Below are 70,413 nucleotides of genomic sequence, written 5' to 3' on the forward strand. Positions count from 1 at the left end.
GGGTACCCTGGGGTTGGGTCAGGCTGCTGGGGAGGACCCTGCCTTGGTGCCCACATTTGCAGAAGCACAGAATTAAGCAGGGTGGAAAAGACCTTCCAGATCATCGAGCCCAAGCTGCCACCTAAGCCTTCTAATTAGCTCACCCGTGGCACTAATGCCTCACCCAGCCTCCTTTTAAACACCTCCAGGGATGGGCACTCCACCACCTCCCTGGGCAGCCCATTCCAATGCCAATCACTCTCTCTGACAACAACTTCCTCCTAACATCCAGCCTAGACCTGCCCTGCCACAGCTTCAAACTCTGTCCCCTTCTGTTGCTGGTTGCCTGGCAGCAGAGCCCAACCCCACCTGGCTACAGCCTCCCTGCAAGCAGCTGCAGACAGCAATGAGCTCTGCCCTGAGCCTCCCCTTCTGCAGGCTGCACACCCCCAGCTCCCTCAGCCTCTCCTCACAGGGCTCTGCTCCAGGCCCCTCACCAGCTTTGTTGCCCTTCTCTGGACACCTTCCAGCACCTCAACATCTCTCTTGAATGGAGGAGCCCAGAACTGGACACAGCACTCAAGGTGTGGCCTGAGCAGTGCTGAGCACAGGGGCACAAGAACCTTCCTTGTCCTGCTGCCCACACTGCTCCTGAGCCAGCCCAGGATGCCATTGGCTCTGCTGCCCACCTGGGTACTGCTGCCTCATCTTCAGCTCCTCTCTCCCAGCACCCCCAGGTCCCTCTCTGCCTGGCTGCTCTCAGCCACTCTGTCCCCAGCCTGCATGGGGTTGTTGTGGCCAAAGTGCAGAACCTGGCACTTGGACTTGTTCAAACTCCTGGCACTGGGCTGTGCCCAGCCTGTCCAGGTCCCTCTGCAGAGCCCTCCTGCCCTCTAACAGATGCATACCTGCTCCCAGCTTGGTGTCATCTGCAAACCTACTGATTTAGAGCATCATAGAATGATAGAATCATAGAATCAAGCAGGTTGGAAGAGGCCTCCAAGCTCACCCAGTCCAACCTAGCACCCAGCCCTGTCCAATCAACTACACCACCTTCACCTCCATATCACTCCAGCATCCCTGGGGGGGATCCTCTGCTGAAGGCTGGTGTAAGAAACCAGTTTGGCTCCAGTTAAAGGAGATCAGTGTCTAGGTGCATGTATCTGAGTGGGATGGGAAGGATCAGGGGTGGGCTGCTGGGAGGTGCATGTTTTCCCTTCCCCATGTCAGTGCTCTGCAGAGCAGAGGCAGGGTAGGAATCTCCAAGATAAGGTCTGTTTCCAAAGAAAGGCTTTTAAAAATCCCAGTGGAATTTCCTGAACCACTCAGACACATAAACATTGGTGCTGGCCCAGGGCAGAGCCTGTCCCTGCAGATGGAGTAGGCTTTTGGAGGGTATCTGGTGGGGGTGGGAGAGGGAAGTCAGATTGGCCTCGTGACCTCCCATCCAGAAATTGCCCAATTTCATAGACTCACAGGGTCATAGGATCATGGAATCATGGAGTGGTTTGGGTTGAAAGAGATCATTAAAAGTAATCCTGTCCAACCCCCTCCTGCACTCAGCAGGGACAGCTGCAGCTAGAGCAGGGTGCTCAGAGTCACAAACAACCTGACCTGCAATGGTGCCAGGCATGGAGCAGCTCCCACCTCTCTGGGCAACCTGGGACAGGCTCTCAGCACCCTCAGTGACAAACATTTCTTCCTTCTCTCCAGTCTCAATCTCCCTCTTGCACTTCAAACCATCACCTCCTGTCCTGGCACAACAGGCCCTGGGATAAAGTCTGTTCCCAGCTTTCTGATCTGCCCCTTCAAGCACTGCAAGGCCACCAGAAGGTCTCCCTGCAGCCTTCTTTTGCCTAAGCCAAACTCTCCCAGCCTGGCCTCCCAGCAGAGCCCTTCCAGCCCTGCCAGCATTGCTGTGGCCTCCTCTGGCCCTGCCCCAGCAGGTCCCTGTCTGTGCTGTGCTGAGCACTCCAGAGCTGGCCCCAGCCCTGCAGGTGAGGTCTCAGCAGAGCACAGCAGAGGAACACAACCTCCTCCCTGCTCCTGCTGGCCACAGATCAGCTGCAAAGCTCCTTTGCAAAGGCCAATCTCCCACTGCCAGACAGAGAAACATAGATCCCTTTTCCATTCCAGCTGCATCAGTGGTTCATGAGTCCCTTTACTAGCTCCTTGGTTGAACCTGGTGGTGAGGGTCACTCCTCCCCATCAGATCCATGCAGAGAGATGTCCCTGCTAAGAAGCTGTGCTCCTCAGCTTAGCAAAGCTTGCTCCTGACTCATGTGGCCATCACCTCTTGCAGCAGCCAGGAGAATGTTGTTTCCCTGCTGTAGCACTGAGGTAAGTGAGGAGGAATTCATTTTGCAGCCTCCAGATGCACCACAGCCATGGCCTTGCGCCAGTCCCTTCCCCTGCCTGGCATCTGCCTGGTCAAAGTGGGGCAGGGATTCAGCCCTGCAGGTGTAATTATGCATCTCAGCTCTGATTTAAACCCCTCATTTAACAACTGACTTAGCAGCAGCCAGGCAGTTTAAGCCATGGGGTTAATTTATGGAGACACAACTCAGAAACCAACACAAACCCCACAGAGGCTCCTCTCTGGTGTCAGGTAGTTGAAGAAGAAAAGTCTCCAAAGCAAGGAGGGAGTGAGGAGATGCTGGTCCAGAGGCTAAGCCTGGCTTAGGGCTGCACTTCCCAGCAAAGATTCATTTTGCTGCTGCAGAAGCTAAGCCAGGCTTAGGGATGCTCTTCCCAGTAAAGGTCTGTTCTGATGGAAAGCTATTAGGGAGTGAGGGGACCTTGGTCCAGAGGCTAAGCCTGGCTTAGGGCTCCACTTAGAATCGTAAAATCATAGAATCAGTCAGGGTTGGAAGGGACCACAAGGAGCAGCCAGTGCCAGCCCCCCTGCCATGGCCAGGGACACCCTACCTTAGAGCAGGCTGCACACAGCCTCAGCCAGCCTGGCCTCAAACACCTCCAGCCATGGGGCCTCAACCACCTCCCTGGGCAACCCATTCCAGCCTCTCACCACTCTCATGCTCAATAACTTCCTCCTCACAGCCAGGCTGACTCTCCCCATCACCAGCTTTGCTCCATTCCCCCCAGTCCTGCCACTCCCTGACAGCCTAAAAAGTCCCTCCCCAGCTTTTTTGTAGCCCCCTTCAGATCCTGGAAAGCCACAAGAAGGTCACCTGGGAGCCTCCTCTGCTGCAGCCTGCACAGCCCCAACTCTTTCAGTCTGTGCTCACAGCAGAGCTGCTGCAGCCCTCTGAGCATCCTCCTGGCCCTGCTCTGGACACACTCCAGCATCTCCACATCCCTCTTGTAATGGGGGCTCCAGAACTGGCTGCAGTACTCCAGGTGGGGTCTCAGCAGAGCACAGTAGAGGGAGAGAATCACCTCCCTGGCACTGCTGCCCACACTTCTCCTGCTGCAGCCCAGGCTCTGGTTGTCTTTCTGGGCTGCAAGTGCACACTGCTGGCTCATGCTGAGCTTCTCCTCCAGCAGCACCCCCAAGTCCCTCTCCTCAGGGCTGCTCTCCAGTCACTGCCCAGCCTGGATTGGTGCTTGGCATTGCCTCGACCCAGCCGCAGGACCTTGCACTTCCCAGCAAAGATCCATTTTCACCCAGCCCTATCCAATCAAACTAGACCATGGCCTTCTCCTCCAGCCCCTGCCACCCTGGACATCCATGCCAAGAATCAGCAGGCAGCCTTTGCCTTTGCCTGTCTCCATCCCTGCTCAGGGTCCAGCAGCCCACCCGCATCTGCTGGGGCTGGAGCCTCCCGCGCCGGCGGCTGGTGTTTAATCCCTGGGAGCATGACTCATGGGGAAATGCCAGCCTCATCCCCCAGGAATTTTAAACACAGCCTTCTTTAAAAGAAAAGGAAAGGAATTGAAGAAAGCAACCATCTGTCTATGAGGAAACTGCTGTTTGCTTCTCTTTCTGCTGGGGAAGGGACATAGAATCATAGAGTCATAGAATCAAGCAGGTTGGGAGAGACCTCCAAGCTCAGCCAGTCCAACCTAGCACCCAGCCCTGGCCAATCAACCAGACCATGGCACTAAGTGCCTCAGCCAGGCTTTGCTTGAACACTTCCAGGGATCATAGAATCAAGCAGGTTGGGAGAGAGCTCCAAGCTCAGCCAGCCCAACCTAGCACCCAACCCTAGACAATCAACCAGACCATGGCACTAAGTGCCCCAGCCAGGCTTGGCTTCAACACCTCCAGGGACACAACTCCACCACCTCCCTGGGCAGAATCCCCATCTTACAAGCCCTCTTTATGACATGGCTCAGCTGATCCATGGAATGGGACCCATCCTGCTCCCTTTCCCTGCCACACAGAACCATAGACTCATACAATCAGAGAATCTTTCATCCCTAGAACTGCTTAGGCTGGGAGAGACCTTTGAGCTCATCACCTCCAGCACTCACCTGACGGTCACAATCCCAGCACCACTGCTAAGCTTCTACCACTGAACCACATCCCTCAGCACCACACTCATGCATCTTTTAAGCACCTCCAGGGTTGGGGACTCCACCAATGCCCTGGGCAGCCTGGACAACGCTTTTTGTGAAGAGATGTTTCCTAATGACCTCTGAGACAGTGACTTGTCCCCAACCCTGTGCCACAGCCAGACTTCCACAGCAGCCTCCCACCATTCCCACTGAGCTGCCCAGAATCTCTTTTTCCCACTTTCTGGAGTGCTCTCCCTCTTTTCCCCTCTCCTCCCTCCCCCTATATTTTGGTTTCTCAAACCATTCACCATGTCTACAGCTCTCACCCTCTCTGGGCAGCCTGCTCCAGGGCTCTGTCACTCTCACTCTAAGGAAGTTTGTCCCCATGTTGAGGTGAAGCCTTCTCTGTTCCATGAGCCCAGCACTGCCAGCTCACCACTAATCCATGGCCCTCAGCACCACATCTGCACAGCTTTGAAACCTCTCCAGGGATGGAGACTCCACCACTGCTCTGGGTAGCCTGGGCCAGAGCTTGCCAACCTTTTTGGGGGAAGGAATTGTTCCTTATGGCCAAGCTAAGGCTAAAACTCAGGTCTGTCAAAAGAAAAACACCATGATGGTTCCTGGGTTTCTTTTTCCAAGTGGTGGGATAAGAAAGCCATGAAGTACTGGGAAGTTTCCCAGTGGACCACCCAGGAGTGCTGAGGAGTTGTCCGTCCACCACCTGATGATCCTACCAGGCCCACAGCAGCTCTGGTGAGCACTTGAGCAGAGACTTTGGAAGGCAAGGAGTGAGCTAATTCTGCTTAAGCCTCAGCAGCAGTGAGCTGAAGGCCATCCCTTGCTGCTCTGGCACAGATGGGAAGAGCTGCCTGATGCTTTGGGAGCCTTTCATGCTTTTAAGCATCATCTCCATCTCATTTCGATCCCACAGACTGCTGAGGTGGTCCTGGAGCCACCAAGTGAGTTCCCACAGGGCAAAAGCAGAAGCTGGCAGCAGTGCCTGAGGCCACAGGCTTGTGGAAGGAATGAAGCCACAGATAGCCCTGGTTTGCTGGGGAGAAAAAAAGAGGAATCAAGATCAACCTCACCTGCTGAACTGAGGGTGATTTTCTAGTCCCTTTTCCTACCAGCAGAGACACTGCACTCCCACCACCAGCTCAGCTCCAACCAGTGATGCTCTAGGGGACATCATTTCAGCTCTCCAGCAGGCTCCTGCTGTATGGAGACAGAAGAGACAGCCAAGCCACAGCCATGAGCCTCACCTCTGCCTTCTCCACTTGCAGAGGGTATTTTTCTCCCCCATTCTCCCCTTTCCCCCCCTTTGTTTCAATCCCATTGTTTCAATCCTATTTTTCTCCCTCAATTTCCCCTTCTTCTCCTTTGTTTCAATCCCTTCTTCATGCACCCCAGGAGCCCATTGACCTTCTTGGCCATGAGGGCACATCACTGGCTCACAGGCAGCTTCTTGTCCATCAGCACTCCCAGCTGCTTCTCCACAGAGCTGCTTTTTAACTCCCAGCAGCAGGCAGCCAGCCGGAGCTGGAGTGGCTTTGGTGGCTAAAGGGAGGGCGAAGCAGATTTGCTGGGTAAGTGGCAGCTCCTGGCAGGGCTTTGCCTCTGTCCCTCTGGCTCAGGAACAGCAGGACAAGGGAGGTTCTTCTGCCCCTGTGCTCAGCACTGCTCAGGCCACACCTTGAGTGCTGTGTCCAGTTCTGGACTCCTCCATTCAAGAGAGATGTTGAGGTGCTGGAAGGTATCCAGACAAGGGCAACAAAGCTGGGGAGGGGCCTGGAGCACAGCCCTGTGAGGAGAGGCTGAGGGAGCTGGGGGTGTGCAGCCTGCAGCAGAGGAGGCTCAGGGCAGAGCTCGTTGCTGGCTACAGCTGCCTGAAGGGAGGCTGTAGCCAGGTGGGGTTGGGCTCTGCTGCCAGGCAAGCAGCAACAGAAGAAGTGGACACAGTCTCAAGTTGTGCTGGGGTAGGTCTAGGCTGGATGTTGTTAGGAAGTTGTTGTCAGAGAGAGTGATTGCCATTGGAATGGGCTGCCCAGGGAGGTGGTGGAGTCACTGTGCCTGGAGGTGTTGAAGCCAAGCCTGGCTGAGGCACTTAGTGCCATGGTCTGGTTGATTGGCCAGGGCTGGGTGCTAGGTTGGGCTGGCTGAGCTTGGAGCTCTCTTCCAACCTGCTTGACTCTATGATTCTATGACTGCAGATCTCTTCAGGAGCTCACAGCTTCCCTGCTAGTAATGCTCAGATCCACCTAATGAAGCAGGCAAATTTATTCTGAGACCTTTCTCTTCCACTTCTGCTATTAAATAGATATGGGGAGGAAAAAAGATGTTGGGGGGGGGAGGGGGAGAAGGGGGAATTTTTGGTGTGTTTTTTTGCTTTTAATGTCCCCAAATTCTGGGAATGTGAACATCTTGAAAATGCCTTTTGAAAAGGCTGGAAAGGATCCAGGCAGGGAGCAGAAAATCTCACGCTCAAACCTGCACCAAGGGGTTCACAAAGCCACGGCTCAGAGCTGTAGCCATGGTGAAGGGTCTGAGAAACCAAAATAAAAGAGGGGAGGAGGGGAGGGAAAGGAGGGAAAACACTCCAAAAAAAAGTGGGAAAAAGGGATTCTGGGCTGCTCAGTGGGGATGGTAGGAGGCTGCTGTGGAAATCTGGCTGTGGCACAGGGCTGGAGACAAGTCACCAGCACAGAGGGTGATGAAGTACAACCTGTGGGTGACCTGAGTGGCTGAAACAGGAGGGAATGAATAGTGTGGGAATGTGCTCTGGGGGTGTGTATGGGGGTGATGAGTAACTAAGAGCTGAGAGGAACTGGCCTGGGGTGACAGGACAAGGGGCAGTGGTTTGAAAGAGTTTGAAGAGTGTGCCCAGCAGATCAAGGGAGGTTCTCCTCCCCCTCTACTCTGCCCTGCTGGGACCTCCTCTGTCCCTGGGGGTCTTCAAGAAAAGACTGGCTGAGGCACTTAGTGCCATGGTCTAGTTGAGTGGATAAGGCTGGGGGATAGGTTGGACTGGATGAGCTTGGAGGTCTCTTCCAACCTGGTTGATTCTATCATTCTATGATTCTATGATTCTATGATACTGCCTTCAGTTTTGGGCTCCCCAGTTTAGGACCAACAGGTATCTGCTGGAGAGAGTCCAGCAGAGGGCTATGAGGATGCTGAGGGGACTGGAGGGCATGGCTGATGAGGAGAGGCTGAGGGACCTGGGGCTGTTTAGCCTGGAGAAGAGAAGACTGAGAGGGGATTTGATCAATGTCTGTAATTATCTGAGGGCTGGGGGTCAGGAGGGGGGGACAGGCTCTGCTCACTGCTCCCTGGGATAGGACAAGCAGCAATGGATGGAAGCTGCAGCACAGGAGGTTCCAGCTCAACACAAGGGGGAACTTCTTTCCTGTAAGGGTCCCAGAGCACTGGCACAGGCTGCCCAGAGAGGTTGTGGAGTCTCCTTCTCTGGAGCCTTTCAAGGCCTGTCTGGATGTGTTCCTCTGTGCCCTGAGCTAGATTGTGTGGTCCTGCTCTGGCAGGGGGGTTGGCCTCGATGTTCTCCTTGGGTTCCTTCCAACTCCTGACATCCTGTGAGCCTGTGAAACCAGAGCAGGGTAGATTTAGTTTGGACATTAGGAAGAAGTTCTTCATTGTGAGAGTGGTGAGACACTAGAATGGGTTATCCAGAGAAGTTGCAGATGCCTCATACCTGGAAGGGTTTAAGAGCAGGATGGATGAGGCTTTGGGCACTCTGGTTTAGTGGAAGGTGTCCCTGCCCTTGGCAAGGGGTTGGAATTAGATGATCTTGAAGGTTTTTTCCAACTCAAAACATTCTATAAAGAGGATTAAAGAAAAAAACAAACCCAGAGTTTGTCAGTGGTTGAAACCTGTGAGTTGGGAGCTGAAGGGATTTTTGTTGTTGGAACAGAAAAAGATGCCCTGAGGGTGCTGGCTGAGCATCATCTTTAGGCTGGCACAGAGAAGATGCTCATCAGCTTATGGAGATACCTTCTGCCAACAGCCAGCTCTGCCTGGAAGACAGAAATTTGCATCTGAAGTGGAGAAATTCAGGTGTGGAAGGGAGGAAGTTGGATCTGGAAGGGAGAAAATCAGGGGTGGAAGGGAGAAATTTGGGGGTGGAAGGCAGAAATTCAGGGGTGGAAGGGAGACGTGTGGGTCTGGAAGGGAGACATTGAGGGATGGAAAGGAGAAGTTTGGGTCTGGAAGGGAGAAATTCGGGTGTGGAAAGCAGATAATTGGCTCTGGGAGGGAGGAATTTGGGTCTGGAAGGGATAAATTCAGGCGTGGAAAGAAGAAATTCGAGACGGAAAGGAGAAATTCAGGTGTGGAATGGAGAAATTCATGTGAGGAAAGGAGATATTTGGGGGTGGAAAGAAGAAATTTGTGTCTGGAAGGGAGGAAATTGGGTCTGGAAGGGAGAAATTCAGGTGAGGACAGGAGAAATGCAGGTGAGGACAGGAGAAATGCAGGTGAGGAATGGAGAAATTTGTGTCTGGGAGGGAGGAAGTTTGATCTGGAAGGGAGAAATTCAGATGTGGAAGGCAGAAACTTGAGAATAGAAGGGGAAAATTGTGTCTGGAATAGAGAAATTTGGGGGTGGAAAGGAGAAATTTGTGTCTGGAAGGGAGAAATTCAAGAGTGGAAGGGAGAAATTCAAGAGTGGAAGGGAGAAATTCAAGAGTGGAAGGGAGAAATTCAGGTGTGGAAGGGAGAAATTTGGGGGTGGAAAGGAGAAGTTTGTGTCTGGAAGGGAGGAAGTTGGTCTGGAAGGGAGAAATTCAGATGAGGAAGGGAGAAATTTGGGGGTGGAAAGGAGAAATTCGTGTCTGGAAGGGAGGATGTTGGGTCTGGAAGGGAGAAATTCTGGTGTGGAAGGGAGAAATTCGGGTGAGGAATGGATAAATTTTTGTCTGGGAGAGAAGAAGCTGGATCTGGAAGGGAGAAATTCAGGTGTGGAAAGGGGAAATTCATATGAGGAAGGGAGAAATTCAGGTGTGGGAGGGAAGAAGTTGGATCTGGAAGGGAGATATTCAGGTGAGGAAGGGAGAAATTTGGAGGTGGAAAGGAGAAATTTGTGTCTGGGAGGGAGAAACTTGGTCTGAAAGGGAGAAATTCAGGTGAGGAATGGAGAAATTTGTGTCTGGGAGGGAGGAGGTTGGGTCTGGAAGGGAGAAATTCAGGTGTGGAAGGGAGAAATTCAGGTGTGGAAAGGGGAAATTCATATGAGGAATGGAGAAATTTGTGTCTGGGAGGGAAGAAGCTGGATCTGGAAGGGAGAAATTCAGGTGAGGAAGGGAGAAATTTGGGGGTGGAAAGGAGAAATTTGTGTCTGGAAGGGAGGAAGTTGGTCTGGAAGGGAGAAATGCAGGTGAGGAATGGAGAAATTTGGGGGTGGAAAGGAGAAATTCGTGTCTGGAAGGGAGAAACTTGGCCCCAGATGGAGTATTTTCCCTGACCATGCCATAGGCAGGAAAATGGGAAGAGGGAGGGATAATGACCTTTACCACTCAGATTACAACAACCACAACCAACAAACGAGGGGGGGGGGGAGGGGAAATAAAGGAGATGGGGGGAGGGGAGAGAGAGGGGGAAAAAAAATGAAGGAGAAGAAGAAGAACCCAACCCAACCCAAGCCATTACCATGATCACTGTAGCATGAAACACAAAACCTTCCTGCCGGAGCCACACAAAAGCCTGTGGAGCACACCAGAGTAATTAATGAAATGAAAGCCCCCAGCTCCTTGCAGATGGAGATGTGGGGAATAAAGGAGCTGAGCTGTCATGCATCACATGCTACATCTGTTATGGAAATCAGCGGGACTGGGGAGGAGGGGGTTGGGGGTGTGGGGGGGGCTTTTGTTTGGGCTCAAGCCCTCCCGACAGGGATTTGGCTTGCAGGAGTCTTTTTTTTTTCCCTTTCTTTTTTAATTCTTCTTCCCCCCTCCCTCTTTTCCTTGTTATTAAACATGATTTCGAGCTAGTCGAGAGGAGCAGATGCTCCTGAAGCACTTGGAACTCATAAACCCAAACCTTGCAGGCTGCAGCATCTTTTGGAAGAAAATAAAAGGGGTTAAAAAAAAAATAGGGAAAAAGTCTGGGATAGCCTTGCCAGAGCGATTCCAGTGCTGCCCTGGGTCTCTGCTTTGCACATGAATGCTGCTGACACCAGCTGAGCCTTCTGGCCTCCCCTCTGCCAGCTTCTCCATCACCCCTCCTAGCAGCCTTTTCATCGCCCGGGGAGCAGAGTGAGGCACACACAGACACAGCCCAGCCCAGCGCCCTCCTGTAGCCACACAAAGCCCTCCCCGGCTTGGAAAGACACCAAAACCCAGCTCTGCAAACCTTCTTCTCCCCCCTCCCAGGGCTGGGTTAATGGTTGGACTTAATGAGCTGAAAGGGCTCTTCCAACCCAAAGGGTTTGTAGAGAGGTTCTCCTGGCTCTCTACTCTGCCCTGCTGAGGCTACGTCTGCAGTGCTGTGTCCAGGTCAGGGCTCTCCCAGTTCAAGAGGGTCATAGAACTGCTTGGGAGAGTCCAGCACAGAGTCACAAAGATGATGAAGGGAATGGAACATCTCTCTTATGAGGAGAGCCTGAGGAGCTGGGGCTGTGCTGCTTGGAGGAGACTGAGAGGTGACCTCAGCAATGCTGATAAAGATGTAAAGGTGAGTGCCAGGAGGATGGAGTCTCGAGACAGAGGTTCTCCTGCCCCTTTATTCTGCCATGGTGAGGCCACATCTGCAGTGCTGTGTCCAGTTCTGCCATCCCCCAGTTCAAGAGGGACATAGAACTGCTTGAGAGAGTCCAGCACAGAGCCATGAAGATGATTAGGGGAATGGAAGATCTCTGTTATGAGGAGAGCCTGAGGAGCTGGGGCTGTGCTGCTGGGAGAAGAGGAGACTGAGAGGTGACCTCAGCAATGGTTATAAAGATATAAAGGTGAGTGGCAGGAGGCTGGGGCCAGGCTCTGCTGGGTGATGCCCAGTGACAGCACAAGGGGCACTGGGTGGAAGCTGAGGCACAGGAAGCTCCATGGAAACAGGAGGAGGAATTTTTTCCCTGTGAGGGTAACAGAGCCCTGGAACAGGCTGCCCATGGGGGCTGTGGAGTCTCCCTCTCTGGAGATGAAATTCAAGAGCTGCCTGGATGTAGAATCATAGAAGCAGTCAGGGTTGGAAGGAACCACAAGGATCATCTAATTCAACCCCTCTGCCACCCTAACCTAGACCAGGCTGGCCAGAGCCTCATGTGCTCCTGTGTGACCTGCTCTAGGTGCTCCTGCTCTGGCAGGGGGGCTGGACTGGATGAGTTTTGGAGGTCCCTTCCAGCCCTTGCCATTCTGTGATCCTGTTTGTCTACACTGTATGTCCTCTTGCTGGTAGACCTCAGCAGCAGAGTAAGTCACTCATGGCACCTCCTCAGGTGTATTCTCTGTACCACAGTGGGGGTGGGGAGGTTGTTTTTCTTTCCTGCCCATCTGATGGGTCCAGAGTAGGCCACAAAGGTGATCAGAGGGCTGGAGAAGCTCCCCTACAGGGGCAGGCTGAGGGAGTTGGGGCTGCTCAGCCTGGTGGAGAGAAGGCTCCAGGGAGACCTTACAGAGGTCCTCCAGTAGCTGAAAGCAGCCTACGGGAGGGCTGGGGAGGGACTTCAGCCAAGGGCTGGGAGGGATAGGATGAGAGGGAATGGATTTGAGCTTGAGGAAGGCAGTTTTAAACTGGAGATTAGGAATAAATTCTTCCCAGTGACAGTAGTGTGACACTGGCACAGATTGCCCAGGGAGGCTGTGGATGCTCCCTCCTTGGAGGTGTTCAAGGCCAGCTTGAATGAGGTCTTGAGCAACCTGGGCTAGTAGGAGGTGTCCCTGCCCAACACAGGGAGGGGTGGAATTAAATGATCTTTAAGGTTCCTTCCAAGCCAACCCAGTCTGTGATCCTCCAGGGTGACATTCTCCATACAACACTGCCCATCTACCTCAGCACCTGCCCCACAGCTCCCTGCTGCAAATCACAACTAAAGGGCAGGATGAAGAGCAGCAAAAGATGCCCCAATCAGACAAGCCCACTCCAAACCTGCTGCTGTGGTGGTGGCAAGGAGGGGCTGAGGTGGCAGCGCTGCCGTGCTCAGCTCATTGCTTGCTCTCACGGATGCTCTGCTTCCATCCAGCACCACTCACAGCATCCAGCAGCCAAGGGAAGAGATTCCCCTTCCCACCAGACGTGCTCTAGAAGAAATGACTCACTGCCTGCTTTGGAGAAAGCCTTGGAGCTAATTTGCAGCTCTTCGAGTCAGGGTGAGCTTGATGACTCTGCTCAGAGTAACTGGGAGGTAGCAGAGTGACCTGGGGTGGGAAGTCCATCCCTGACTTTGGATTGTGTGGGGGCAGAAGATATCCTGCAGCCCCATAAATTGCTTTGGTTCTGCTCTGCCAAGCCTTGGGAAGGTTGGGCAGCTCACTGCAGTCGGCACATTCCTGAGGAGGGGAACACATTCCTGAGGAGGGGGACACATTCCCATGGTGGAGAACACATACCCGTGGTGGAGGACACATACCCATGGTGGAGAATACATACTCATGGTGGAGGACACATTCCCCTGGTGGAGAACACATACCTGTGGTGAAGGACACATACCCATGGTGGAGGACAGGTTCCCATGGTGGAGGACAGGTTCCCATGGTGGAGGACAGGTTCCCATGGTGGAGAACACATACCTGTGGTGAAGGACACATACCCATGGTGGAGGACAGGTTCCCATGGTGGAGAACAGGTTCCCATGGTGGAGGACAGGTTCCCATGGTGGAGAACACATACCTGTGGTGAAGGACACATACCCATGGTGGAGGACACATCCCATGGTGGAGGACAGGTTCCCACCACTCCAGATCAGGCCATGGAGATGCAGGATGCAGACTGTTTCCAAAGGCCTGCTGTGGCAGGACAGGGGGCAGTGGCTCCAAACTAAAGCAGAGCAGGTTGGGATTGGATGTTAGGAACGAGCTGTGCACCGTGAGGGTGGTGCAACACTGGAAGAGGTTGCCCAGGGAGTGAATTGCAAGGGGAAAAGATCTCTCCTCAGCTCTGGGAGGACTCCTTGGAGCTGGTGCCAGGGGTGTTCCTAAGGCTTACAGAACCCCAGCATGGTGAGCCTTGGAAAGAGCCTCTGGAGGTCATCCAGTCCAACCCCCCTGCTAAAGCAGGGCACCCACAGCAGCTTGCCCAGCAGCACAGTGCCCAGCTGGGCTTGGAAGATCTCCAGAGAAGGAGACTCCACAGCCTCTCTGGGCAGCCTGCTGCAGGCCTTCAGCACCCTCACACCAAACAACTTTCTCCTCAGCTTCAGGTGCAACCTCCTGGGCTCCAGTGTGTGCCTGCTGCCCTTTGCTTTGTCCCTGGGCACCACTGACAAGAGTCTGGCCCCGTCCTTTTGCCCCCTGTTCTCTGCTGCCAGGCAAGCAGCAACAGAACAAGAGGACACAGCCTCAAGCTGTGCCAGGGCAGGTCTAGGCTGGATGTTAGGAGGAAATTGTTGGCAGGGAGAGTGATTGGCATTGGAATGGGCTGCCCAGGGAGGTGGTGGAGTCACCATCCCTGGAGGTTAAGAGGAGGCTGCATGAGGCACTCAGTGCCATGGGTTAGTTAATCAGAAGGTTTGTGCCTGCTGCCCTTTGCTTTGTCGCTGGGCACCGTTGGCAAGAGTCTGGCCCCATCCTTTTGCCCCTTGTTCCTCTCCAGCCCCAGATCTCTCAGCCTTTTCTCCTCACAGAGATGCTCCAGGCCCCCTCAGCATCTTTGTGAAGTCCCCACTTAGACTCTCTTCAGCAGCTCCCAGTCTCCCTTGAACTGGGCACCAATGTGCCAGGCTTAGTGCTCCTGTGGGCTACTAAAGCAGCTCCCTGTTTGCCAGCTGGAGGAAAGCCTCCTTTTTCACAGGTCCATCTTCAAACTGGATGAGATCTTCCTTTTCCTCAGGTGGCTTCTCATCCCTAATCCTCCAAACTAATTTATGGAGGATAAAACAGAGACACTTGGCAGAACATCCCTCCTCAAGAGCAAACGACTGCTGCCATCGCAGGCCTTTTGTGCTGGCCTCCAGCAGCCCCTCACTGGGGCTCAGAGAAGTTCAAGGTTGTTTTGCATGCTTCAGAACCTCCTGGGAAGGTGAAGGAATTGAATGGGCTGCAGGAAAACATGGACAGTTGCTTTTGTTTGAGCAGTCAAAGCAGCAGCAGCCCCTGGGGCAGCAACAGCCCCTAGGGCAGCCCCATGGGGTTGCTGCAGCTCCAGCATCTTGGTGGCTGGCAGGGAGAATGAGCTCTGAATGAGATGGAAAGTCCCTGGGTGGTAAAAAAGAAAGGTGAATAACTCTTGTGTGAGAAGAAAGGAGGTTGGTAGGAAGCAGGCCAGCAATGTGAGAATTACTAATGATTTGGCTTGCAGCAAATAATCCCTCCCTCAGCAGAGCCAGAGCTGCTGCCTGAGGGTTAGCCAACCAAATGCCACACTGACGAGGTGAAACTCCTCCTGAGCCAAGCTCTGCTACAAGAACCTGGCCAAGGGATGAGGCATCAGCTCAGTCCCTTCCTTGAGCTCTCCTCCCTGCCTGAAAGCAGCCCCAGAGGTGGACAGGTCCATCCTGCCCTTCCCTCACAAGGCTGCTGAGACTCTGGCACAGGTTGCCCGAGGAGGTTGTGGATGCTTCCTCGATGGTGGTGTTCAAGGCTAGGTTGGATGAGGCCTTGAGCAACCTGGTGTAGCTGAGAGGTGTCCCTGGCCATGGCAGGGGGGGTTGGAGTAGATGATCTCTTGGCTCCCTTTCAGCTTAAGTCATTCCAGGGTTGCTGAGGGGAGCCAAGGCCACCAGTGGCTTGTCCATGCACCACCATGGCCACAAACCACCACAGCTGCCCCTGCTGAGCTTCCAGCAGCTACAAGAGCTGGAAACAGTCCTGAATATTCATTAAATGGCATAACCCAGGCCCTTGCAATGGTTTAGTGAGGAACATGGGGTGGGTTTGGCCACCCACCTTCTCTGTGCTGTGCTGGCATCCCACTGGAACCTGCCCCCTCCACTTCCACGACCACACACCAAGGATAGAGTCCCACAGACATTTTGCTTGGGAAAGACCTCCAAGATTAAGGAGTCCAACCTTTAACTCAGCACTCTGAGGCCACCACTAAACCATGGCCCTCAGCACCACATCTGCATGGCTCTGAAACCCCTCCAGGACTGAGGACTCTGCCATTGCCCTGGGCAGTGTTGTCCAAGGCTTGACAACCCTTTTAGGGAAGAAATTGTTCCTCATAGAATCAAGCAGGTTGGAAGAGACCTCCAAGCTCAGCCAGTCCAACCTAGCACCCAGCCCTGGCCAATCAACCAGACCATGGCACTAAGTGCCCCAGCCAGGCTTGGCTTCAACACCTCCAGTGATGGTGACTCCACCGCCCTGGGCAGAACCCCCATCTGGCTCCAGCCTCCTGTCAGGGAGCTGTAGAGAGCAGTGAGGTCTCCCCTCAGTCTCCTCTTCTCCAGCCTGAACACCCCCAGTTCCCTCAGCTGCTTCACCCCAGCCTTGTTCTCCATACCCTGCACATCCTTTGCTGTCCTTCTCCAGACCCACTCCAGCCCCTCAATGCCCTTCTCAGAGAAGGGAACCCAGGACTCAAGCTGTGGCTTCACCATTGGCCAGTACAGGGCATTGATCTCTGCCCTGCTCCTGCTGGCCACACTAGAATCATAGAATCAGCCAGGTTGGAAGAGACCTCCAAGCTCAGCCAGTCCAACTTAGCACCCAGCCCTAGCCAGTCAACCAGACCATGGCACTAAGTGCCTCAGCCAGGCTTGGCTTCAACACCTCCAGGCACAGCAACTCCACCACCTCCCTGGGCAGCCCATTCCAATGCCAATCACTCTCTCTGACAACAACTTCCTCCTAATATCCAGCCTAGACCTCCCCTGGCACAACTTCAGACTCTGTCCCCTTCTTCTGTTGCTGCTTGCCTGGCAGAAGAGCCCAACCCCACCTGGCTACAGCCTCCCTGCAGGTAGCTGCAGACAGCAATGAGCTCTGCCCTGAGCCTCCTCTTCTCCGGGCTGTCTATTGCTGACCCAGGCCAGGATGCTCTCATTACAAAAGACCTGCAGAAGGAGGAGGTGCTGAACTGCACACAGCCAGCGTGGAGAGGCTTTGTCATCTTGCTGAGGCTCATTGCCAGGACCATAAAGGACCCCACTGTGTTTAGAGAGAACTTCTCCTGAGCAACCTCCCCCCCACGATCTGCTACCAGGATGAGCTTCAGGAAACCTCCTCCCTTACCATAAAGTGGTTGCACAACTCCCTTGTGCAATAGGACAACACTAAAAAACCCAGTGCAAAAGTGCAGTCCTTACTGGGAGAGGACCAAGCCTTGGCATCTGCCAGCTTCTCTTCTTTTGCAGGGATCAAATAGTGCTGAAGAGAATCAGCTCATCATATCACAGCCCACAGCTGAAAACACCTCCCCTGGCTCACTTCAGAGCTGATTGATAGGGTTAAAATCACCTCACCACCATCCAAGTGTGCTTCTGCAGCTGCAAAGTCTCTTCAAGGCAGGCTCTAGAAGAGGGATCCTCTGATTCTTCCCTTTGCCCACAGGTTTCAACCACTGTTGGCTAAAGCTGGCAAGAAATGTTGCATGTGAACAACAGAATTAGCAGTCCTGATCTGAAAGAAATGGTGAAGTCAGCAGCAGTAAGAGAACATCAAACCCTGGCCAGGGAATGGCTTTGAGCCTCCTAAAGGAATTAGTAGTACCAGCAGCAGTAAGAGAATGTCAAACCCTGGCCAGGGAAGGGGCTCTGGGCCTCCTAAATGCAATGGTAGTACCAGCAGTAGGAGAACATCAAACCCTGGCCAGGGAAGTGGCTCTGGACCTCCTAAATGCAATGGTAGTACCAGCAGCAGTAGGAGAACATCAAACCCTGGCCAGGGAAGTGGCTCTGAACCTCCTAAATGCAATGGTAGTACCAGCAGCAGTAGGAGAACATCAAACCCTGGCCAGGGAAGTGGCTCTGGACCTCCTAAAGGAATTAGTAGAACCAGCAGCAGTAAGAGAATGTCAAACCCTGGCCAGGGAAGTGGCTCTGGACCTCCTAAATGCAATAGTAGTACCAGCAGCAGTAAGAGAACACCAAACCCTGGCCAGGGAAGTGGCTCTGGACCTCCTAAAGGAATTGGAAGAACCAGTAGCAGTAAGAGAACACCAAACCCTGGCCAGGGAAGTGGCTCTGGACCTCCTAAAGGAATTAGTAGAACCAGCAGCAGTAAGAGAATGTCAAACCCTGGCCAGGGAAGTGGCTCTGGACCTCCTAAAGGAATTGGAAGAACCAGTAGCAGTAAGAGAACACCAAACACTGGCCAGAGAAGTGGCTTCATACCTACCAACTTTCTTATTTCATGTTTAAAGACTTAGAGATGAATCAAGGCCTAGCACAAAAGTGTGCCCAGGTGGCCAAGAAGGCCACTAGCATCCTGGCTTGGATCAGCAATAGTATGGCCAGCAGGAGTAGGAAAGGGACATCCCTGGAGGTGTTTAAGAGGAGGCTGCATGAGGCACATAGTGCCATGGGTTAGTTAATTAGAAGGTGACAGGTGATAGGTTGGGCTTGATGAATTCTGTGATTCAGTAGATGTGACATCCCTTTCATGAGAGAAACATCAACATCTAATCCACACACTGGTGTCAGATTGAGCCTAGATAGAAGGCTCAGTGAAGGTGGTAAGACTCTGGCCCAAGATGCCCAGAGAAGTGGTAGATGCTCCATTCCTGGGACTACTCAAGTAAAGACTGGATGAGGCACTTAGTGCCATGGAATGGCCAGGGCTGGGTGCTAGGTTGGATTGGATGAGCTTGGAAGTCTCTTCCAACCTGGTTGATTCTATGATTCTAAGTGTAAGTGCCAAGAAGTTGCTATCTACAACTACCCGAAGGGAGGCTGTAGCCAGGTGGGGTTGGCTTCTTCTGCCAGGCAAGCAGCAACAGAAGGGGACAGTCTCAAGCTGTGCCAGGGGAGGTCTAGGCTGGATGTTGTTAGGAAGTTGTTGTCAGAGAGAGTGATTGGCATAGGAATGGGCTGCAATTTCTTGCCCAAAAAGGTTGTCAAGCCTTGGACAACGATGTCCAGGGCAATGGTGGTGTCCCCAGCCCTGGGGTTTCAAAGCCACATTGGACTGGATGAGCTTGGAGGTCTCTTGCAATCTGGTTGATTCTATGGTTATAAAGACCTGAAGGGTGAGTGTCAAGAAGTTGCTGTCTATAACTACCTGAAGGGAGGCTGTAGCCAGGTGGGGTTGGTCTCTTCTGCCAGGCAAGCAGCAACAGAACAAGGGGACACAGCCTCAAGCTGTGCCAGGGCAGATCTAGGCTGGATGTTAGGAGGAAGCTGTTGGCAGAGAGAGTGATTGGCATTGGAATGGGCTGCAATTGCTTCCCCAAAAAGGTTGTCAAGCCTTGGACAACACTGCCCAGGGCAATGGTGGTGTCCCCAACCCTGGGGTTTCAAAGCCACACAGATGTGGTGCTGAGGACCACAGTTTAGTGACTCATCGCTTGGCACAACCAGGTCCCCAACTACCCAACTCTTAAACCCGCTCCCACCCAAGATGAACTACCCCACAAAAGCCATTTTCACACCAAACCCATTGTGGGGTTTGGTGTTTGTTTGTTATTGTTGTTGAGGTTTTAATTGAAACAGGGAAGGGAGTATAAAATAAAATGGCATTTTAATAAATACTGCAGAAACATGAAACCAAACATACAAAGTGACTTCAACAATGAGGTGGGGGGGGGAAACAACTCAATTCAACCCAACCCAACCAAAGGCATGAATGTCCTGGTTTAGAACAGTTATAACTTATATTTCTTCCACACTATTTAAATACAGAAAGCACTTATCAGCTAGTTGAGGGGTTTGTTTGCTCTGTCGTACTGCCCTAAGCGCATTGGTTGCATCAGTCAAAAAGCTTCTTTATGGGGGACCAAAATGTCTGGGTTTGGGGTTTTTTTTTTGGGTGGGACCTAAATTGGTTATGGGAGTTGGGATCTTCTTTTGCTATGTAGTTAAGGAGGTCTTGGAGGTGTGGTTCAAGGCCAGGCTGGACGAGGCCTTGAGCGACCTGGTTTAGCAGAAAGCGGCCCTGCCGACGGATTGGAATGAGATGATCATCCAGGTCCCTTCCCAACCCGACCCATCCCATGAATCTATGAAACAAAGTGTGGGGAAAGACACAAAAAACTTAATTTTGAGTTTTCCTTGTGGCTCTGTACAAGGTTCTGGTGGACATCCATCCTGTAAACACTTCCAAAAGGAAGCAGCACCCTAGGGAAGGGAACGCTTGTCCTCCAACAAGCGGGCAAACCACACTTGGTCACAGCTTCCAGCAGCCTTCTTTTTTTCTCTTCTCTTTTTGGAGAGGAGTCAAATTGCTCAGTGAGCAGCTGGGAGCCAGCTTCAAGGCTGGTGAATGTTAACAACAGGACTTCAGTAAGCACAAAGGAGTCAGACTCAACTGGTTCACCAGCGTCGCATGGTTGTGGTCCGGATAGGGTATTCACCTAAAGGCTGCGTCCACTTGCTACTGGGGACCTCTTTTAAGGTGTTGACAGTTCTCCAGACCCTGTTTTTCCTCACCATGAGCAAAATGCAGGCTGCAAGCACACAACCCCCCCAAAACCAAAAAGAAATTAAAGAGAATCACAAAAGGTAACCTGGCTCTGGCTGGCTCATTTGCAGCTTCTTAGGTTCTTTGTAAAGACCATTGCAGCGAGACCACATCACATACTAGCACTTCACAGAGGGCTAGATCTTGGGATCCACCAACTCCTCAAGGAGGAGCATGTCCCCAGGCAGGCAGTAAGGCTTAATGAATTCTCTTGGTTGTACAACTTCAGGATCATTTGTCATCATAGCTCTTATAGCACCTTTCAACTTGGAACCTACAGCGACATAACCCAAACAGCACACCAGAACTGGAGGTCGTTTCCACTCTAAATCAAATCACAGTCAACTAAGAGGAACACAGCAGAAAGTCAAAGAGTCCTCCAACAAACAACAAGCAGGTTGGTTGCCCCCTCCAATTGGATCCATCAAATTTCCAGTTGGGAAATCTCGAGGTGGTTGTGCCTTCAACCACCACCCTGCTCAAATGTAGGCTGCTTGAACTGCTCCAAGACTTCTCTGGGAGCATTCTCCTCTTGGTGACAAACAACAAGCAGGTTGATTGCTCCCTCCAATTGGATCCATCAAATTTCCAACTGGGAAATCTCAAGGTGGTTGTGCCTTCAACCATCACCCTGCTCAAATGTAGGCTGCTTGAACTGCTCCAAGACTTCTCTGGGAGCATTCTCCTCTTGGTGACAAACAACAAGCAGGTTGATTGCTCCCTCCAGTTGGATCCATCAAATTTCCAACTGGGAAATCTCGAGGTGGTTGTGCCTTCAACCACCACCCTGCTCAAATGTAGGCTGCTTGAACTGCTCCAAGACTTCTCTGGGAGCATTCTCCTCTTGGTGACAAACACACACGCAGGCCTTGGTTCACTTCTCCATTTGAACAATGAGCTACTAAAACACCACCAAAAAAAAGGAGAGATATCCTTTGGGGAAAAAAAACAAACAACCCAACTTTCAAGGGAGTTCCTTAATGAAGAGGGCACATTAAGAACATCATCTTTGAGAACAAGAAAACAACCAAAGCCAACCCAAAATGAAAGCATCTGAATGAAATCCAAGTGGCAGCATCCAGGAGAAGAGCCTTAAGACAAGAAAACAAGCACTGACTGTCAATGACATCTCTCTCCTTCTGCAGTGTTATTTTCCCACTCACTCTCTTTTCTCAGCACATTCAAATGTTTGGGTTTTTTCCTCCTTTTTTTTTTTTTTTTCTCTTTTCCCTTTGTTTTTCATTCTTTTGTTTTGGCCTTTTCTTCACCGTATCAGTTCCTGGCGCCACCTCCTCGCTGCTCAAGTTCCTTTAAGCGCAGTCTCACAAGGAGAGGTGAAGCCTCCATCATTAAAGCACTGGCAAGAGGCCCCTCATTAAATACCACGTGGCTCTGTGTGTACTTCATTGAAAAAAGGAAAACAAACCAACAACAACAAAAAAAACCCCAAACAACCTTTCCCCCAGGAACGTTCTCCTTCCACCCTTTCTTTTTTTCCTCCAAGCAAACCTACGAGGTCCTTCCTCACATCACCGTGCAGCTCTTTGCTTTGTCCTTTCTCAAGTCCGTGGCCACTGTGGAAAGTTCTGGCCTGCCAGGCATGTGTGAAATCCTCTTTGTTGCCCTCTGGGATTTGTTTCTTTTCACGTTTTTGTTTGTTTTGTTCACACAAGCCAAGGTGGCAACGTGAAAAATGTCTCTGACGCTGTTCTCCGACTGCAGGGCTGAGCACTCGATGTACGTCGCCGCTCCAATCTGCTTGGCCATATTTGCACCCTGAGGGGACAATCAAAACAACAAAGCCCAGCACATGATCAATACCCAAGTGTTGTGCAAGGCTGCCAAAGCAAACCACCCCGTGTTCCATCTCTTGCCTGACAAGCTCCAGGCTCTGCAGCCAGCAGCTAGTTCTGCTAAGCAAACAGAGCCTGGCTTCCAAGATGCGACTCAAGTATCCTCCCAGCGTTAGCTCCTCTGCTGATAAAGCCAAACTGGAACAGAGGAGATAAGGTGAGTGGCCTGCAAACCACTGCAGAAAGCCAGAAGGGCATTAGCTGGACCTGTTCTAGTGATTTCATCCTTACACCTTGACTTGCAGTGAGATAGGAAGAGAGTCCTGCAGAGGCTTCAAAGCTGAGGAGGGGCCTGGAGCATCTCTGTGATGAGAACAGGCTAAGTGCCATGGTCTGGTTGATTGGCTAGGGCTGGGTGCTAGGTTGGACTGGCTGAGCTTGGAGATCTCTTCTCAACTGGTTGATTCTAGGAGTCTATGACATTGTGGAGAGGCTGCTGCTGGGCTCTTCTCACAGGTAACTGGAGACAGAACAAGGGGGGATAGCTTCAAGCTGAGGCTGGAGAGGCTTAGATTGGATATTAGGAAAATGTTTTTCACAGAGAGAGTGGTCAGGGACTGGAACGAGCTGCCCAGGGAGGTGGTGGAGTCACCCACCCTGGGTGTGTTTAAGGGTGGTTTGGATGTGGTGCTTGGAGATATGGTTTAAGGTGAATCTGTAGAGTAGGGTTCAAGTTGGACTTGGTGATCCTGAGGGGCTTTGCCAACCTGAGTGTTTCTGTGATGCTGTGAAGGGCTGAGAGCCCTGGGGCTGGTGAGCCTGGAGAAGAGCTGTCCCAGAGGGGATCTAAGCAATGTTGACCAACACCTAAAGTGTGGGGGGGCAAGAGGATGGGGACAGACTGTTGGCAGTGATGCCCGGGGACAACACAAAGGGCAAGAGGCGCAAAGTAGCAGCCAAGGGGCTGCATCTGAAGATGAGAAACTTGTTTGGTGTGAGGGTGCTGGAGGCCTGGAGCAGGCTGCCCAGAGAGATTGTGACGTCTCCTTGTCTGGAGAGCTTCCAAGCCCAGCTGGCCATTGTGCTGCTGGGCAAGCTGCTGTGGGTGCCCTGCTTTAGCAGTGAAGTTGGACTGAATGATCTGCAGAGATCCCTTCCAATCCCCATCATCCTGGGGTGCAATTGATGCAGGCCTGGCAGCTCCCAGATTCAAGCCTACTACCATAAAATCATTTAGGTCAGAAAATACCTTTAAGATCATCACCTCCAATCATTCTCTAATTCTACCAAGTCTGGTTCTAAACCACATTCCTCAGGACCACATCTCTGCCTCTTTTAAACACCTCCAGGCATGGTGACTCCACCACCTCCCCGGGCAGCCTGTTCCAACGCCTGACCACGCTTGCAACAAAGAAAATTGTTCCTAATCTCCAACCTAACCCTCCCCTGGGGCAATGTCAGGCCATTTCCTCGTGTTCTGTCACCTGATACTAAAGAGACCAACCCTGCCTGGCTCAGCCTCCTTTCAGGGAGCTGTAGAGAGCAATGAGGTCTCCCCTCAGCCTCCTTTGCTCCAAACTAAACACTCCCAGTTCCCTCAGCTGCTCCTCACCAGCTCTGTTCTCCAGACCCTTTACCAGCTTTGCTGCCCTTCTCTGGACCTGTTGCAGCACCTCAATATCCTTGGAGTGAGGGGCCCAAAGCTGAACCCAGTGCTCAAGGTGTGGCCTCACCAGTGCTGAGTACAGGAGGACAATCCCTGCCCTACTCCTGCTGGCCACACTATTGCTGATACACATCAGGATGCTGCTGGCCTTCTGGGCCACCTGGTTGCTATTTCCAAAGAGAAAATATCTTCAAGCTGCCTTAAGAGCTGGCTGCCAGCATGCCCCTGACCTGGAGCAGAGCCCAGAGATACAGAGAATGGGTTTTGTTGCAAAGACCTTCAAGATCATCCAGTTCCACCCCTTGCCATGGGCAGGGACACCTCCCACTAGCCCAAGGTGCTGAAGACCTCATCCAACCCAGCCTTAGACACCTCCAGGGAGGGAGCATCCACAGCCTCCCATGTTACACCTCACTGAAGGGGGGTAAACTTGATAGGAAATGTGCTGTGGGGTTCTGAGTGGGGGATTGTTAAGTCAGCTTGGAAGGAAGAGGCAATACAACCAAGAAAGGGACACTTGCAGTTGTCTGAGTCCTTCTGTTTGGATTTTTAGGAGTCAAAGAGGGCTGTTTGTTCCAGCAGCACAAGGAAAACACCACCACGGGACTCTAGCAGATGACAATGGCCCAGTGTCCTGTTGTGGACTTTGCTAGTGGAAGACAATAGAGCACTGTGTGAAAAGATGGGGAGTACTTCCAATGGAATTTGACTTCTGAGGGATGAAGCTTTTTAGGACATGACAAAAGCCACCCCCATCCTTGTTGTGTCACTCCTGCTCACTGGCCTGAGACAGAGGCACAAAGCAGCCCAACCCTCCTCTTTGCTCCAGTGCCAGGCTGATGGCAGACCTCTGTTGTCAGCGTGGATCTATTTACACCGCAGTGATGCAGCCATCTTCTTATCAATCAGAATTGGGAGTGGTTGATAAAGGAGTATTGCTTGGTAGGACAAGCCCTCCCCACAGTTAAACACCTCAGCTCCTACCAACCGAGCCTTGCTTACACCTTAGAGGCTCAGAAATGTTTGCTCAGGTGTAGCTGACTGGGAACTGGGCACACTGGAGCCAGGGTGTCACCACCAAGTGCTTTTATCCTCCCAGTGCTTCCTTGTGAGCTTAAGAGGAATGGGAAAACCCATGGTGGGGCAGAGGTGGAACTAGATGATCACAGAACTAACCAGATTGGAAAAGAACTCTGAGACCCAACACAACACCTTCTAATCAACTAAACCATGGCACTTAAGTGCCTCATCCAACCTCCTCTTAAACACCTCCAGGCACGGTGACTCCACCACCTCCCCGGGCAGCCCATTCCAATGCCAATCACTCTTGCTCTGAAGAACTTCTTCCTAACATCCATCCTGAACCTGCCCTGCTTCAGCTTGAGACTGTGTCCTCTTGTTCTGTCCCTAGGTGCCTGGCAGAAGAGAACAACCCCACCTGGCTACAACCTCCCTTCAGGTAGTTGTAGGGAGCAAAGAGGTCTGCCCTGAGCCTCCTCTTCTGCAGGCTGAACGACCCCAAGGCTGTTCCTTAAGGTCCTTTCCAACCCAAAGCATTCTATGACTCTATGAACCCCCATGGAGATTCAGCAAGGAGATGACTTTTAAATTGAACTGTGGAACTTGACCCCAGAACACTCTAGAAATAGAGTGGCACAGCACTGGGTTGCTTCATGCCATCAGGGATTGGGCAACCCCAAGAGACACACCAAGCTCTTGCTTACACACAGATGGGAAACCTGGGAGCTTGCTGAAGCATGGACTGCTCTGGAACAGGTACAACTTTCCCTTTGGCTGTCAAACAACAGCTTCTGGCCCTGCCCTTTGCCTTCAGCTGAATCCTCATCCTAAGGAGCACAGGTTAAGCAGTGACATCAGAAGAGACATGAGATCATCCTGCACTCAGCACTGGTGAGGCCACACCTTGAGTACTGAGTTCAGTTTTGGGCTCCTCACTCCAAGAAGGACATTGAGGGGCTGGAGTGGGTTCAGAGAAGGGCAACAAAGCTGGGAAAGGGTCTGGAGAAAAAAAACAACAACAACAACTCTATCTTGTGAGTGGGGTTGTTTAGCCTGGAGAAAAGGAGGCTCAGGGGAGCCTTGGCTCTCTAAAACTCCCTGAAAGGAGGGTGGAGTAAAATGAGGGTTGGTCTGTTCTCCCAAGGAAGAAGAGGTAGGACAAGAGGAAATGGTGGAGCAGCATTCCTGAAGGTGTTTAAGAGGAGGCTGGATGAGGCATTTGGTGCCATGGTTTAGGTAATTAGAAGGTGTTAGGTGATAGGTTGGACTCCGTGATCTCAGAGGTCTTTTCCAACCTGATTGATTCTGATTCTGAGATTAGGAGCAGTTTACCTGCTGCAGGAGTGGTCAGACATTGGAACAGGCTGCCCAGGGAGGTGGTGGAGTGCCCATGCCTGGAGGTGTTTAAAGGGAGGCTGGATGAAGCACTTAGTGCCAGGGATTAATGAGAAGGGTTAAGTGATAGGTTGGACTCAATGATCCTGGAGGTCTCTTCCAACCTGGTTCATTCTGTGACTCTGTAGCCAAAAACCATTCCCTGGCTCTCTGAATCTTCCAACTCCAGGAGACAAGTCCCTCTGGCTGTCTATATTTTTGATGAGTCTCTAGAGAAAGGTGTGAAATTTGGGTGAATTTTACTGAAGTACTATTAAAAAAAATGTATCACATGGAGCTGCTGCATGGGAATTATTGGCAGGCAGCACTGAGTGAAAGAGTCCAAGAGAGGCAGCGTGGAAAATTACAGCTCTGAGGAGGAAGAATATAGCACAGAATCACAGAATCAACCAGGTTGGAAGAGACCTCCAAGCTCAGCCAGTCCAACCTAGCACCCAGCCCTGGCCAATCAACAAGACCATGGCACTAAGTGCCCCAGACAGGCTTGGCTTCAACACCTCCAGGCACAGCAACTCCTACCACCTTCCTGGGCAGCCCATTCCAATGCCAATCACTCTCTCTGCCAATAACTTCCTCCTAACATCCAGCCTAGACCTCCCCTGGCACAGCCTGAGACTGTGTCCCCTTGTTCTGGTGCTGGTTGCCTGGCAGAAGAGCCCAACCCCACCTGGCTACAGCCTCCCTTCAGGCAGCTGCAGACAGCAATGAGAAAGAGGCTAAAGCTGTGGAGATAAAACATCCCCAACTGTTTTGATGCACTCGAGTGATTCTGGTGGCACCAGAACCTTTTCACACCCTGCAAGGTCTATCTCAAAGCACTGCTGTGATTCAGCTGCAACTCATGATGCATGTGTGAGCAATCAGGGGAAGTTTACCCTAGAGCCCAGATTCCCCCTGTCCTCTGCCTTCCATGGCTTGATTCCTTTTCCCTTTCACCTTCATTTCTCTGTCACCTGATGGCTACCTCCAAGCTCCTCACTTCCCCAGCAGCAATGATCTGGGTGAGGGGATCGAGGTACCCTCAGCAAGTTTGCAGCTGACACTAAATGAGGTGGCAGTATTGATCTGCTGGAGGGGAGGAAGGCTCTGTAGAGGGACCTGGTCAGGCTAATGGGCTGAGGTCAGTTGGTCAACAAAGCCAAATGCTGGGTCCTGCACTTGGCTCACAACAACCCCAAGAACATCCCAAGCTTGTGGCAGAGTGGCTGGAAACTGCCCAGCAGAAAAGGACCTGAAGGTGTTGCTTGACAGCAGTTGATCAGGAGCCAGCAGTGTGCTCAAGTGGCCAAGAAGGCTACCAGCACCCTGACCTGGATCAGCAATAGTGTGGCCAGCAGGACCAGGGCAGTGATTGTGCTCCTGTACTGGGCACTGGTGAGGCCACACCTTGAGTACTGGGTTCAGTTTTGGGCCCCTCACTCCAAGAGCAGCTCACACATTCACCTCCAGCTACCACCAGAGTATCTGCCCCTGATGTCTACAATGCTTTTGTGGCAACAGGGGGAAGAAGTTTGCTACAGTGATAGCAAAGAGTCTTCTGAGGTAGCAATGCCTGCTTGCAGCCCAGAAGCCAACGGAATCTTGGGCTGCATCTAAAGAAGAGTGGGTAGCAAGTCAAGGGAGGGGATTCTTTCCCTCTGCCCCACTCTGCTGAGACCCCACCTGCAATGCTGGAATCAGCTCTGGAGCACCCAACAAAAGAAGGACATGGACTGTTGGAGCAGGTCCAGAGGAGGCCACAGCAATGAGCAGGGAGGTAGAGCACCTCTTCTAAAAGATAGGGTGAGAGAGTTGGAGCTGTTCAGTCTGGAGAAGAGAAGGCTGCCAGCATTTGAAGTGGACTGTAGGAGAGCTGGAAAGGGATTTACAAAGGCATGGAGTGACAGGGCAAGAAGTGATGGCTGCAGGCTGGAAGCTGAATTTAGATTAGACATAAAAAATTCTTCTCAATGAGAGTGCTGAGGCCCTGGAAGGGCTTGCCCAGAGAAGCTCTAGAGGCTTTGAGGGTGGTGAGGCACTGGAACAGGTAGCCCTGAGAAGCTCTAGAGGCTTTGAGGGTGGTGAGGCACTGGAACAGGTTGCCCTGAGAAGCTCTAGAGGCTTTGAGGGTGGTGAGGCACTGGAACAGGTTGCCCTGAGAAGCTCTAGAGGCTTTGAGGGTGGTGAGACACTGGAACAGGTTGCCCTGAGGAGCCATAGAGGCTTTAAGCCTGCAAGTGCTCAAACCCAGGTTAGATGGAGCCTTCAGCAACCTGCTCTAGCGAGAGATGTCCCTACCTATGGCATGGGGGTTGGAACTAGATGATCTTGAAGGTCCCTTCCAACCCAAACCAGTCTATCTTGCCAGGAGAGGCCATGGCACATACCTGGTCATAGGACACGGGTGTCTGCCTGTGGTTGGAGAGCTCCACCAGCGTGCTGACATCCGTGCGCAGATCTGACTTGCAGCCAACCAAAAGCATTTTGGTGTTGGGGCAAAACTCCTGGATTTCACCTTTCCACTGTGAGGGGGGGGAAGAACAAAACGAGGCTGTTAATTTGGAGCTGAATGTTTAAATGCCAAAGAAGCAACAGGTCCAAGCTGAAATGCAATAAGCCATGGCATCTCATGAGGAAATGCTCTTGCATAAGACTCCCAGCTACCCTTCAAGCTAATTTCTCAAGGCATTAGTTCCAGCAGGATCTGCTCAAGGATGAAATCTCACAGTCTCACACACTCATTAATTCCACTGCCTTACTAATCAAGAAGGAATGAAATGAGATTGTTTATCTCCACTGAGTAAAGGTCTGCAGACCTGCTGCTGCTCACAAGCGGTGAACACCCAGGCACAGGCATCTGCAGGCAGCAGGTGATGAAAGCCTGGTGTCACCACACTCCATGGGCCCTCAGCATGGAGCTAGAGGCAGGGCTTGTACCACCACAAAAGAGAATCAGGCAGGGTTGGAAGAGACCATAAGGATCAGCCAGTTCCAACCCCCCTGCCATGGGCAAGGACACCTCACACTAGAGCAGGCTGCACACAGCCTCAGCCAGCCTGGCCTGAAACACCTCCAGCCATGGGGCCTCAACCACCTCCCTGGGCAACCCAGTCCAGGCTCTCACCACTCTCATGCTCAACAACTTCCTCCTCATGGCCAGTTTAAATCTCCCCACCTCCAGCTTTGCTCCATTCCCCTCAGTCCTGCCACTCCCTGACAGCCTAAAAAGTCCCTCCCCAGCTTTTTTGTAGCCTCCTTCAGATCCTGGAAGGCCACAAGAAGGTCACCTGGGAGCCTCCTCTTCTCCAGCCTGCACAGCCCCAACTCTTTCAGTCTGTGCTCACAGCAGAGCTGCTGCAGCCCTCTGAGCATCCTCCTGGCCCTGCTCTGGACACACTCCAGCATCTCCACATCCCTCTTGCAATGGGGGCTCCAGAACTGGCTGCAGTACTCCAGGTGGGGTCTCAGCAGAGCAGAGCAGAGGGGGAGAATCACCTCCCTGGCCCTGCTGGCCACACTTCTTTATATATTATATATTACATATCTATATATCTTTATATGTTATTTAAATATATATTGGCCCATGGCTACAGTCTCCTGACAAACTACACAGGTCTGCCAAGGCTTCAGCTGTTGTGAACTAGTAAAAGGCTGCTCAAGCAGAGCTTGTGATCACAGAATCACTGAGGCTAGAAAAGACCTCTGAGACCATCAAGTCCAGCCTGTGACCTAACACCAGCACATCAGCTAAGCCATGCCACATCCAAGTAGGGGGTGGTGACTCCACCACCTCCCTGGGCAGTCCATTCCAGTGTCTAATCACCTTTCCATGATGAAGTGGTTCTTAATAGCCAACCTAAATGTCCCCTGGTGCAACTTAAGGCCATGCCCCCTTGTCCTGTCACTGGTTGCCTGGGAGAAGAGCCTGACCCCCACCTGACTACAACTTCCTTTTAGAGAGTGAGGATACTCAGGTGCTGTACCCTTGTGCTTCTTCTTCCACAGCACGATCTGAACAGATCATACAATCCCTAAAGGACCTCTTCTGAGACTTGGTGTGCCCCCGGGCAGCCTGCTCTAGTTGGAGGTGTCCCTGCTGACTCCAAACAAGATGACCTTTGAGGGTCTCCTTCACACCCAATGCAGCCTGTGAGTTTAAAAGCACATTAAGCAAAATCTGTGGCAGGATTAAGCAACCAACTTTCTAAGGGATGGAGAAGAAAGGGAATTCCAGAGGCTTGTTGGCACAGTCAGTGGCTAAAATATTTCTGCAGCCTATTCAGAGCCACTTTACTCCCAGTGACACAAGAATCACTGGCCCCAGCCACAGGAGGAGAAAAAGAAGTGAACTTGGGGTCATTAAGCCTTGAAAGATAACACTGCCAGATTGAGTCATGCCCATTGACCAGGGAGATGACCAGGATGACCTCACCAACAGTGCTCTGATTATCAGAAGTCAGTTTTAACTCAAGGAAAAGGGCTGGCACTGAGTCTGAGATCACTGAACTTCAGAACAGTTCTGAGGTTTGGTAGAGGACTGCATGTCCCCACCACTGCTAAGGGCTTCTGGTGGCTTCCAGAAGCATTTGTCACTGGCTCCTCCTAACTTCAGCCTCAGAGATTATGTAAAGCCATGGCAAAAATCCAAACCCTTCTTCTCAGGCATCTTTTTAACCCTTTTTGCACCGTGGCAAAGTTTCTCAACCTCGTTACGTGAATATCACCTGAGAGGCATCTTTTATTCCTGCTGCACCCAACCCTGCACACCTCACACCACCCTAAATACCTCACTGCTGTCTAAGGGCTGAGGAATGAGAATTTGCTTCATCCCTCAACGTTCCATTGTGCTGCTTTCAACCCTTCCAAACGAATGACCTCAAAGATTCTCCCAGCACAGAGCACGGCGCTGCCATTTCACCACTGAATGCAACAAATTGAAGTTTCCAGCATCATCCCTCAGAGATTTCTTTTCTTAACAGACTCAAACCAGCTCTCTGCTCAAATGTTCCCCCAACACTTGCCTTTTTTAGCACACTGTCAAGAGTTTCTGGCCGACTGATGTCAAAGCAAATCAGGACAGCATCAGAGTCTGGGTAGGAGAGCGGGCGGACGTTGTCGTAATAAGGAGACCCTGCAGGGAGAAAGGCATTTGGATTAGCTCAGGTTGTTCACTTGAATCCCAGCCTGCTGGGGCTTGCAAAGCTCCTCTCTGCACATCACCCAGCCCAACCTCACTGCTAAAGCAGGGCACCCACAGCAGCTTGCCCAGCAGCACAATGCCCAGCTGGGGTTGGAAGCACACCAGAGAAGGAGACTCCACAGCCTCTCTGGGCAGCCTGCTCCAGGCCTCCAGCACCCTCACACCAAACAACTTTCTCCTCATCTTCAGATGCAACCTCCTAGCTTCCAGTTTGTGCCCATTGCTCCTTGTCCTGTTGCTGGGCACCACTGACAAGAGTCTGGCCCCAGCCTCTTGTCCCCCACAGCTCCTTTACCTCTTGCTGAGCACTGAACAGATCCCCTCTGGGGCTGCTCCTCTGCAAGCTCCACAGCCCCAAGGCTCTCAGCCTTTGCTCCTCAGAGATGGTCAAGGTCCCTTCAGCAGCTTTGAACTCTGAGTTTTCTGTATCCAGTTCTGAAGCCCCTTTTGCAAGAGGGGTGTGGAGATGCTGGAGTGTGTACCAGAGCAGGGCCAGGAGGATGCTCAGAGGGCTGCAGCAGCTCTGCTGTGAGCACAGACTGAAAGAGTTGGGGCTGTGCAGGCTGGAGAAGAGTAGGCTCCCAGGAGACCTTCTTGTGGTCTTCCAGCATCTGAAGGGGGCTACAAAAAAGCTGGGGAGGGACTTTTGAGGCTGTCAGGGAGTGACAGGAGTGGGGGGAATGGAGCAAAGCTGGAGGTGGGGAGAGTCAGACTGGACGTGAGGAGGAAGTTGTTGAGCATGAGAGTGGTGAGAGGCTGGAATGGGTTGCCCAGGGAGGTGGTTGAGGCCCCATGGCTGGAGGTGTTTCAGGCCAGGCTGGCTGAGGCTGTGGGCAGCCTGCTCTAGGGTAGGGTGTCCCTGGCCATGGCAGGGGGGTTGGAACTGCCTGATCCTTGTGGTCCCTTCCAAAGCTGACTGATTCTCTGATTCAAGCTTCCTCAGAACGGTTTTCAGTGAAGCCCTCTGACAGTACCCAGCTGCCAGCTTCCCTTCAGTAGTTCTGCATTCCCCAAATGCTGCTTGCAGTTATTCATTTCCCCACTTTGCTTTTGCTTCTCCCCTACAAAAGCATCCCCTTTCCCAAGGAATGAAAAGAGATGGGAGCAGAGTGCTCCATCTCTCACCACCAGCTCCTCATGCTCCCAGTAACAAGGAAATGGGGTCAGTACAAGTTTAAGATCCAGCATTAGCCCACAGGGATTTCACTTGGAGAACAAATCTTTAACCTCTGAAAGACTTCTTCCAAGCAGATCTGTGGCAATTCCATGGGGGGAGGGGGGAAATCAGAAGGCTTGGACATAAAATCAGTGTGGATTCTAATATTTCACAGGATGCCTGCACAGTGAGGGTTGGAAAAGACCTCTGGAAGTAAGATCATTTAGGTTGGAAAAGACCTTTGAGATCATCAAGTCCAACCATTCTCTAAGTCTGCCAAGGCTGGTGCTGAACCATGTCCCTCAGCACCACACCTCTGTCCCTTTTAAACATCTCCAGGGATGGGATTCAATCACCTTCCTGGGGAGCATCTTCCAGTCTTTGAGAACCTTTCGATGAAGAAGCAACAGATCAAGTGGACAGAGTGTCAAGTTGTGCCAGGGGAGGTCTAGGCTGGATGTTAGGAGGAAGTTGTTGGCAGAGAGAGTGATTGGCATTGGAATGGGCTGCCCAGGGAGGTGCTGGAGTTGCTGTGCCTGGAGGTGTTGAAGCAAAGCCTGGCTGGGGCACTTAGTGCCATGGTCTGGTTGATTGGCCAGGGCTGGGTGCTAGGTTGGACTGGATGAGCTTGGAGGTCTCTTCCAGCCTGGTTCACTCTGTGATTCTGTAATGCCCAAATTTAACCTGGAGCAACCTGAGGCTGTTTGCTCTTTTCCCATCATTTGTTACCACAGAGAAGAGACCAACTCCAACCTCCTTTCAGGGAGCTGTAGAGAGCAGTGAGGCCTCCCCAGAGCCTCTTTTTCTCCAGGCTGACCAACCCCAGCTCCCTCTCTTTGCTCCTCACAAGTTCTGTCCTCCACACCTTTCACCACCTCCCTGGGCAGCCTCTTCCACTCTTTGAGAGCCCCTTCAGTGAAGAAACTTCTTCTCACCTTCAACCTAACCCCCCCCCCCCCCGGTGTAACTTGAGGTCATTTCCTCTCAACCTAGGAAGAAACCAACCCCAACCTCACTCTAACCTCCTTTCAGGGAGCTGTAGAGGTCAATGAGGTCTCCCCACAGCCTCCTTTTCTCTAGGCTGACCAACTCCAGCTCCCTCTCTTTGCTCTTCACAAGTTCTGTCCTCCACACCTTTCACTATCTCCCTGGGCAGCCTCTTCCACTCTTTGAGAACCCTTTCAGTGAAGAAGTTTCTTCTCATGCCCAGCCTTAACCTGGAGCAACCTGAGGCTGTTTTCTGTTTCCCATCATTTATTACCACAGAGAAGAGACCAACTCCAACCTCCTTTCAGGGAGCTGTAGAGAGCAGTGAGGTCTCCCCACAGCCTCCTTTTCTCCAGGCTGACCAACCCCAGCTCCCTCTCTTTGCTCCTCACAAGTTCTGTCCTCCACACCTTTCACCACCTCCCTGGGCAGCCTCTTCCACTCTTTGAGAACCCCTTCAGTGAAGAAACTGCTTCTCATGTCCAACCTAACCCTCCCCTGATGTAACTTGAGGTAATTTCCTCTCAACCTAGGAAGAAACAAACCCCAACCTCACTCTAACCTTCTTTCAGGGAGCTGTAGAGAGCAATGAGATCTCCCCACAGCCTCCTTTTCTCCAGGCTGACCAACTCCAGCTCCCTCTCTTTGCTCCTCACAAGTTCTGTCCTCCACACCTTTCACCACCTCCTTGGGCAGCCTCTTCCACTCTTTGAGAACCCTTTCAGTGAAGAATTTTCCTTCTAATACCAAACCTAAACCTCCCCTTTCCAGTGACTCCACCACCCTCACAGGAAACAGCCTATTAATATTTTTCTTCCCCTTATTTAATTGCAACCAAATATCTCCAAGTGCAAAAAGCATCTTTAGCTGTCATGGATATTAGCAAGCTAAAGAAACTCCAGCTTGAAATCCAATTACTCCAGCAGGAAAGAATCCCAGGCCTGTAGGCAAGCACGCAAGTTAACTGGCACAAAAAGCAGCCCTCTCCAATAAAGCAGCCCTCTCCAATCTGGACCCAACATGTCCTTGCAAGAAATGGTTATGTTTAGCTCAGAAAACAAATGTTTACCAACTACATCAAAGCTCATCAGTGGATCTGATGGAAGAGGACTAAATCCGACGCTGGCTTTGTGTTTTCCTGGCAGAGCTGTTGAGGGATGAATGCTGCTTAGGGTTGTTTTGAGTTGGGAAAGACCTTTCAGAGCAGCCAGTCCAAGCAGTTTCTAACTCTGTTAAGGCTCAGCACCATCAGCTCTGCATCTTTTGCATACCTGCAGGGGTGGGGTTCAACCACCTCCCTGGGCAGCCTCTTGCACTCTTTGAGAACCCTTTCAATGAAGAAGTTTCTTCTAATGCCCAACCTTAACCTGGAGCAACTTGAGGCTGTTTGCTCTTTTCCCATCATTTATTACCACAGAGAAGAGACCAACTCCATCCTCAACTTAGTGAAGGTTTGAGAGAAAGGTTGAAGTTGATGATCTGAAAGATCTTTTCCAACCAAAGTGATCCTATGGTTTAGTCTTAAACTTGGTATAGGATTAGAGAATGTTTGCAGTTGATGACCTGAAAGGTCTTTTCCAACCAAAGCAATTCTATGATTCAGCCTCAAACTTGGTGTAGGATTAGAGAGTGGTTGGATTTGACCTGAAAGGTGTTTTCCAACCAGAGTGATTCTATCACTCTATGCTTTAGCCCCTAGATTGATAGAGGATGATTTGAGTTGATGACCTGAAAGGTCTTTTCCAACCAGTGTGACTCTATGGTTTAGATTCCAAATTGGTAGAGGATGATTTGAGTTGATGACCTGAAAGGTCTGTTCCAACCAGTGGGACTCTACGACTCAGTGGTTTAGACCCCAAATTGGTAGAGGATGATTTGAGTTGATCTGAAAGGTCTTTTCCAACCAGTGTGACTCTATGATTTAGACCCCAAATTGGTAGAGGATGATTTGAGTTGATGATCTGAAAGGTCTGTTCCAACCAGTGGGACTCTATGGTTTAGATCCCAAATTGGTAGAGGATGATTTGAGTTGATGACCTGAAGGGTCTTTTCCAACCAGTGTGACTCTATGACTCTATGATTTAGACCCAAATTGGTAGAGGATGATTTGAGTTGATGACCTGAAAGGCCTTTTCCAACCAGTGTGACTCTATGGTTTAGATCCCAAAATGGTAGAGGATGATTTGAGTTGATGACCTGAAGGGTCTTTTCCAACCAGTGTGACTCTATGACTCTGTGGTTTAGACCCCAAATTGGTAGAGGATGATTTGAGTTGATGATCTGAAAGGTCTTTTCCAACCAGTGTGACTCTATGACTCTATGGTTTAGATTCCAAATTGGTAGAGGATGATTTGAGTTGATCTAAAAGGTCTTTTCCAACCAGTGTGACTCTATGACTCTGTGGTTTAGATTCCAAATTGGTAGAGGATGATTTGAGTTGATCTAAAAGGTCTTTTCCAACCAGTGTGACTCTATGACTCTATGGTTTAGACCCCAGATTGGTAGAGGATGATTTGAGTTGCTGACCTGAAAGGTCTTTTGAACCAGTGTGACTCTATGACTCTATGGTTTAGACCCCAAATTGGTAGAGGATGATTTGAGTTGCTGACCTGAAAGGTCTTTTGAACCAGTGTGACTCTATGACTCTATGGTTTAGACCCCAAATTGGTAGAGGATGATTTGAGTTGCTGACCTGAAAGGTCTGTTCCAACCAGTGTGACTCTATGACTCTGTGGTTTAGACCCCAAATTGGTAGAGGATGATTTGAGTTGATGATCTGAAAGGTCTTTCCCAACCCAAAGAATACGATTCTGCTTCTCAAGGGTGCTCCAACAGTTAAGCAACCCAGCAGGATAAAGACCTGGCATTTAAAACACATACCTGCAACTTAAACCACTTTTGTTTTCCTTAGCCAAATAATCTTCCACATTTTCCTCTCATGAGCCTCAAAAGGCAACAGAGAACATCTGCATCAAGCACACAGCTTTTAGGATGGGGGGGGGAGGGTGTTTATCAGCTAATTATCTCACTCTTCCCCCCTCCAACTATCCAGAACTAATTGGTTGTAAGGTTTGAGAGGCTTGAGGAGGTTATTAAGTGGATTAGAGCAAATTCCTGGAGTTTTTAACTGACAGACAGCTCCTGCTGGTGCAGAAAGCAGAGCAGGGAAGGAACAGCGTGAAGGGATCGCAGATGACTTTGGTTGGACAGCTTCTAGGGGAAGAGAAGGAGTCAAGAATCCCTGGAATGTTGTTTTTGAAGATGAAGAGTAACACATGGAGGTGGGGGGGGGGGGAGCACAAAGCATTACCAAACTAGGTAGCAGAAGGTGATTTTGTGGGATGAAGGCTCCTCTGCTCAAATGCTCACCTTCATAAAGGACCTCGGGTCTAACCAAGAGGCAGCTGTCAAAGGCTGCTTGCCCCAAAACCCAGCCAGCTGCCTCCAGTGAGAAAGAAATCTAAGGGAGCTGAGCTGACCAGGAGTTAACTACTCCTCTGAGCAGTGACTCTCAATAACCATTTGCCACTAGTAATTATTCCCCTGCTATCTCCAGCACTGCCAAGTTACTTATCCTGAAGCCCCAGGGGCAAAGGATCCTGGAGCCCAAAGAGCAAGTCAGCCATCATGACACCCCCAAGGCAAAGTTATCCTGGAGCCCTAGGGTCATGTTATCCATCTTGGAGCCCCAGAGCAAATCTATGCTGTAATCCCAAGGCCAAGCTTGCCACCTTGGAGCCCCAGAGCCAAGGCTGTCATCCTGGAATAGCCCAAGGGCAAATTTGCCATCCTGGAACCCCAGGGCCAAGGTTATCATCCTGGAATCCCAAGGCCAAGTTATCTCTCTCAGTGCTCCAAGGCCAAGTTACCCTGGACTCCCAAGGCCATCCTGCAGTCCTAGGGCCAAGTTAGGCAGCCTGCAGCCCCAAGGCCAAGTTATCCTTGGAGACCTAGGGCCAAATCTGCAGACCCCAAATCCCTCACCCAAGTTATTTACCCTGAAGCTCTGGGGCCAGGTTTGCTATCCTGGAGCTCCTTGGCCAAGTTATTTATCCTAAAGTCCCTGGCCCAAGTTGAACTGAAGCCCCACGACCAAGTTTGCCATCCTGGAGCCACAGGGTCACGTTATCCATCCTTCAGGCCCTTGCTCAACTTAACCTGGAGCCCCACAACCAAGTTTGCCACCCTAAAGTCCCTTGGCCAAGTTAATCTGGAACCTCACAACCAAGTTTGCCATCTTGCAGTTCCAGGACTAAGTTAATCTGGAGCCCCACAACCAAGTTTGCCATCCTACACCTCCAGGACTAAGTTAACCTGAGGCCCCATAACCAAGTTTGCCATCTTGCAGTTCCAGGACTAAGTTAATCTGGAGCCTCACAACCAAGTTTGCCATCCTGCAGCCCCTTGCCCAAGTTAACCTGGAGCCCCACAACCAAATTGCCACCCTGCAGCCCCTTGCCCAAGTTAACCTGGAGCCCCACAACCAAATTGCCACCCTGCAGCCCCTTGCCCAAGTTAACCTGGAGCCCCATGACCATGACTGCCATCCTTCAACCTCTTACCCAAGTTAACCTGGAGCCCCACAACCAAGTTTGCCATCCTGCAGCCCCAGGATGGCAAACTGCCCACCCTGGACAGTCAAACTGCAGAGCCATGTGCTGTTAACTAGCTGTTAAGTAGCTACCTGCACTGCTCTGCAGCATTAAAGTGGCCAAAGCACAGCCCTGTGAGAGTCACTACCTGGCTAGCACATCTCCCTGCCAAGCTCTAGCAAGTAAGGGCAGGACTGAAGATCATTAAAGCTTGGCCAAATGGTTGCTGGCTAGAAAGGAGCCTCAAAAAAAGCCTCACCCAGAAACTAATTCCTTCAACACATACCTATCTCCTCACTCAGCAGTCTTCAGGGCTAGAGCACACCATATATGTCCATCAGCATGTATTTATGTATACATACAACCACCACCTCCAGCCCAGAGACTCCTTTCTACTTGGGTCAGCTGTAAGCAATGTTTGTTTTGAGGGTTTGAGTTTTTAATGTTAAGTTCAGAAGGGAAAACCTACAGATGCTGAGCTAGAAGAAGTGAATCTTCACAGGCACAGCCCTTCTGGCTCAGAGGGGGGTGTGTGTGTGTGTGGAATATCTGACACCTCCTTTTCTTTGGGGGTAATGTGTGGCAGAACAAATGGGGCACCACTGAAACTCCTGAGGCTTGTAGCTTGGACAAAGGAAATTTCCTGCTCTCATTCAAAGAGCCAAGAACTGAACTGTGCAAATAAAAGAGGGGCTCCCACAGCCCACCCCTTTCCTTGCACCAGCCTATTCAAGCTGGCATTTCATCCCAGAGAAACCCTCAGCAGGCAGGAATCTCAGGAATGAGGCTCAAGTCTGAACAGACACAACTTGAGTGCACAGCCCAGGGAGGCAGCTTCGCTCCTTTTCAAGCAAAGCCTGCAGATTTGAAGCTGTGCCAAGCCTAGAAAACAAAAGGAGAAGGCAAGAGGCTGTGGTGCCTGTGAGGGGAGAGGGTGGGGGACACACACACGAATTAAAAAGCAGCCTGTTTGTGTTGCTGAATCTGTTCCTGCAACATCAAATGGTTTTCTCGAGGACAACGAGGATGGGTTGTCTGGTTTCTCAAGGATCTGCTCTAACATCCCAGGTCAGGCTGAACTCTACCGTGTAAAGTTCCAACTGCAACATCCCAGTTCAGGCTGAACTCTACCGTGTAAAGTTCCAGCTGCAACATCCCAGTTCAGGCTGAACTCTACCGTGCAAAGTTCCAGCTGCAACATCCCAGTTCAGGCTGAACTCTACCGTGTAAAGTTCCAGCTGCAACATCCCAGTTCAGGCTGAACTCTACCGTGCAAAGTTCCAGCTGCAACATCCCAGTACAGGCTGAACTCTACCGTGTAAAGTTCCAGCTGCAACATCCCAGTTCAGGCTGAACTCTACCGTGTAAAGTTCCAGCTGCAACATCCCAGGTCAGGCTGAACTCTACCGTGTAAAGTTCCAGCTGCAACATCCCAGGTCAGGCTGAACTCTACCGTGCAAAGTTCCAGCTGCAACATCCCAGTTCAGGCTGAACTCTACCGTGTAAAGTTCCAGCTGCAACATCCCAGTTCAGGCTGAACTCTACCGTGTAAAGTTCCAGCTGCAACATCCCAGGTCAGGCTGAACTCTACTGTGTAAAGTTCCAGCTGCAACATCCCAGTTCAGGCTGAACTCTACCGTGTGAAGTTCCAGCTGCAACATCCCAGTTCAGGCTGAACTCTACCGTGTAAAGTTCCAGCTGCAACATCCCAGTTCAGGCTGAACTCTACCGTGTAAAGTTCCAGCTGCAACATCCCAGGTCAGGCTGAACTCTACCGTGTAAAGTTCAGGCTGCAACATCCCAGTTCAGGCTGAACTCTACCGTGTAAAGTTCCAGCTGCAACATCCCAGTTCAGGCTGAACTCTACCGTGCAAAGTTCCAGCTGCAACATCCCAGTTCAGGCTGAACTCTACCGTGTAAAGTTCCAGCTGCAACATCCCAGGTCAGGCTGAACTCTACCGTGTAAAGTTCCAGCTGCAACATCCCAGTTCAGGCTGAACTCTACTGTGTAAAGTTCCAGCTGCAACATCCCAGTTCAGGCTGAACTCTACTGTGTAAAGTTCCAGCTGCTAATCTCCTCTGTTTTAAATCAGTTTAGCATCTCTCAGTGACTTAAACCACAGCAATTGAAACGTTAAGAATGATTTACCTTCCAAACCTTATGTTTAAGCTCAAGCTTGTAAGCTGGGGGGGAGTCCTCTCCCCATCAATATGCTTGACTTTGGACTACAGAAAATACATAGATTCAAAGAATGGTCTTCAAGGAACTCTGAAGATCAACTAATTCCATTGGCATGGGGCTGGGACAACCCCCATGTGATCAGGTTGCTCAAGGTCTCACCTAACCTACCCCTGAATAACTCCATTGCCATGGGGCTGGGACAACCCCCATATGAGCAGGTTGCTCAAGGTCTCACCCAACCTACCCTTGAATAACTCCCAAGGAGAGGGCTTAGATCTTGCTCAGCTTAATAAAAAACATCACTAAAAGCTCAAAATATACTTCATTTTTTGATCAAAGACTGATCTGGGTTGGAAGAACCTCTAGAGATCATCTAGGTCCAACCCCTTACAGCAAGCAGGGACACTTCAATTAGTCCAGGTCTCTCTCTTAAGCCCCATCCAACCTAGCTTTGAACATTTCAAACCCTTTAAAAAGGGAGCTTAGAACCAGAGAATTCAGAGAAGGGCTGGAAGGGACCTCGAAGATCATCCAGTTCCAACCCCCCTGCCATGACCTGGGACACCTCACACCAGATCAAGTTGCTTGGAGCCACATCCAGCCTGGCCTTAAACAATTCCAGGGATGAGGCTTCCACTACCTCCCTGGGAAACCTATTCCAAGGACTCATCACCTTCATGGTGAAGAACTTCTCCTAACATCTAATCTACATTTTCCCTCCTCTAGCTTGGATCCATTCCACCATTCCTATTGTTACCTGACAGCCTAAAAAGTCCCTCCCCAGCTTTCTTGGAACCCACTTCAGATACTGGAAAGCCACAATCAGGCCTCCCTGAAGCCTTCTCTTCTCTAGACTGTACAGCCCCTAAAACCAGCTTCCAAGTTTTCCACTGGTCCCAAACTACTGAGATGTGCAGGTGCTGGGGAGGCTTCTAAGGAGAAGCTTTGTCCCCATATGAAGCAGAGTTGATCCCTGCTGGTTTCCAACATGCTCTTCCCACAGCAGCTCCCCCCAGGGAAGAGCTGGATGGGGTGATTTTGGGAGGTGATGGAAAAATGGGTGGCTTCATCCACCAGTGGGATGCAGAGTCCTTGCCTGTGGCCATCCAGAAGCCTTCTTGACACAAGGTCAGCAGCAGCAGGGAATTGGTGCCGTTGTACTCATCACTGCTCAGGCCACATCTCTGATCCTGGGTTCAGTTTTGGGGCCCTCACTCCAAGAAGGGCACTAAGGTGCAGGAGTAGGTCCAGAGAAGGGCAACAAAGCTTGTGAAGGGTCTGGAAAGCAGGGCTGGTAAGGGGCTGCTGAGGGAATTAGGGATGTTCAGCCTGGAGAAAGGGAATCTGAGGGGAGACATCATTGCTCTTTACAACTCCCTGAGGAGAGGCTGGAGGTGGGAGTTGGTCTCTTCTCCCTAGTAACAAGCAATAGGAAGAGAGGAAATGACCTGAAATTGTGCAAGGGGAGGTTTGAGTTGGACATGAGGAGCAATTTCTGTGCTATAAGAGTGGTTAGACGTTGGCACAGGCTGCCCAAAGAGGTGGTGGAGTCCCCAACCCTGGAGGTGTTCAAGAAATCTGTGGCCATGGCACTTGGGGACATGGTTTAAGGGCCATGGTGCGGTGGGTTGGTGGTTGGACTGAGTGATCTTAGAGGGCTTTTCCAACCCAATCTGTTCTATGATTCTATGGTTCTATGACTGCCAAGTGTCTGTGGCTCCATGCCTGGAGGTGTTCAGTTAAACCTGTGGCCATGGCACTTGGGGACATGGATTAAGGGCCATCATAGTGTTGGGTTGATGGTTGGACTGGGTGACCCTAGAGGTCATTTCCAATCAAACTCAGTGTTATGATTCTACCCCATAAGTAGTCTCATACCCTTTACCAGATGGCTTAGAACTCCTCTTAAGGCCACAGAAAGCTGAAGCCCTGTTTGCTAGACCCAAAGCCACCACCACTGCCAACCTGTAGGTTCAGCTCCATATCCCATACCTCCAGAGCTGAAGCTGAGCTCCTGCTCACCACATTGCTCAGCTTCTGCTTGCCCTCAGGCCCTAAGGGAAGTGGTGCTCAGTAACAGGCAAGACTTGACTATTTACACACCAGCAAGCAGCCATCAGGCATTAGTCTTTGTAGCCTTTTGGACTCCAGTCAACTGAAAGAACAACAGATGAACAGCAGCATTCTCACTCCTCAAACCCTTGGGCTCACTCATTATCAGCTACACAAAAATCACATCAACCACTGCAGGGGATGCTCAAAGTCCTTGATGGTTTTCCTCCTTCCAAATCCACCTTTTGGATGGCAGTTGGAGGGGATTTTGTCTAACTGCCATGAAAACATCACCTCCAAGCACATGAATATCACGAGATTCATAGCATTGTGTTTACATTTCTGCAGCTCAAACAGGACTTTGGTCAGTGACCTGGCACTCCCAGTTATCAATTTTTCTTATTTTCCCTCTAAATGGGGGGGGAAAGAAAAATCCCAAGTATAAAGGACTGGTTATTGTTACTCTGCCATGAAAAAAAAATTACATGGCTCAGTGGAGCCAACTTGGAAGTGAATGTGAAGGCAAAGAGGAAAAACTGACATTTCCTTCACAGTGATTCTTGCCAGAGAACTTAGGGAAATAGTAACTTTAATTCCTCTGTGTTTCATCTGCCTTTGGTAGGATTCCCTGGGAAGAACTTGGGGGTGCTGGGGGGATGGCAAAGCTGGACAGGAGCCAGCACCCAGCACTGCCAGCACAGCCTCAGCTGTGTCCTGGGCTGATCCCCAGCAGTGTGGGCAGCAGGGGCAGGGAGAGGATTCTGCCCCTCTGCTGTGACCTCACCTGCAGGGCTGGGGGCAGCTCTGGAGTGCTCAGCACAGCACAGGCAGGGACCAGAGGAGCCACAGCAATGCTGGCAGGGCTGGAAGGGCTCTGCTGTGAGGCCAGGCTGAGAGCTGGGCTTGTTCAGCCTGGGGAAGAGAAAGCTCCAGAGAGACCTTCTGGTGGCCATGCAGTGCTGAAAGAGGCTGATCAGAAAGCTGGGGACAGACTTCTGAGCAGGGCCTGTTGTGCCAGGACAAGGGGTGATGGTTTGAACTGAAATAGGGAGACTCACACAGGACAGACAGAAAAACTTTGTTGCACTGATGGTGGCAAGACCCAGTCCTGGGCTGCCCAGACATGGCAGATGCCCCATGCCTGGAACCATTGCAGGTCAGGTTGTTTGTGGCTCTGAGCAACCTGCTCTAGCTGCAGATATCCCTGCAGACTGCACAGGGCTTGGACTAGAGGACTTTGAAAGGTCCCTTCCAACCTAAAGCACTCTATGATTCTATGGTTTCAGCACAAAACATCCTAATTAATGTCTTTATGACAGAAGCTGCACACATTCCAATCACAGCCAAGCTCACTTGATGCAAAGCTCCAAGTCCTTCTGGATTCCATTCTATGCTAAGCCCCAGCAGCCTGCAAGCATTTCTGCCCCTCTTGAGAATTATTTTACTGGGCTAATGCACTTTTCACAATCCAACCAATAAAAGCCCCCTAAAAGATGTTTTAGGGAGACCCAGGTCCATATCCCTAATTAATGGAATGGGATTTCTCTGCCACAGCTGCTCTTGTACTAGCAAGCCATATAAATCAAACCCACTTTTAATGGAAGAAGCCAAAAACCTTGGGAGGCAAAGACATTCAGCATCCAATTACTCTCCACAGTCTCCACGAAACTGCAACCTGAAGCTTTCTTTCACCTGAACAAAAAAAAACCAACCCTGTATAACACAACAACTTCTACTACTCAGCCTAGCAAAACAAGCAAGCAGCTCCCACACTGCTCAAGACTGCCCTATTGCTTGCTACTAAGCTTACCACAGAGTGGAATAATTTATGGTGTAGTTAAGATTGCAACCAGACATTCCTGCTTTGAAAGAAGGGTTGGTTAAGTCCCAAACCCCCGATGGAAATCCAAGTTGGCCAAGTGCTTTTCCTTAATGCTGTGGCTCATTTCAATCCTTGTAATGACTTGCAGAACCAGACAGCACCAGCAAATGTTTGAATAATGAATCTGCTCATACCACTCCTCCAAAGCAAAGGGTGGTTTTGTCCTATCTTTTCTACGAGCAGCTACCTCAAAAGCTTCCCCATAAAGGCCCAAGCTAGCCTGCAAATGTTCTGCCCTGCGTGACTCTTTACTTTGTCCTGTAGTAAAAAGCATATTGTTATTCTTAATAATAATAGAAAGAACTCAAACCCATGACCTTGCAGCCCAGAAAGCCAACCAGAGCCTGGGCTGCAGCAGAAGTGTGGGCAGCAGGCTGGGGGAGGGGATTCGCCCCCTCTACTCTGCTCTGCTGAGACCCCCAGCTGCAGTACTGCAGCCAGTTCTGGAGCCCCATTACAAGAGGGATGTGGAGATGCTGGAGTGTGTCCAGCAAGGACCATGTGGATGCTCTGAGGGCTGGAGCACCTCTGCTATGAGGGCAGACTGAAAGAGTTGGGGCTGTTCAGGCTGGAGCAGAGAAGGCTCCAAGGTGACCTTCTTGTGGCCTTCCAGGATCTGAAGGGGGCTACAAAAAAGATGAGAGGGGACTTTTTAGGCTGTCAGGGAGTGCCAGGACTGGGGGGAATGGAGCAAAGCTGGAGGTGGGGAGATTAAGACTGGAGGTGAGGAAGAAGTTCTTGAACATGAGAGTGGTGAGAGGCTGGACTGGATTGCCCAGGGAGGTGGTTGAGGCCCCATCCCTGGAGATGTTTAAGGCCAGGCTGGATGAAGCTGTTGCCAGCCTGATCTAATGTGAGATGTCCTTGCCCATGGCAGGGGGGTTGTAACTGGCTGATCCTTGTGGTCTCTTCCAACCCTGATTCTACGATTCTACGACAGTAGGGCCTGTTTTCACCCTACGACAAGGTTATTTTAACCCCATGCCTACAGCTCTCCTCCTTTCCTCAGCATAAAAATGCTCAAGAGTGGCAGAGAAAAAAACTGAATGTGAAACCCAACATCTGAACTCAAAGGAGAGATTCGTTTCCAGGGCAGCCTGCTGCATGCTCCCAGTTGGAAAACAGTTAATGAGGGTTAACGATGGATACTAAATGCTGATAAAAGTCATCTTTGAACATATCAAACTCAGCTAAACAATGTCCTTCTCCTCTCCTCCAAGAGACAATGAGGTAGCTCAACGGCCTCATTACATCCTCCCTGTTGCAATGGACATTATCTCCCTTTAGTTAATCAGTCATATTTTTAAGCTAACTCCCATCTCCTCCTGCTTTAAAGATGTCATTAAGACATTTATTCTATATCAACAGAGGACCAGGGACAAAGCCTCATAAAAAAAAATGCTAAGCCATTATCTTATCTTCTGATGTCTCTTATCTGGTGATTTTGCATCGGGTTAATGGCTTTGGGTTGTGTTTTCTCCCTACTGTTGGTGAGAATTGGCTGCGCAGGGAGAGACAATTCTTCATCCAGAGTCCCGCAAGCAGCAGCTCCACTCCTCAGTAACGCCTTTAAGACTGAACCCTTTCAAATGCATCCTGTTTGTTTTCAGACCGCAGACAAACTTGATCTTAAGCTCCTGACTCCTAATCTAGGGTAGGGTGTCTCTACCCACAGCAGGGAGGTTGGAACTAGATGATCCTTGTGGTTCCTTCCAACCCTGACTGATTCTATGACTCAAAGTCAAATGTTCTGCAAGCTCCAGGACAGGTCTGAGAGAAGGTGACCCCAGCGAAGGCTGGCAAAGTTCTTCTTCCACTGCTTCTATCTTTTGAAGTGCTACAGAACATTTCCTTGCAAGGCTGTCTGCAGTCTTTGACAGAACAGATTCCAAACCCTCCCCAAACAACAGCTCAAGATATTTTTTTTTCCTTCCAAAATAACTATTAATTTTTAATAAGCCCTTGCTCCACAGAGCCTATTACAGCCAGCTTAGTAACCGGGATGAAAGCTCAAACCAGACACACTCTGGAAGCCTACAAGTCTCACTTGGCATGAGATGAAGAAGAGGAAGAGGGATGGGGAGGGGGATGAAATCACTTCAGAACTAGGCTGATACCGGTTGTGGGCACAGAAACTGCCTTTTCCCAGTAATCGTGTTGCAAGAATTTGGAATCATTTCCTCAACAGCAAGAGGGAAGCCAAATCGCCTCCTAAAGTCCTTTTTTTAAACACGGGATTAACATTTTAGTTTCCTGGTTAAAAAAGGGTTGCTGTCATATTTAGCAGGAGCTGCTGGGTCCCAATTCGACACGAACAAGCTATCTACTACACCACTTGCCTAAAGAAGAAAGGGCTGGAATATTCTGTCAAGCTCTCCCCCCTCCACCACCACCCTAACCTTTTTCCCCCCCCCCCCCCTCTTCAATCAATTCTGCACAATGCTGTTGCTCCACATCAGTGTTAATGGTTCACGGTGTCATTCACCCCTGACCAGCATCACCTCCCCAGCAGCAGAGACTCACTGAGGGTGTCCACACTCTCTCTCCAGCCAGCACCGAGGTGGCAAGTTCAGAGGCGCATCCTCCTCACCACCCTGGCTGTTAAGTTCAGCTTAATTCTCAATGACAGAAGGATCTAGAGGAGCTCTTTGCTTAATATGAGATCTGAGGCACTAAGATCAACCTTTCAGGCATGTGGAACTAGTGTTTCTGACATGTTCTTCCAGTTGTCCCTTCAAAGGCCAAGGATGTTTCCTCCCCTGCATCCCCCATCTGCCTCTCCAGTCTTTCCTGGCTTTAAACAGCAAAGAAACCAACCCCAAACTATTGGGTTTTGTAGAAAACCACCAAACAGACATTAAGGAGGCTACGTGGAACCCGAAGCTGAGCAGATGTAATTCACCATTAACATACATAAACATCTCTCCAAATCTTCTACTAGGTAAATCCAGCTTTCCCAGCAGCAAAGGAGCAAAGGTACCCCCTGAAGCTTTCTAGATAAGCTCTTCCCAACCAGGCAGGTGAGAACACATCCCCCCCCCATGCCCTGCTTGTCTTCCCCTGCAATGCTGACAAATCGCTTCTCGGAGGCTTGTCCACACCCTGCTTCCTCCCCCCCCCCCCCCCCCAAAATCAAGATTATGTACCAAACACTTCTGATTAAAGCAAAAAAACCTCCAAACATTCCAGAAACAGACGCTCGGCTGCAGAAACCGGCCCCCCTCCGCCACGACGCGACGGGGAAGGGCTGAGGAAGGCACTGGGGGACGCGAGGGGGGTCCCCGGCTCTGCGGGGCTCTATCGAAGCGATACGGGCTGCTGATTCTCACCGATTCACAACCCCACCTCCCCTCCCCAGCTCGGGGAATCACTCACCCGAGGTGTCCCAGAGGCTGAGCTCGATGCGCTGCGTGTCGATCTCGAAGCTGGCCGTGTAGTTCTCAAAGACGGTGGGGACGTAGCTCTGCCGGGAGACAGCGCAGGGTCAGCCCGCGTCTACAACCCCGGGGTCCCAAGCCCGGTGCCCTCACCCCAGCGCTCCCCGATCCCCGCTCCTAGCCCCTCCAGCCCACCTCGGGGAAGCAATCCTTGGCGAAAACGTGGAGCAGGGCGGTTTTCCCGCACTGGCTGTCCCCCACCACCACGATCTTGCACTTGACGTTCTGGTTTGGATCCATCACCGCCTTGCTCGATAACTTCTGGCTGGCTCTTCTTTCCTTCATTGATCTCGGCTTTAGTTCCTTCGGGCGGCCACAACGAAAGAGAATGGGGGGGGAAGGGGGGGGAGGGAAATTCAAACCAAAAACAAACCCAAAACCCCACACCACCAAAACCACCTGGGCTCTTCTCCACAACAAAAGAAGTCCAAAATAATAATAATTTAAAAAAAAAAGAAAAAAAAAAAGAAAAACCAAACCAGAACCGAACCAAAACAACCCGAAGGTGGCAGCGGCAGAGCCACGGGACACGCCGCCGGCTCTCGGCTCCGCTGCGCTCCAGGCGCCCGCCGCTCCCGCGCACACTGCTTTGTCCCCCCACCGCCCTCCTCTATTTATAGCCTCGCAGCCGCCAATCACCGCCCGCCGCCGCTGCGGGGCCCGGCCCCTTCCCCGCGCGCCGGCCGCGCGCCCGCCGGGGCAGAGCGCCCCCTGTGGGAGCGTCGCGGCAAGCGCAGCGCTGAGGCGGCAGTGCCGAGGGGCGCCTGAGGAGGGGGCTCCGCCGGGGGGCTCCGGTGCCTACTGCCGCGCTTGCTCTGGAGGCACCCCCGACAACCCCCTGGTGGACTGCCCACACAGCCTCCCCTGCTCCTGGGTCTGCCAGGCGCAGGGCAACCCGCGGAGGGCTGTGCTGGTGTCAGAGCGGTGCCGTCCTGTCAGGGAGAGGCCTGGTGTGGGGCCTGTGCCCACAGCAGCGATGGGCAGGGGGAAGGAGGGGATAATTACATAGCTCTTCTTTGGTAGTTTTGTACCTACCCGACAAATCTCAGTGCTACCAAAGGGAACCTGCGGGGCATTGCGGCCCCCAAAGAGGCAACAATGTAGCTGACACCAGCCAGGACTCCTGAGGATCGAGCAGAGAGATTCCCCCACTGCCAGGGCCACTGCATAAAGCATCCTTTGAGGAAGACCCCTCAGGAAGGTGCTCCCTGCCGGGGCTACCCACCGGGTGTCCCTCAGAGAGGATCCCTGCAGGAGGTACTCAGGGCCACTGACTTGGTGTCCCTCAGAGAGGATCCCTGCAGGAGATACTCAGGGCCACTGACTTGGCGTCCCTCAGAGAGGATCCCTGCAGGAGATACCCAGGGCCACTGACTTGGTGTCCCTCAGAAACAGTCTCTCAGGGTGTTGCCGCACCTCCAGCCCCACCAGTTTGGCACCATTCAAGGAAGATGCCTCAGAGAGGTGCCCACTTCCAGCCCCACCAGTTTGGCATCCCTCAACGAGGGTCCCTCACAGAGGTGTCACCTTCCAGGGCCACCAGTTTGGCACCATTCAAGGAAGATCCCTCACAGAGGTGTCACCTTCAGGGCCACCAGTTTGGCACCATTCAAGGAAGATCCCTCAGAGAGGTGCCCCCTTCCAGGCCCACCAGTTTGGCATCCTTCAAGCAGGGTCCCTCAGAGAGGTGCCCTCTTCCAGGGCCACCAGTTTGGCACCATTCAAGGAAGATCCCTCACAGAGGTGTCCCCTTCCAGGCCCACCAGCTGGCATACTTCAAGGAAGATCCCTCAGTGAGGTCTCTCCTTCTAGGGCCACCAATTGGGCATCCCTCAAGGAAGATCCCTCAGAGAGGTACCCCCCTCCAGGGCCACCAGTTTTGCACCATTCAAGGAGAGTCCCTCAGAGAGGTGTCCCTTTCCAGGCCCGCCAGTTGGCATCCTTCAAGGAAGAACCATCAGAGAGGTGCCCCCTTCCAGGGCCACGAGTTGGGCATCCCTCGAAGAAGATGCCTTAGAGACTGTTCTTCACCAAGGTGCCCTCCTCCAGGCCCACCAGTTTGGCATCATTCAAGGAAAATCTCTCATAGAATGCCCTTCACCAAGATGCCCCTCGAGGAGTTTGCCCCTGTCCAGGGCCACCAACAGGGCTGGGGAGAGGCAGCTCAGCTTCAGCCTTGACTGTCCTGCATGCCTGGCTCAGCTGGGCAGTGGTATCAATGGTGCCCAGAGGGTTTTTTCCCTCATGACATAGTCAGAAGCAGGTTGGGACCTCAGACAAGCATCCCCACCACTGACATACTCCTTTTTTTTTTCAGCTTCCTGGACACAAACCCAAGCAGAGGTGGGAAATGATCACCTGAGGACTGAACACTGCCCTGAATGAAGCAGAGATTCTGGAGCAGTGCAGGGTGCATCTGTCCTGCAGCGACACAACAAGGGATAGTTTGTGAGTGCTCTGCTCCCTCAAGTGCTCTCCCGCATGGCAGGCAGACAGACACCCTCAGGAAGGGGCTGCCAGCAGGCAGGAGGGCTGGAGCTGAGCCATTCCCTCTCTCTGCCTTGCTCAGACCTCGCTGCCAGCTTCACCTAGGGCAGCCAAAGATGAGGTGGCCTTCACAAAGGTGGGGTCTTCTGGTCTCTTCAGTGAGTCATGCAGGTCACGAACCATCTCCATGTCAGTTCTGGGCTGAAATGTGAGTGATTAATAAACATCCTGCAACAGCAAACCCTTCTATCTTGGGCATGTTTGAGCCACAGGGAGATGCTCCTGTGACACACAGACAAGAGAATCCCAAGCATGACATTTCAAATTTGAGTACTAATGTTCTTCATTTTGTTTTGGTGTGTCATATCTTTAAGCTGGTCAAATTACTCAGCTCTGATGAATTCTCCACAGTCTGAAAGCTTGATTTCTGCTTGGAAATCAGGAGCAGAACAGTCAAATCTGCAGCCTGTGCATTGTTTGTAAGGACTTGTTTAATACTTGGAGCAGCCAGCTATTCCATCTCTCTTTTTGCTGAATTAAAAGCTGATCTCAGCTGATTTCCTTTTCATAGATCCATAGAATAGTTTGGGTTGGAAGGGACCTCCAATGTCATCTAGTGCCAGCGCCTTAGGTATGTGCAGGGACACCTTCTGCTAGCCCAAGTTGATCAAGGCCCAACTTGGCCTTGAACACCACCAGAATGGAGACATCCACAATCTCTCTGGGCAACATGTTCCAGTGTCTCATCACCCTTACTTACCCATCCATCCATCCATCCCTCCCTCCCTCCCTCTCTCTGGAGATATTCAAGACCCACCTGGATGTGTTCCTGTGTGATCTGATATAGGTGATACTGCTCTGGCAGGCGCATTGGACTAGATGATCTTTTGAGGTCCCTTCCAGCCCCTAATATTCTGTGATTCTGTGATCTGTCCATCCACCCATCTATCCATCCACCCATCTGTCCATCTATCCATAGAATCATAGAATCAAGCAGGTTGGAAGAGACCTCCAAGCTCAGCCACTCCAACCTAGCAACCAGCCCTCAACAATCAACCAGACCATGGCATCAAGTGCCCCAGCCAGGCTTTGCTTCAACACCTCCAGGCACAGAGACTCCACCACCTCCCTGGGCAGCCCATTCCAATGCCAATCACTCTCTCTGACAACAACTTCCTCCTAACACCCAGCCTAGACCTCCCCTGCCACAACTTGAGACTGTGTCCCCTTCTTCTGTTGCTGCTTACCTGGCAGAAGAGCCCAACCCCACCTGGCTACAGCCTCCCTTCAGGTAGCTGCAGACAGCAATGAGCTCTGCCCTGAGCCTCCTCTTCTGCAGGCTGCACACCCCCAGCTCCCTCAGCCTCTCCTCACAGGGCTGTGTTCCAGGCCCCTCACCAGCTTCATTGCCCTTCTCTGGACACCTTCTGGCACCACAACATCTCTATCTATCCATCCATCCATCTGTTCATCCATCCATCCATCCATCCATCCATCCATCCATCCATCCATCCATCCTTCTATCTACCCATCCATCCCTCTCTCTGTCCATCCATCCATCTGTCCACCCATTTATCCATCCCTGCTGCCCACCAAAATGGCCTCATCACATTGGACATGGGAGAAGAGTAAGCAGTGAGGAAACCTCCCAGCAATTTTCTTTGCCCTCTTTTGTTTTACATCTATTTGAGGAGGACGTAATTCTGGGCCAAGTCAGTTGTGTAAATGCTCTTCTCCAGAGTGCAAAAATCCTGCTCCTTCATTCCCACTCTGCACTGAAACATGTGGCAGCCTCACGGGTGGATGCAGATGGGATGGAGCTCTGGAGGCTCAGCTTTGCGAGTCCCACATACCTGAGGCATAGCTGTCTCATGTAAGAGGAGAAGAAGATGGGGTTGAAAGAGCTCTTTGTTAATGCTGAATGGGAGCTGGCTATGAACATCTGCTCCCTATCAGCTCATCGTTCACCTCCATACAGATGGAAGAAAGATGGCACCAAAGCCTGGCCTGGTGCTGCCTCTTCCTTGGTGGTTGCTTGGTTTGGGCAGGAGTGAGGCTGCTCTGAAGAGGAATTGGTGCTCCTGGGGCAACTGGGGTTGGGGTGAGATGAGTCCCTGGCAGAGCTCACATGGAAAATCCGCCTCCATCCAGCTATGTCAGGAATGTGGAAACTTGAAAACACACACACACACACACTGCTTACTCATCGTGACCACAGAGCTTCCATCACCACGGTTCTCAGTCACATCATGTTTACATCCTTTTGTTTGCTCTTCCAGCCAGCATCACCCAGTTAAACCTCAGGGCTTCCAGGGTGCCCTGCAGTGCTTTGGGAGTCCTATGACAGCCAATAAGCTCCAAGACAGCCCCCCTGCCTCGCTCCCAAACCCTCCTGCTTGTTGTGGTTCCTTGGGGAAGCTGTTGCAGATATGTTAATCCCCATAAAACCATTATTCATGTCATACTCTTAGGTTTAATGCCTTTTCCCATATCTTGATAAGGAGGGGGATAACATGGTGGGGGTTAACATTCCCAGTGGTGTTTTTCACACGCAGCCTGGCTTTTGATTTATAGGGCAGAGATTCTTCCTTTGCTTACTTCAAATTTGCCAGACCCTGGGAGTGGTGGGGAATGGAGTTAAGTCTGGTTGTAGCTGGTGGTGCTCACGAGGACTCAGTGCTACAGACAGTTCTCTTTAGTGTCTTTATCAATGACCAGTTGGTAGCTGCTCACCAGTGGTGCTCCTGAGAGCTCAGTGCTACAGACAGTTCTCTTTAATGCCTTTATCAATGACCACTTGGTAGCTGCTCACCAGTGGTGCTCCTGAGGGCTCAGTGCTACAGACAGTTCTCTTTAATGCCTTTATCAATGACCTGCATGAGGGGATTGAGGCTCCTTCAGTAAGTTTGCAGATGACAGCAAGCTGGGCAAAAGTATTAATTTGCTGTGGATAGGAAGGGTCTGCAGAGTGGCTTGGACGTGCTGGATCAATGGGCCAAGGCCAGTGGGATGAAGTTCCACAAGGCCAAGTGCTGGGTGCTGCACTTGGGTCACAACAGCCCCAGGAAGGTTCCAGTCTTGGGGCAGAGTAGCTGAAAACTGCCCAATGAAAAAGGACCTGGGGGTGCTGATTGACAGTAGCTCAAGATGAGCCAGTGTGTGTGTCCAGGTGGCCAAGAAGCCCACCAGCATCCTGGCCTGGACCAGCAAAAGTGTGGCCAGCAGGACTAGGGCAAGGATTGTGCTGCTGTACTGGGCACTGCTGAGGTTACACCTCAAATACTGAGTTCGGTTTTGAGCCTCTCACTCCAAGAAGGACTTTGAAGTGCTGGAGCATATCCAGAGAAGGGCAACAAAGCTGGTGAAGGATCTGGAGAACAAGTTCCCACTGCACCATGCTGGCATTCTGTGACCACAACACATTTCCCCCCTCTCACCAGTTATCTGCCTGAACATTCTCTACAACCACAAAGCCCAGCAACAGTGTTTTCAGCCTCACAATAACCACTTGATTATCCGAATTGACAACTGCTATCAGAGTCTCACTCCCAACTGCCCCAGCAGCTGTGGGAAGCATTAAACACCCTCCATAAAACATGAAGCTCACATATCCCATCCCCTCCTCCCTCTTGCAGCTCGCTGGAGCTTGGTGGGACATGTTCAAGGTTTAGGGTCAGACACTTGTGCCTGAGGAAATGCGTTGTTTCCTGCGTGTCGGAAGCGTGGGCTCCCTTGTGAGCCTGAGGTGAGAGTCGTTCATTTCACCATCACATCTGAGCTTTCTCCCCCCAGAATCTATTCAGAGTGATCTCGTCACCTTCACGAGGAGCTAGTCAGAAACATCTGTACTTCTCTCAGGCCAGCATGCCTCATTTAGGGTCACCATTCCAAAAGCCTCTTCTGAAGGCAGGCTCCTTTGTTATCTCTTCCGAGGCACTTATCAGTGTTGTAGTTGATTTCTTAACAGATGAAAACAAATTAGCTTTCGTTGCTGCCTGGTGAGATGACAGCATCTGAGGAGGTGCCTTGGACAGATGAGGAGCAGGAAGGTCTGGAGGGTGTCCCTGTCCATGGCAAGGGTTTGGAACTCGATGATTTTTAATGTTCTTTTCAACCCAAACCACTGAATGAAGGATCACAGAACCACAGAATCAGTCAGAGTTGGGAGGGATCACAAAGACCATCTGGTTCCAACCCTCCAGCCATGGGCAGGGACACTCTACCCTAGACCAGGTTGGCCTTAAACACTGCCAGGGATGGGGCCTCAACCACCTCCTGGGCAGATCTAGAGAGATATTTTCTGGGGCCACTTCCTTCAAGGTGAAGAGGTTTGGGTTCAGATACATCCCCGCTTACAACTACTCAACCTTCTTTCCCCACCAGCTGGGGAACTGCCTCAAATCAGAACTTCCCTGAAGCAGAACTTATTCCATTTGGATAAATTACATCTAGGGCAGGAAAACTCCTGGATGAACAGAGTGAAAATACCTCATGCAAATCTGGCCTCAGCTGCTTTGCTGTTCCATTATGTATGATTTGTCAGTGCTCACAGGAAGAACAAATTGCAAGCTGGGGCTGTTCTGCCACCCGTGAAATCATGAGCAGCTCAAGGACGTTTCCTGCTCCAGGATGGTGTCAGGAGCAGAGAGCAAGAACAATTGTGAGGAGCCAAAAAAGTCAGCATTCAGAGTCTACAGCTTTTAAGTGTTCTGCTTGAATTCCTAGTGTTGGTGTGTGTTCCTCGCTTGTGTGTGAGCAACACAAAGAGCTCAGCACAGCGGGGTGGGGGCAGGAAGGGCCCTCTGGAGATTATCCAGTCCAACCCCCCGTGCTAAAGCAAGGGCACCCATAGCAGCTTGCCCAGCTTCACTCTGATATGGGTCAAGAACTGGCCCAGAGAGTGGTGGTGAATGGTGCCACATCCAGTTGGCAGATGGCACTAGTGGATGGCTGCCCAGGGATCAGTGCTGGGCACAGTCCTGTTGAGTAGCTTTATTGATGATCTGGACCAGGGGATTGAGTACTGCATCAGTAAGTTTGCAGATGACACCAAGCTAGGAGCAGCTGTGGAGCTGTTGGAGGGGAGGAGAGCCCTGCAGAGGGACCTGGACAGGCTGGATGGGTGGGCAGAGGCCAATGGGATGAGATTGAACAAGGCCAAGTACAGGGTTCTGCACTTTGGCCACAACAACCCCAAGCAGCGCTACAGGCTGGGGACAGAGTGGCTGAGAGCAGCCAGGCAAACAGGGAGCTGGGGGTGCTGGGAGAGAGGAGCTGAAGATGAGGCAGCAGTGTGCCCAGGTGGGCAGCAGAGCCAATGGCATCCTGGGCTGGCTCAGGAGCAGTGTGGGCAGCAGGACAAGGAAGGTTCTTGTGCCCCTGTGCTCAGCACTGCTCAGGCCACACCTTGAGTGCTGTGTCCAGTTCTGGGCTCCTCCATTCAAGAGAGATGTTGAGGTGCTGGAAGGTGTCCAGAGAAGGGCCTTCAGTTTTGGGCTCCCCAGTTGAAGAGGGGCAGGGATCTGCTGGAGAGGGTCCAGCAGAGGGCTATGAGAATGATTAGGGGACTGGAGGGCATGGCTCATTAGGAGAGGCTGAGGGACCTGGGGCTGCTTAGTCTGGAGAGGAGAAGATTGAGAGGGGATTTAATCAATGTCTATAAATATCTGAGGGCTGGGGGTCGGGAGTGGGGGCAGGCTCTGCTCACTGCTCCCTGGGATAGGACAAGGAGCAATGGATGGAAGCTGCAGCTCAGGAGGTCCCACCTCAAACCAAGGGGGAACTTCTTTCCTGTAAGGGTCCCAGAGCACTGGCACAGGCTGCCCAGAGAGGCTGTGGAGTCTCCTTCTCTGGAGCCTTTCAAGGCCTGTCTGGATGTGTTCCTCTGTGACCTGGTCCTGCTCTGGCAGAGGGGCTGGACTCGATGATCTCCTTGGCTCCCTTGGCTCCCTAACCCCTGACATCCTCTGAGCCTGTGATTTCTTCCAACCCAAACCGTTCTATGATTCCATATCCCAAAATGACTTTTGAATCTCTTTCCTGGGAAGCTACAAGGATGGAACATTTTGACTTCAGGCAGAGAACAGATTTCATTTTGCAGGGAATTTTGAAATCCTTTCCCTTGAATCCCTTTCCCCCTCCCCCCCTTTTTTTTAGGGTGAAAATAAAAAAGCAGCAAATGAAACTGTGGAATCCTCACACTTCTCACCCAACTCTGGCCTCTCCCCGACGGGTGGGGGCCAAAGGAGCTGGAAACAGCATCCAGGGCAGGGTGAAGCAGATGAGGTCAGCACTGCCTGTCCTTACCCGTTCCTGCCAACTTCACAGAGCTTCCCTGAAGGCAGAGAGAGACTTTAAATTCTTGCTGAAGAGCAGAAAAGAGCTCAGCAAATCAGCAGTGCTTTGGGTTTGGAAGGGTTTTTTTTTGTTGTTGCTGCTGTTGCCTTTATTTTTATTTTTGGCTGCAGAACCACCACAGAGGAGGTTTAATTGTCCTGAGGAAGTTTAAATTGCTTCAAGTCTCCTGGAACTGCTGCAGGCTGGAGCCATTCTCCCCACCCCTTCATACCACACCGAGCCTCAACTATTCAGTGAACCAAAACTTCCCTGGCTGCACACACATATTTGTCATTCCTGCCCATGTGAATGAGTAACAGCAGCAGTCAGGGCAGCAGCCTGGACCCTTGGAAGCATAGCAAGCATTTTTTGGGTGCCATTTGAAACCCTTAACACGCTTCAGCCTTGGGTTTTATTGTTCTTTTCTGTCCCACAGCCTCAGCCTTTCCCACCAGTAAGTGATGGGGTTCAATTTAGTGCTGCATGTCAGAGAACCCTGCTTGGAAAAGACCTTAAGATCATCAAGTCCAGCCAGAACCTAACATCAACTACCTGAAGGGAGGTTGTAGCCAGGTGGGGTTGGTTTCTTCTGCCAGGCAAACAGCAACAGAAGAATGGGGGGACAGTCTCAAGTTGTGGCAGGGGAGGTCTAGGCTGGATGTTGTTAGGAAGTTGTTGTCAGAGAGAGTGATTGGCACTGGAATGGGCTGCCCAGGGAGGTGGTGGAGTGGCTGTGCCTGGAGGTGTTGAAGCAAAGCCTGGCTGAGGCACTTAGTGCCATGGTCTGGTTGATTGGCTAGGGCTGGGTGCTAGGTTGGACTGTTTGAGCTTGGAGGTCTCTTCCAACCTGCTGGATTCTCTGATGATTCTCTGTTGATTCTATGGAGAGGGAATGGCCTCAAGCTGCCATTGGGTAGATTGATTCTGTGATCTCCATGTACACAGGAGGCTATGGCCCTCAGCACCTCATCCAAATCTTTTCTAAACACCTCCAAGGATGGGGACTCTACCACCTCCCTGGGCAGCCTATTCCAGTGCCTGAAGCCCTTTCCTGTGGAAAAAAATTTTCCTAGCATCCAATCTAAACCTCACTCAGTGCAAATTGAGGCCATTTCCTCTCATCATATCACTTGGTGTGGCAGCTCCACAGACACTGGGGATGCCTCCTGTGCCAGAGCTTTTGAATCATAGAATCACCTGGTTGGAAATGACCTTAAGATCCTTGAGTGAAACCAGAACCAAACATCTCCCTGTGCACAGCTGTCAGACCACAGCCCTCAGCATCTGATTCAAAATGTCTTTTAAACACCTTCAGGCTTGGTGACTCCATCACCTGCCTGGGGCAGCCTGTTCCAGTGCCTGATGACCCTTTCAGTGAGGAAATTGTTCCTCATGTCCAACCTAAACCTTCTCTGGTGCAACTTGAAGCTATTTTCTCTCATGCTCCCACTTGTTACTAGGGGGAAGAGCCCAACACTCACTTCACTTTAAACTCCTTTCAAGAAGCTGTAGACAGCAATGAGGTCTCCCCTCAGCCTCCTCTTCTCCACACTAAACACCCCCAGGGTCTCTCAGTTGCTCCTCACCAGCCCTCTTCTCCAAACCCTTCAGCTTCATGGACTGGATGATCTTGGAGATCTCTTCCAACCTGGTTGATTCTATGATTGCCCTTCTCTGGACATGCTCCTGCCCCTCAGTGTCCATCTTGGAGTGAGTAGCTCACTGAGTAGGCTTGGGAAGCTGGTAGCTTTAGCCTCACCAGTGACTGGTGCCAGGCTGTGATTAATCTGGCTCCAATCTGCATGAAAAAACCTCAGGAATTTGGAGAGGAGGGGGGAAGGGAGGTTCAGCAGAATGGCCACAGGCACCCATGTGGGTAAACCACGCACTTGGCTTGCCTCAAGCAGTGAGGTTTGCACGTAGAGAGCTTCCAGAAAGCAAACAGCAAGGAGGAGAAATCCTCGGTGAGAAGCAAGAGTGAGCAGCAGGCTTTGCTCTGCCATTTGTTCAGGAGATGCAGTGCAAATAGGACATCAAAAGGCTCTGCCCAAAATAAGAATTATGAAGCTTCAACCTTCTTAACCTTCCTCCTAACCACTCAGTGGGGAACTGGGGGCAAGTCCTTGTCCCCACATTTACTCCTTGCCCCCAAGTGTCTAAGGAACTACAGGTTCTGGGGCAGCTCCTGCATCGTCACAGCTGTTGATAACTAAGAGATTGCTGCTTTAGGAGGGGTTGCCTTTCAGGGCTGTTTGAATGAGGCTGTGGACTGCAATTGCAATGCACAAATGAGATTTAATCATCCTTATCCCCACATTTAGTCCTTGCCCCCAAATTTCTAAGGAACTACAGGTTCTGGGGCAGCTCCTGCATGGTCACAACTGTTGATAACTAAGAGATTGCTGCTTCAGGAGGAGTTGCTCTTCAGGGCTGTTTGCATGAGGCTGTGGACTGCAGTTGCAATGCACAAATGAGATTTAATCATCCTTGTTCCCAGAACTAAATGAGATTTAATCATCCTTGTCCCCACATTTAGTCCTTGATCCCAAATTTAAGGAACTACAGGTCCTGGGGCAGCTCCAGCTGTTGATAACTAAGAGATTGTTGCTTCAGGAGGGGTTGCTCTTCAGGGCTGTTCGAGTGAGGCTGTGGACTGGAACTGCAATGCACTAATGAGAGTTAATCTGAGCCCCTGGGTCAATCAGGGCATTTCTGGGTCAGGCTGACCCTAGCCTTGATTTTTCTCCCTGCTGCCTGCAGCCAGCAAGATAAAATGCAGAGGTTTGCTCCATGTCTGTCATAAAATCACAGAATTGGGTTGGAAAAGACCTTTCAGATCATTGAGTCTAAACATTATGTAATCCTAGCAAGGCTGCTGCTAAGTTATGTCCCTCAGCACCACATCTCTGTGTCTCTTAAACACCTCCAGGGATAGGGGATTCAGCCAACTCCCTGGGGAGCCTCTTCCAGTCTTTGAAAAGATTTTTAGTTCAACCTAAAGCCTTGTGCAACTTGAGGCCATTTCCTCTTGTCCTATCATTTGTTCCTTGGAAGAAGATACCAACACCCACCTTTTCCAGGAAGAAAGGCAGAAGGTGTCCCCTCAACCTCCTCCAGAGCAAACAACCCCAGTTCCCTCAGCCATTCCACACCAGACTTCTCCAGATCCTTCAGCCAGCCTTGTTGCTCTTCTCTGGTCATGCTCCAGCACCTGAACATGAGGCAGCAGTGTGCCCCGGTGGGCAGCAGAGCCAATGGCATCCTGGGCTGGCTCAGGAGCAGTGTGGCCAGCAGGACAAGGGAGGTTCTTGTGCCCCTGTGCTCAGCACTGCTCAGGCCACACCTTGAGTGCTGTGTCCAGTTCTGGGCTCCTCCATTCAAGAGAGATGTTGAGGTGCTGGAAGGTGTCCAGAGAAGGGCAGCAAGGCTGGGGAGGGGCCTGGAGCAGAGCCCTGTGAGGAGAGGCTGAGGGAGCTGGGGGTGTGCAGCCTGCAGCAGAGGAGGCTCAGGGCAGAGCTCATTGCTGTCTGCAGCTCCCTGAAGGGAGGCTGTAGCCAGGTGGGGTTGGTCTCTTCTGCCAGGCAAGCAGCAACAGAAGAAGGGGACAGAGTCTGAAGTCTAGGCTGGATGTTGTTAGGAAGTTGTTGTCAGAGAGAGTGATTGGCATTGGAATGGGCTGCCCAGGGAGGTGGTGGAGTCAACATCCCTGGAGGCGTTCAAGAAGAGACTGGCTGGAGCACTTAGTGCCATGGTCTGGTTGATTGTCTAGGGCTGGGTGCCAGGTTGGAGTGGCTGAGCTTGGAGGTCTCTTCCAACCTGTTTGATTCTTTGATTCTGTGATTCTATTCCTTCACCTCAATGTCCTTCTTGAAGTGAGAATCCCAAAACAGAACTCAGTACTCAAGGTGTGGCCTCACCAGCCCTGAGCACAGAGGGACAATCTCCTGTCCTTACTTGGTGGTGTTGGAGGGATTTGATGTTCCCAGCCTCAACATCTGTGCCCTTTCTGCTGCTTTTCTACAACCTGGAGCTCAGAAAGCATCAGCATAGATGGTGATGGGCAATGACTTGGAAATCCCATAGCTGCCACTGCCATCAGACCAGAGCCTGTCCCACCTCAGTAGCTCCTCACTCTGAAGGATGAAGATCTGTGGTCTGCACAAGCTTTGACTGCCTTCAGAGAGAGGCAACCATGGAGCTCATTAAGCAAGTGTTAGATGCAGCAGGTTTCACACACTTGCCACCCTGAGATTTCCAGAGGCATGGAAAGTGAGCTGTGCTAATTAAGTGACTCAGAAAAGACCAACTGGTCTTCTGACACGTTTTGGGGTTGGCATTTGAATGACTGCTTCCAAGCTTTTCATCTCTTCTTCCTACGCTGCTGTTTGCTAAATAAGAGAGGCTACACAGGAAGCCTGCAAGAAGCAAGAGCCTCTGGAGTGGCTTTGCCTCACCTGCAGAGTGCTGTGGTCTTGTGTGTCGTAAAAGAAGGCTTGGAGGGAACCTGCAGGACATCACTGATCCAACCCTTTGCCTCCAAACCTTGACTGGCTCCATCCCTTCTTTTCCATACCCCAACCTGCTCATAACCGTTGCCTCCAAACCCCAACCTGCTCCATTCCTTCACCTCCAAGCTCCAGCCTGCTCCATTCCTTCACCTTCAAACCTCAACATGCTCCATTTCTTCCCCTCCAAACCCCAACCTGCTCCATCCCCTCACCTCCAAACCTCAACATGCTCCATTCCTTCACCTCCAAGCCCCAACCTGCTCCATTCCTTCACCTCAAACCCCCAACCTGCTCCATTCCTTCACCTCCAAACCTCAACCTGCTCCATTCCTTCACCTCCAAACCCCAACTTGCTCCATTCCTTCACCTCCAAACCCCAACCTGCTCCATTCCTTCACCTCCAAACCCCAATGTGCTCTATCCCCTCACCTCCAAGCCCCAACCTGTTCCATTCCTTCACCTCCAAACCCCACAAAGAATTGTGTGAGCTGCATGCTACCAAGCCAAGAAGTCAGGAGCTTTCTGAGCCCCCAGTAAGTGTTACTGGGTTTACCTGCATTGCTCTGGGCTTGGTGTGGTGGAGGAAGCAGCTGGGAATCACTGGGAGTGTAGAGCTTGGTGAGGAGCTCAAGCAAAGCCTGGATGAGGCACTTAGTGCCATGGTTTAGTTGACTGGGTAGGGCTAGGTGCTAGGTTGGACTGGATGAGCTTGGAGGTCTCTTCCAGCCTGGTTGATTCTATGATTGAATGACTTGGTATCACCACAAGATTCCTCTCATCCTCTCCAGGCCCAGAAGCAGACACAGCAGGAGCCAGCAGAAATCACTCCCAAACTCTCCCTGCTTAAACAGAATGCATTAAAAAATAATTACTTAAGCTTAATGATTTCATCTTGAAGGCAAGACCGAGCAAAAGAGCCAAGTTTTGTCCTCAGATAAAACCCTGCTATCAATCTGGGAAGCTCAGGGAGCCTGGAGCTGTGCTTTCCCTTTTCCATAAGCTCAGCAGATCCAGGTGAGCAGCTGCACATGCTGGGCTGGCTCTTCCTTTCAACTGGAACATGTAACTGCAAAGCCAAAGGAGAAAATAAAGTTATTTGGGTTCTTTCTTTCTCTTTTTTTTTCCTTTGGTCACCATAAAAGGGAAAGGAGCAAAAAAGAGCAAAATTCCAGAGCTGAATTTACTTGTCCTGCTGCTCCCTGACGTGGGAAAAGAATGCTGCATCCTCCCACATATCTGCTTCCCATCCCAGCTCTTCTTCCCTCTGACGTGTCCATGCAAGCCCAACCTTTTCTGCCATGAGCCAACAATTCATTATGAGCTTATAATAACCTCTCCTAAAGGAAGGTGCATGCAGGGGCAGAGGCTGGATCCCTCCATGACTGCACAGTTCTTCTCCCCATGGATTTTCCAAATCCATTGGAGCCACTCACCATTTTCACAGCTCCAGAGGGACATCACAGAACCATAGAATCAGCCAGGTTGGAAGAGACCTCCAAGCTCAGCCAGTCCAACCTAGCACCCAGCTCTAGACAATCAACCAGACCATGGCACTAAGTGCCCCAGCCAGGCTTGGCTTCAACACCTCCAGGCACAGTGACTCCAGCACCTCCCTGGGCAGCCCATTCCAGTGCCAATCACTCTCTCTGACAACAACTTCCTAACAACATCCAGCCTAGACCTCCCCTGCCACAACTTGAGACTGTGTCCCCTTCTTCTGTTGCTGCTTGCCTGGGAGCAGAGCCCAACCCCACCTGGCTACAGCCTCCCTTCAGGGAGCTGCAGGCAGCAATGAGCTCTGCCCTGAGCCTCCTCTTCTGCAGGCTGCACACCTCCAGCTCCCTCAGCCTCTCATAGGGTTTGTGTTCTAGGCCCCTCACCAGTCTTGCTGCCCTTCTCTGGACACCTTCTGGCACAGAAATCTCTTCTGATCTCCTGACTAAGGAGTAATGACGAGGGAGAAGATTATCCAGCAGCCCAGCTTCTCTTCAGAGTCACAGAAGTGTTTGGGTTGGAAAAGACCTCTAAGATCATCCAGTCCAACCACCAACCCAACCCCACGAAGGCCACTAAACCATGTCCCAAAGTGCCATGGCCACAGGTTTCTTGACCACCTCCATGCATTGTGACTCCACCACCTCCCTGGGCAGCCTGTGCCAATGCCTGAACACTCTTGCAGCAAAGGATTTGTTCCTCATGTCCAACCTAAACCTCTCCTGGTGCAACTTGAGGCATTTTAATCTCATTCTCTCACCTGATAGTAGGAACAAGAGCCCAACCCCCACCTCATTCCAACCTCTGTTCAGGCAGTTGCAGACAGCAATGAGGTCTGCCCTCAGTCTCCCCTTCTCCAGACTAAAGACCTCCAGTTCCCTCAGCTGTTACTCACCATATCAGTTCTTCAGACCCTTCACCATCCTCATTGCCTTCTCTGGACCAAACCCAGCTTCTCGATGTCCTTCTTAGAGTGAGGAGTCCAAAACTAAACCCAAGATTCAAGGTGTGGCCTCACAAATGCCCAGTCCAGGGGCACAACCACTGTCCTTGCTCCTGCTGGCCACACCATTGCTGGCATTTAGTGCCATGGTCTGGTTGATTGGCCAGGGCTGGGTGCTAGGTTGGACTGGCTGAGCTTGGAGGTCTCTTCCAACCTGGCTGATTCTATGACTCTATTCTATGATTCTATGATCTTGGCCAGCTGAACAGACATCTGGCACAGAAATTTTCTGCCCTCCCACCTAATAAATAATGACAGGGGAGAGGATTCACCAGCATCTCTGCTTGTTTATGGCATGGTTGAAGGGATATTCCTGGTGGGAGTACATTGGGATGCCTGCATGGGATCAGCATTGGCTGCTCGGGGGCAGAGTCACAGCACTGCTGATGAGTTTCATCCCTGTGAGAGTCAGCAGAGGATGGATGAGGGGAATCTTTCCTCCCCACTCACCTCTCCCAAAAAGGAAAAATAGAAGGAGAATTGGGAATCCAGCTTTGGAGTTATGTTGCCTGGGGAATGGTCTTGTAACACTTTTCTCCTCCCAAAATGCACATGACCACAATTAAAACCTAATTGTAGAGGCTAAAATCTATACATTCTAAGAGTTCTGGAACCTTCTGCTCCAAGTGCAGAAGAAATTTACTCTGTTCCTGGTTGTCCTGCCGGTTTTCCAGCAGGACCTGGGGCAAGCCAGTTCATGTCTCCATAGTTCTTTCCTTATCTGAGCCTTGGAATAGCTGCCAGGCTCACAAGGGCACTGCGAGGGCAAACCCATTGCCACCTCTGAGCCTGGGGTTTGGCTGGAAGACCTGGTGGGTGCCTCTGGTAGCCACATGCCAGGTCTTTGGATGCTGTTAGCAATGCCCTAAGATGCTGCCTGATGGTTCAAAAGGTCAGAAGCACCTCAGGAAGCCATACTTCAATCTCCAAAAGGTTAAAGGAGACAATCATGGAATCATAGAATCGTTTAGACTGGAAAAGACCTTTAAGATCATTGAAGCCTTCAGCCCCAGGGGCCTGGTCCTGCTGAGCTGGAGGCAGATGAACCAAGCCAGGTGGCTTTTTGCCCTTGGGTGGAGGCTGTGGAGATGCATGTTGGGTTGGTGGTGGAGAGATGAAGCTTTGTCCAGCAGCTCTGGGTTTAGTCATCAGCCAACAATAAGAGAAGGATATTTACAAGTTCTTAAGGCAGAGAGCAGAGCTGAGCACATGGGAGCCACACCAAGTCAAACAGGAGTGGTGACCACCTCATGCTCAAGTGTGTCCAAAGGAGGGTAGGGGAGTTGGTGAGGGGTCTAGAGCACAAGCCTGGTGAGAAGCAGCTGAAAGAATTGGAGTTGCACACCTAAAGACTGAGGAGAGACCTTCTGTCTCTACAACTCCCTAAGAGGAAGATGGAGCCAGGTGGGAGTTGGTCTAGTTGGTCTCTTCTCCCAAGGAACAAGGGAAAAGGCAAAAGGAAACAGACTCATGTTGCACCAGGGGAGGTTTCAGTTGGACATGAGGAACAAGTTCTTCCTCAGAAGAGTTGTCAAGGCCCAGAAGAAGCAGCCCAGGGCAGAGGTTCAGTCAATGTTCCTGGAGGGATTTAAAAGTCATGTTGATGTGGTGCTGAGAGCCATGGTTTAGTGGTGACTTGGCAGTGCTGGGTTGAACTCAGTGATCTTCAAGGTCTCTGGCAACAAAACCAAATCTATGATTCTATGCACCAAGGGACTCACCCAGGCAGTGGTTCCCTCCTTGTCCCTAAGACTAGAGACACTAAATCCAAGGTGTGCAGACCCCTGGCATTGAGGAGTAGATGGGACAGAGTGCCTGGAGGGCAGTCAGGCAGAAAGAGACCTCGGGGTGCTGGTAGAGAGTAGCTGAAGATGAGGCAGCAGTGTGCCCAGGTGGGCAGCAGAGCCAATGGCATCCTGGGCTGGCTCAGGAGCAGTGTGGGCAGCAGGACAAGGGAGGTTCTTCTGCCCCTGTGCTCAGCACTGCTCAGGCCACACCTTGAGTGCTGTGTCCAGTTCTGGGCTCCTCCATTCAAGAGAGATGTTGAGGTGCTGGAAGGTGTCCAGAGAAGGGCAACAAAGCTGGTGAGGGGCCTGGAGCACAGCCCTGTGAGGAGAGGCTGAGGGAGCTGGGGGTGTGCAGCCTGCAGCAGAGGAGGCTCAGGGCAGAGCTCATTGCTGTCTGCAGCTCCCTGAAGGGAGGCTGTAGCCAGGTAGGGTTGGGCTCTGCTGCCAGGCAAGCAGCAACAGAAGAAGGGGACGCAGCTTCAAGCTGTGCCAGGGGAGGTCTAGGCTGGATGTTGTTAGGAAGTTGTTGTCAGAGAGAGTGATTGGCATTGGAATGGGCTGCCCAGGAAGGTGGTGGAGTCTCTGTGGCTGGAGGTGTTGAAGCCAAGCCTGGCTGGGGCACTTAGTGCCATGGTCTGGTTGATTGGCCAGGGCTGGGTGCTAGGTTGGAGTGGCTGAGCTTGGAGGTCTCTTCCAACCTGCTTGATTCTCTGATTCTCTGATTCTTAGCAGGGAGCACTTGAGGAACAGAGCCTGGGCCAGCTGGCCGTGGTGCCAAGCCATGCTGTGCCCCAGGAAACCCAGGTGCATGCTCAGCAGCTTTAACTGAATGCTTGGAAGGTGGGAAAGGATGAGATCTGCACCCACCCAAGGGTCGATCCAAGATGCCAGTTCCCTGGGCTTGGGTGAGGGTGGAGATGGCATCTGCTGCTCTGGCATCCTTCTCCCGGCTTGGCCACACCTGGAGCTGGCGGTTGCAGCAGGCAAGCCAGCTCCTGTTGCTGGCAGCTGAAAGCAGGAGTGAATCAATCCTGCAGAATTCCTCGATGGAGGATTTGCTGGCTGTGGCAATTCTGGGGACATCAGGGCCTGGCCACCACGGAGGGCAAGGGACTGCAGCTGATGCTGTGGCAGCTCCACAAGCTGACACTGGGGATGGTCCCCCCAGGGGTGGCAGTGCCAGCAGGGAGGGGAGGCTGCTCAAAGGGCAGCACCAGGTCACTCCCTCCTGTGCCAGAGCTTTTGAATCACAGAATCACCTAGGTAGAATTGACCTTAATATCCTTGAGTTCAATCAATCATAGAATCAAGCAGGTTGGAAGAGACCTCCAAGCTCAGCCACTCCAACCTAGAGCACCCAGCTCTGTCCAATCAACCAGACCATGGCACTAAATGCCCCAGCCAGGCTTGGATTCAACACTTCCAGGCACAGCGACTCCACCACCTCCCTGGGCAGCCCATTCCAATGCCAAACACTCTCTCTGACAACAACTTCCACCTAACACCCAGCCTAGACCTTCCCTGGCACAACTTGAGACTGTGTCCCTGTCCTGGAGTCCTGTACCCCTAAATTCCTCTCCTGCCCGGACTTCGGGGGGAAAGGGGAAAAGCCGCCTGGTTTCCCCCCCCCTCGCCTGCCCTGCAGCCGAGAAGGGGGCGGCGACTGCCCCGTGAGTTCCCGCGCTGGAGCCAGGCTGGGATTGGCCGTGCGCTTTCGCGCCTAAAGTGTGGTAACTCTGCCCTTTGTCTAGCCAAGGGTATAAATATTGGGGGTCTTCCCGCCTTTGGGGTTCCCGCTTTGGATTTTACCTGTGCCTGGACGAGTTCGCTCACTCTCCTGTGCCTGGACTGCAGAGAGATCAAAGGATTCGCGTTACTGTTAGGCACACACCTTTGTCTGCCTAACGACCCTTAACGACCCTTAACGACTCCTGTAGCCGCTGGAGGAGGAAGACAGACCGCACGAGCCAGCCTGAGTGAGTTATTTGGCTTAGCTTAATTTAGTAAGAAAACCGCTATTAATTAATAGCTAAAGCCTTTTCCAAAAACTGACTTCCAAATATATATAGTCAGATTATTAATGGTATCCTCGTAGAATTCTCATGCAACTTAACCTGTTTATCAAACGAAATTAATCTTTGTATATATAGTTGTGGGGGTGGGTTTTGTAAAAATAAAAAATATCTATTTTTGATAAATTTTCGACTCGGCCACGAATTATTTCTGCCCTCCGCAACATTATGGCGCAGTGTAAGCAGGGTAGTTCAATCATAGAATTTCTACAAGAAAAGGGATGCCTAATCACAGGTCTTGATTTAATTTGGGCTCAGAAAAATTGTAAAAATCCGGAGAAAATCCTGGAGAAATTAGCTGAGCGCTCAGACCCTGTGATTACAGAGTCTCCAATGGAGCATTTCTCTGTTGTTCTGGGGTCAGTCGTGACCCAGACTCTGGCCGAATTTGAAAATTATGAAAAAAGAATTCAGGCCTTGGAAAAGGATTTATTAGCCGAAAAAGCTAAATGCCAAAGTATCTGGGAAAGCATGCTGGCGCAGACAAAGAGCCTGACCGCGGCACTGACTGCCCAGATGAAAGAAAGGCTTGTAACGCCTGCAGACACCACCTCTTCGGTCTCCGTGTCTGAATTTGAATGGAGTGATTCGCGGGAATCGGGGAGAGAGGCAGAGAATGCCCCGAGGGGCTCTTCGGGGGAGAGGAGTTCCCCGAAACCAGGCACAAAAGACTCTGCCAGAGACTCAGAGAATTCCTCTGCACATGCCTCTGCGCGGCAGAAAGCCTCAAAGCCACGCAGAAAGCGCAGGTCCCGACCGGACTCTCCCGTAGCTAGCGGAGAAGAGAGCTCCGGTGAGGAGGGCGCCGCGGTGCACAAGCACGTGTTGCCTGTGATCAGGATTGAGTCCGTGAAGGGCAGGAAAGGCGCTGCAGGGACCACCGTGATCAAAAAACAGTTTACAGATGCACAGCTCAGTGACTTACAAGTCAAATATGCGAGAGATCCTGGAGACTCAGTCGCTGACTATGTGTATCGAGTGTCCCGAGCCGGTGGGGACCGGGTCCTTCTAGACTCGCAGGAAGCTGCTGGAGACTGGGGGGACGATGTGTTCCTGACACGTGAACCCGAGGGGACACACAGCCTCACCGCCCGGATAGCCTACTGGGCAAGCAGTGTCCGCCCAGCCTACCGGGGGGAGCCGACGGAACTAAAGGTCACCAGCTCCTCTGAGCTCATCACTGCTCTCCGCAGACTTGCCTGTGTCCAGGCTATCTATGATAAGGGACATTACGATTGCCCGTTTTATGCCCCTGTGGACCCGGAGAGACTGCACCCTATTATGAAGGGTTTGCCAGCAACTCTGCAAATCCAACTAATGAAGAATGTTGAGAAAATTGAACGTGTGCTTGGAGAAAATGCAGAGAACGATGGTGCTAAAGAGCACGTAATGACTTGGGCTGAACTGTTAACTGACTTGAATGCCCACGGGCTGCAGTTTGGGTTTGGGTCTCCTGAAGGAAAAGGGGCTGGGGAGAGACAGTCTCGTGCTTCTCCCCCAGAAAATCCCAGGACTCTGCACAGGCAGGTCCGGCCAGTGCAGGACTGCCCCCCCAGGGGGACCGGTCCTTCAGGCTTCTCCCCGAGGGGAAGGGGCAGAGACCCACAGAGTGACTGGAGACCCAGAGGAAAGAACAGTTGGTATAGACAAGCCCTGACTTTAGGGGTACCAAAAACTGTTTTAAGGCAGCTGGCAGACTGGCAGCTGAAGGATCTAGTGCGGTGCCTTCAGAAATCGGCTGCAAAATCCAGAGGCAGCCGCGAGAAGCCCAGCGGTGGCTCCCGAAGTGGCTCGCCCAGAAGCGGCAGCCCCCCCGCTGGGAACTGCAGCTCGTCCCCAGACAGAAAGGTTAACCCTTTCTCGTCTCCCACACGGGAGGCTAAACACTGAATTACTGTAATAGTGGCTCGGCAGCTTTTAATGGTCAGCAGTCACGGGGAGAGCTACAGAAGCCCCCAGAATAAAGACCTGCTGCCTAGGTGAGCCACGTGGTCACTGACCACCTGCCCCAGTACAAAAGGCCACCGGATCAGTGCACGGTGGATCGTCCCCAACTATTAATTGCTAAGCCTGGCCTTTATAGGCCGAGGCAGATTTTGTCTCCTTACAGGTTAAGGTCGAGGCAGAGGACCAGTTCCTGACCACCTGACCAGCACCTGGAAAAGGAGAGCCAGCTACACGAGAGATGGAGTCATATCACCGGGGTGGCCAGTGGATGATGGCATCCGGACCCACGGACTGTGACCTCCAGCCATGGACTCAGAGCATCTAAGGCTCTGCCATGAACTTGGTTGCTCTACCAGGAACAGAGCAATCTTCAAATTGACTGTGTAGCTTTATTAATACTGTTTGGGCTATTGTTAAGCCTTGTTAAGTATTGTTAAATATTGTTGGGGCGATTAATGTGTTACATATTGTTAATGTTCGAAAAGGCTAAGCCATATATATATATTAATAGGTTCCTAAATTGAAGGGGGATCACCTGTCACTCAAGTTCTAGACAAAGATGCTCATTACCACCGGGGTGGGATGTCCTGGAGTCCTGTACCCCTAAATTCCTCTCCTGCCCGGACTTCGGGGGGAAAGGGGAAAAGCCGCCTGGTTTCCCCCCCCCTCGCCTGCCCTGCAGCCGAGAAGGGGGCGGCGACTGCCCCGTGAGTTCCCGCGCTGGAGCCAGGCTGGGATTGGCCGTGCGCTTTCGCGCCTAAAGTGTGGTAACTCTGCCCTTTGTCTAGCCAAGGGTATAAATATTGGGGGTCTTCCCGCCTTTGGGGTTCCCGCTTTGGATTTTACCTGTGCCTGGACGAGTTCGCTCACTCTCCTGTGCCTGGACTGCAGAGAGATCAAAGGATTCGCGTTACTGTTAGGCACACACCTTTGTCTGCCTAACGACCCTTAACGACCCTTAACGACTCCTGTAGCCGCTGGAGGAGGAAGACAGACCGCACGAGCCAGCCTGAGTGAGTTCTTTGGCTTAGCTTAATTTAGTAAGAAACCGCTATTAATTAATAGCTGAGTCCTTTTCCAAAAACTGACTTCCAAATATATATAGTCAGATTATTAATGGTATCCTCGTAGAATTCTCATGCAACTTAACCTGTTTATCAAACGAAATTAATCTTTGTATATATAGTTGTGGGGGTGGGTTTTGTAAAAATAAAAAATATCTATTTTTGATAAATTTTCGACTCGGCCACGAATTATTTCTGCCCTCCGCAACAGT

The 70,413-nt window shown here is 51.5% G+C and overlaps 1 protein-coding gene across 1 annotated transcript; it reads right to left on the minus strand.

The window, feature by feature from the left end:
* Window positions 1-19,206: 19,206 nt before the first annotated feature.
* Window positions 19,207-48,075, minus strand: RND3 (Rho family GTPase 3). Its single transcript, XM_064154858.1, has 5 exons — window positions 47,639-48,075; window positions 47,442-47,529; window positions 31,037-31,146; window positions 28,403-28,537; window positions 19,207-21,938 (listed from the first exon to the last, which is right to left on the minus strand). Exons 1-5 carry the CDS (start codon window positions 47,786-47,788, stop codon window positions 21,687-21,689), a joined length of 735 nt encoding a protein of 244 aa, XP_064010928.1. The 5' UTR covers window positions 47,789-48,075; the 3' UTR covers window positions 19,207-21,686.
* Between the last annotated feature and the right edge of the window lie 22,338 nt (window positions 48,076-70,413).

This window comes from Pogoniulus pusillus, chromosome 2, assembly GCF_015220805.1.
Source record: "Pogoniulus pusillus isolate bPogPus1 chromosome 2, bPogPus1.pri, whole genome shotgun sequence".
In the NCBI taxonomy this organism is placed as follows: domain Eukaryota; kingdom Metazoa; phylum Chordata; class Aves; order Piciformes; family Lybiidae; genus Pogoniulus; species Pogoniulus pusillus.

Coding starts and splice junctions, on each gene's coding strand:
- RND3 (XM_064154858.1), bottom strand. CDS start 47,788: ATGAAGGAAAGAAGAGCCAGCCAGAAGTTATCGAGCAAGGCGGTGATG. Junction 31,147..47,441: donor CAGCCTCTGGGACACCTCGG/GTGAGTGATTCC, acceptor TTCTCCCTGCAG/GGTCTCCTTATTACGACAAC. Junction 21,939..28,402: donor CACCCGTGTCCTATGACCAG/GTATGTGCCATG, acceptor TTGTCCCCTCAG/GGTGCAAATATGGCCAAGCA.